Here is a 72,089-nt window from a genome sequence, read left to right as displayed (position 1 = left end):
GCACAACCACCACGTTCCCGAATCCTCAGCACAACCCCCTAAGGAGGTATTAATTCCGCGGTTTCACACGGGAGGAAATCAAGTCTCACCTTGATTTCACCCATCTCTCTCACTGGACAGTTCTTTCACACCCGGTGCCGCCTGACACCAAGGCTCCCCCGACCCCTCCCGGGGCCGCCTGGTCCACACTGTCCGCTCCGCCAGGAGTCGGACACTCGGACCCCGCGGCCTCCCGCATCCCCGGGTTCCCGCGACCCCCAGTTCCCCACGCCTGACCTCTGACCCCTCCCTCCACCATGCCGCCCCCACCCCGTCGTTCCTCCCGGGCTCACGCGCAGGCGCTGGTGTTCCCACCGCCGGGCGCCCACCGCCTCCTGCCCGCCCTGCCACCCGCTGCCCAAGCCGCGCAGCGCTTCCCATCCCGCGGGCTCGCCCACCGCTCCCAATCCAAGCCGTACCTGAGCGGCGGATAGACTTGGGGGTTTGGGGTCTGTCTTCCACTTGAGGCCGAAGAATCTTCCCAGAAGGAACGCCTACGCCGTTTGCACCTGCACAGAAGGAGCCTCAGAGACCTGTCCCATGAGCATGCGCGCTGAGCCCAAGAACTTGCGACTGCGTTTCCCAGAAGCCTGCTGGTCCACGACCTTAGGGAAAGTCGGAACCTTCCCAGGCAGTGTGCGGAAGGAAGCGAAGATGTACATCAGTGTGAATTACGAATAAGAATGAGAAAGTTAATTTGAAGACTAGAAAATTAAAATACTAGTAATAAAATAAAAAGTGTTAAAAAGTAAACAATAAAAGAGAAATTATTTGGGTGATGGGTACACTAGAAGCCCAAACCCCACCAGTTCGCAACATATTTGTGTAACAAACTTGCACATGTACCCCTGAATAGAAAAATAAATATTGAAAACAAAACAACATAAAAGGAAAATCATAGCGTGTCTCTCAGCAGTGAAAAATGTAAGCAAGTTGGCGCTTCAAATATCAAATAAAAATAAATCCAGAGGTAGGCAAGAAGAAACTCTTTGAAAAGTCTATTGCCCCTTGTTGCGGTGGCTCATGCTTGTAACCCCAGCACTTTGGAAGGCAGAGAGGGGAGAATCTCTTGAGCTCAGGAGCTGGAGACTGCAGTGAGCTATGATCACGTCACTGCACGTCAGTCTGGGAGAGAGTGAGACCCTGTTTCAAAAAGAAAAAGAAAAAAGGAAATTCTGCAATATGTGACAAATGGATGAATTATAAGGCCATTATGATGTATTATAAGTGAAATAAGCTAATCATAGAAAGGCAAATATTGCATGATTTCATTTATATGATGTATCTATGATGTATCTAAAGTAGTCAAATTCATAGAAACAAAGAGCTGAATGGTGGTTGCCAGGGTCAAGGGAGTGGGAAACATGGGGAGTTACTAATCAACAAGCATAAAGTGTCAGTGAAGCAAGATTAATAAGCCCTAAAGATTTGCTATACAACATAATACCTGCATTCAACAACAACGTATTGTACACAGATAAATTGCTAAGAGTAGATTTCATGTTAAATGTCCTTACCACAGAAAACACTTTAAAAACTCAACAGTTAGGAAACAACCCAATTGTATTAGTCTGTTCTCACATTGCTATAAAGAAATCCCTAGGCCGGGCGCGGTGGCTCAAGCCTGTAATCCCAGCACTTTGGGAGGCCGAGAGGGGCAGATCATGAGGTCAGGAGATCGAGACCATCCTGGCTAACCCGGTGAAACTCCCTCTCTACTAAAAAATACAAAAAAAAAAAAAAAAAAAAAAAACTAGCCGGGCGCGCTGGCGGGCACCTGCAGTCCCAGCTACTCAGGAGGCTGAGGCAGGAGAATGGCATAAACCCGGGAGGCGGAGCTTGCAGGGAGCTGAGATCTCGCCACTGCACTCCAGCCTGGGCGCCTGGGCCACAGAGCCGAGACTGCCATCTCAAAAAAAAAAAAAAAAAAAAAAGAAATCCCTGAGACTGGGTAATTTTAAAGAAAAGAGGTTTAACTAGCTCATGGTTCCACAGGCTGTACAGGAAGCATGATGCTGGCATCTGGCTCAGCCTCTGGAGAGACCTCAGGAAACTTCCAATCATGGCAGAAGGCAAACAGGGAGCAAGCACTTTACATGGCTGGAATAGGAGCAAGAGAGAGAAGGGCAGGTGCCACACACTTTTAAATGATCAGATCTCACAAGAACTCACTATCACAAGAACAGTATGGGGGTAGGTTGCTAAACCATTCATGAAAAACTCACCTCATGATCCAATCAACTCCCAAAGGCCCCACTTCCAACATTCGGGGTTACAGTTCAACAGCAGCTTTGGTGGGGACACAGATCCAAACCATATTCCCAGTCAAAAGTATATTACGAAAAACGAAAGAAATGCAGATATTTAAAATATCACATAATATACCATTATGACATCTAAGACTGGAAAACATTTTAAAACTTATATGAAAAGCTTAATTTAAATACTGGGAAATATTCAAGCTTGATGTAGATGTGGGGAAAAATGTTTACTTCTATCAAATTATATTAAGTTGTATAAACTTTCTAGAAGCTTATTTGTATCATACTTCAACATGAGAATATTCTTTAGCAATCTTACAGTTAAAATAATCCCAATAACATAATTGTCAAGTGATTCTATACATTAGTCAGTTGTCAGAGAAAAGGCTGACATAATTGTGAAGGCTTCCTTGGTCCAAAAATCTGCAACGTAGGCCAGCAGGGAAGAGTTGCAGTCTGAGTCACAATGCAGTCCACTGGCAGAATCCTCTCTTGCTCAGGGGAGGGTCAGTCTTTGTTAATCTTTTCTATTCAAAGTTCACCAATTTAAATGTTAATTTTATCCAAAAACACCTTCACAGAAACATCCAGAGTAATGTTGACCAAATATCTGAACATTGTGGTCTAACCAAATTAACACATAAAATTAACCATCACATATACCTTGCAAATGAGTTCATAACAACAAACAATTGAAAGCAATGTGAAGATAAAGTAGATCACCATTAAAAGTATGGATGTGGATGTACTAACTCACAGGTGGGGGTGGTTTCCACAGCATGTTTTAAAATCAGAATTGTAAGTTCAAACAAGAATATGTAAGGCAGGCCAGGCGTGGTGGCTCACACCTGTAATCCTAGCACTTTGGGAGGCTGAGGCAGGCAGATCACAAGGTCAGGAGTTCAAGACTAGACTGGCCAACATGGTGAAACCCTGTCTCTACTAAAAATACAAAAATTAGCCAGGCGTTGTGGCATTCGCCTGTAATCCCAGCTACCTGGGAGGCTGAGGCAGGAAAACTGCTTGAACCTGGGAGGTGGAGGTTGCAGTGAGCCAAGATCACGCCATTGCACTCCAGCCTGGGTGACAGAGTGAGACTCTGTCTCAAAAAAAAAGCACTTTGGGAGGCTGAGGCAGGAGGATTACCTGAGGTCAGGAGTTCGAGACCACCCTGGCCAATATGGTGAAACCCATCTCTACTAATAATACAAAAAAGGCCAGGCACAGTGGCTCGCGCCTGTAATCCTAGCACTTTGGGAGGCCGAGGCGGGTAGATCATGAGGTCAGGAGTTCAAGACCAGCCCGTCCAAGATGATGAAACTCCTGTCTCTGCTAAAAACACAAAAAGTGGCTGGCACACGTCTGTAATGTCTGTAATCCCAGCTGCTCAGGAAGCTGAGGCAGGAGAATCGCTGGAACCCGAAAGCAGAGGTTGCAGTAAGCCGAGATCACGCAACTGCACTCCAGCTTGGGTGACAGAGCGAGACTCCATCTCAAAAAAAAAAAAAAAAAAAATACCCTAGATATAACACAGCAGACATGCATAGAAAGACTCTGAAAGGTAGAGGTTGGGTGCAGTGGCTCAGACCTGTAATCACAGCACTTTGCAAGGCCAAGGCCAGCCTGGGAAACATGGCAGAACCCAATCTCTACCAAAAAATACAAAATAAGTCTGGCATGGTGGTGCCTGCCTATAGTCTCAGCTACTCAGGAGGCTGAGGTGGGAGGATGGTTTGAGCCCAGGAGGCAGAGGTTGCAGTGAGCCAAGATCACATCGCTGCACTCCAGCCTGAGTGATAGAGGCAGACCTTGTCTCAAAAAAAAAAAAACAAAACAAACTGACAGAAAGAAGAAGGCAGTCTGCCCAGGGACCTTGCGTCTTCAGCAATATGATGAATTCCATGGGTTTTCTTATTGCCTCCCAAATATCATAGAGCACTACAGAAGCCTCCAAAAGACAGGGGAAAAAAAAAAAAAAACCAAAAGGTCCTAAAGAGCCTTTTCCTCTAGCCAAAGGACCAGAAAAAGAGTAGCCTAACAGAACCCACCCACTCCCCTGCCCTGTGGAAGCAGGTGGTGGTGCTCTGATTTCCCCACTAATCCTCCATTCCCTTCCTGGTAGAAGCAGGCAATGCTCCAAGTTCCCCTGCTGGGTGATATTGGCAACCCAAGCAGGGATCTGATCTTCTATCCCTACCTATCAAGAAGCAGAAGGTGCTCCAGCTGACCTCCTGGAATAGTGTTAATGGGCTGATCCAGGAACTAATCTTCCAAATCTCACCTGGTGGAAGCAGGCAGTGTTTTGATTCCCTTGCCAAGATAATGACAAAGGGCTAGAGTGCCAAGCTAAGCCTCCATCCCCACTTGGCATCAGTGAGACCAAACAAGATAGTGCAAGTCAGTGCTCCACTTTTTTTCTACTCCTCGTGTCAGTAGGACCTGGGGGGAGCTAAACCTGTGTAGCCACCTTGCCGTCTGAAGAATTAGAACCTATATAGCCACCTCGTCATCTGCAGAATGTGGACATCATCAAGGCTTACTGCTTTTGCCATCTGGTACAGTACTTACTGCTTGAGGTGAACCTATGTAGTCACCTTGCCATCTGAAGAATTAGAACCTATATAACCACCTTGCCATCTGCAAAATGTGGACACCATCAAGGTTTACTGCTGGGCCCATCTGAACAGTAGCTGGAGTGACTGAGGACCAGTGCACTGGAATGTGGTGCAGGGCAGCAAATGCTGAGGTGCTGTGGGTGCTCTCTGGACACCTGGTCCTAAAGGTCCTAGATTAGAGAGACAGTCTCAGAGATTTCTCAAATGCCTTCCCAGTCTTTCTCTCCCTGTCTTAGTGATTAGCACCTGGCTCCTTTCCATCAGTACCAATCTTCTTAGCAAACGGTAATTTGGCCACACCCTTGGTTGGCCCTCCTAAAGATGCCTTTGGATTCTTTACATGGGCAGGCTGCAAATTTTCCAAACCTTTCTACTCTGCTTTTTTCTTCTTTTTAATTATAAAATTTGTCTCTAAATCATTTCTGAATTCTTGCTTCTTACTATGTGCTGTTAGGGAGGCTGAGGTGGGTGGATCACGAGGTCAGGAGATCAAGACCATCCTGGCTAACACGGCGAAAACCCATCTGCACTAAAAATACAAAAAAATTAGCCAGGTATAGCGGCAGTCACCCGTAGTCCCAGCTATTCGGGAGGCTGGGGCAGGAGAACGGCTGAACCCAGGAGGCGGAGCTTGCAGTGAGCAGAGATCGCGCCACTGCAATCCAGCCTGGGCAACAGAGCGAGACTCCGTCTCAAAAAGAAAAAACGACAAAGTAGGCATGCACCTTAGGCTGGGTGTGGTGGCTCATGCCTGTAATCCCAGCACTTTGGGAGGCCAAGGTGGGCAGATCACCTGAAGTCAGGAGTTCAAGGCCAGCCTGACCAACATAGTAAAACACCGTCTCTACTAAAAATACAAAAATTAGCCAGACATGGTGGTTCACACCTGTAATCTCGGCTACTTGGTAGGCTGAGGCAGGAGAATCACTTGAACCCAAGAGGCGGAGGTTGCAGTGAACTGATATCACACCACTGCACTCCAGCCTGAGGACAGAACAAGACTCCATGTCAAAAAAAAAAAAAAAAAAAAAAAAGTATCCATGAAGCTCCTTTGAGATTTTGCTTCGAAATTTTAAGTTCAGGAGTTTGAGACCAGCTTGGCCAGCCTGGCCAACATGGTGAAACCCTGTTTCTACTAAAAATACAAAAAATTAGCCAGGCATGGGTGGCGGTTGCCTGTAATCCCAGCTACTCGGGAAGCTGAGGGAGGAGAATCACTTGAACACGGGAGGTGGAGGTTGCAGTGAGCCGATATTGAGCCACTGTACTCCAGCCTGGACAACAAGAGCAAAACTCCGTCTCTAGAAAAAAAAGAAATTTCTTCCACCAGATGTCCTAGTTCATTACTTTAAAATTCTGCCTTTCATAAAGACCTTAAACACAAACACAATTCAGTCAAAATCTTTGCCACTTTGTAACAGGATAGCCTTTGCTCCAGTTTCTAATAAGTTATTCTTCATTACTCTCTGATACCTCATCATAAAGGCCTTTACCATCCATATTGCTTTTCTTTTGTTTCGTTTTTTTTTGAGACGGAGTCTGGCTCTGTGGCCCAGGCTGGAGTGCAGTGGCGCAATCACTGCTCACTGCAAGCTCCGCCTCCCAGGTTCACGCCATTCTCCTGCCTCAGCCTCCCAAGTAGCTGGGACTACAGGCGCCCGCCACCGTGCCCGGCTAATTTTTTGTACTTTTTAGTAGAGACGGGGTTTCACCGTGTTACCCAGGATGTTCTCAATCTCCTGACCTCGTGATCTGCCCGCCTCGGCCTCCCAAAGTGCTGGGATTACAACCATCCATATTTCTAACAGCATTCTGGTCATGACCATTTAAGTAATTTCTAGGAAGACTCAGACTTTCCCTGTAGCTATTCTTGTATTCTGTGCCCTCACAAGAATTACCCTTAATGTTCGTTTCATAGCAATATAGACTCTTCTAACCTCTCTCCCAATTCTTCTGTTGTCTACCCATTACCCACTTCCAAAGTTGCTTCCACATTTACTGGTATTTGTTATAGCAACAACTGACTCTCTAGCACCACTATTCTGTCTTAGTCCATTTCATACTTCTCTAACCTAATACTACAGACTTGGTGTATTGGACTGTTCTTACATTGCAATAAACAAATACCCGAGACTAGATAATTTATAAGAAAAGAGATTTAATTGGCTCATGGTTCTGCAGGCTTTACAGGAAGCATAGGACCTGCATCTGCTTCTAAGGAAACCTCAGGAAACTTATAATCATTGGAAAAGGTGAAGTGGGAATAGGCATGTCACATGGTGAAAGCAGGAGCAAAAGAGAGAGAGTTGAGGGAGAGGTACCACACACTCTTACACAGCCGGATCTCATGAGAATTCACCCATTATTGCAAGAACAGCACCAAGCCATGAGAGGTCCGCCCCCATGACCTCAACACATCCCACCAGGACCCACCTCCAACAATGGGGATTATATTTCAATGTGAGATTTGGGTGGGGACAAATATCCAAACTACATCACTGGGTAATTTATAATGAACAGCAGTTTATGTGGCTCATGGTTCCGGATACTGGGAAGTCCAAGATCAAGGGGCCACATCTTGTGAGGGTCTCCTTGCTGTGTCACAACATGGCAGAATAAGCATATGGTGAGACAGGAAATGAGGCTGAACTCATCTTTTTAAAAGGAACCTACTACCAAGTTAAGGGTCTTAATCCAGTCATGAGGGCTCTGCCTCTAATTACCTTTTAAATGTCCCACCTCTCAATACTGTTGCATTGGAGATAAAGGTTCCAACACATGAACTTTGGAGAATACATCCAAACCATAGCACATAGATCAGTGGAATGAATAGAAAGCACAGGAATAAACCCACACAAATGTGGTCGTTTGCTTTTTGACACAGGTGCAAAGACAATTCAGTAGAGAAAGGATCGTCGTTTTAACAAATGGTACTGGAACATTTAAGCATACATATGCAGGCTGGGTGCAGTGGCTCATGCCTGTAATCCCAGCACTTTGGGAGGCCGAGGCAGGTGGATCACGAGGTCAGGGGTTCAAGACGAGCCTGGTCAACATGGTGAAACCCCGTCTCTACTAAAAATACAAAACTTAGCTGGGTGTGGTGGTGTGCGCCTGTAATTCCAGCTACTCCAGAGGCTGAGGCAGGAGAATCACTTAAACCCGGGAGGCAGAGGTGGCAGTGAGCCAAGATCATGCCACTGCACTCCAGCCTGGGTGACAAAAATGAAACTCTGTCTCGGGGAAAAAAAAAAAAAGAAAAGAAAAGAAAAGAAAAATACATATGCAAAGAAACAAGCAAACAAGAATATTGACTTATATTTCAATGTCATAAAAAAAAATCTCAAAATGGATTATAGGCTTAAATACACTTAAAATTCTACAACTTACAGATGTATAAGTAGGAGAAAGTCTTTGTGGCCTTGATTAGGCAAAGAGTTTTTAAATTTTACACAAACATCACAATTTATAAAAGAAAAAAATGATAAATTAGACTTTATTAAAATTGAAACTTCTTGCTCTGTGAGAAGATACTGTGTAGAGAAAAAAAGAGAAAGAAGGTGGGGTACAGTGGCTCACACCTATAATCCCAGCACTTTGGAAGGCTGAGGCGGGCGGATCACCCGAGGTCAGGAGTTTGAGACCAGCCTGGCCAACATGGTGAAACCCCGTCTCTACTAAAAGTACAAAAATTAGCCGGGCATGGTGGCAAGTGCCTGTAATCCCAGCTACTCAGGAGGCTGAGGCAGGAGAACAGCTTGAACCTGGAAGGCAGAGGTTTGCAGTGGGCCGAGATTGCGCCACTGCACTCTAGCCTGGGTGATAAGAGTAAGACTCCATCTCAACAACAACAACAACAACAAGAATGCAACCATTTGTCTTTCACCTACCTTTGACCTGGAAGCACCCTCCCTGCTTCCAGTTGTCCTGCTTTTGCTGCCTTTTTGGACTGAACCAATGTTCATTTTACATACATTGATTGATGTCTCATGTTTCCCTAAAATGTATAAAAGCAAGCTGTGCTCTGACCATCTTGGGCACGTCAGGACCTTCTGAGGCTGTGTCACAGGCCTGCGTCCTCAACCTTGGCAAAACAAACTTTCTTTTTTTTTTGAGACAGAATGTTAGGCTGGTCTTTAACTGCTGACCTCATGATCCATCCGCCTCGGCTTCCCAAAGTGCTGGCATTACAGGCATAAGCCACAGCACCCAGCCGCAAAACAAACTTTCTAAAATAACTGAGACCTGTCTCAAGTTTTCATAGTTCACACAGGAAATCACCATTCGGAATACCACAGTAATAATGGTTGCAGCCAAGAGCCACCAATGATAACTAAAATCAGTGGAAAAGCAGAAATAGGGTATTTGCATAGTCTCAAAGAATCTTTCCCTGAATTTACTAATCAGTGTGGTAATTTAAAAATATAACCACAAATTTAAAATGGAGCTTATTTCCTTTCCAACTGAGCATGGGCTGGACATACAGACCCACTTACACACATAGACTGGAAACGGAAAAATAGGGAGAATCCTATCCGACAACACCTTAACCAAGTGTTAAAAGACAAATTTTAGAAAATTAAGTTTAGCCGAGTTCATTTCAGCAAAGATTCTTGAATCAGACAATACTCAGAACTAGAAGAGGTTCAGAGAACTCTATAAAGTGGGCAGGGAATATTTATAGATAGAAAACAGAAGTGCTCTACAGAAACAGCTTGACTGGTTACAGCTCAACTTTGGCCTTATTTGGAAACGGTCTGATTAGTTGGCAGCCTGTAACTGGCTTAAGCTCAGCTTCTGTAACTGGCTGACTCAGCTATTTGTTATAAAAGTATAACAAGCTAGGTTTTGTTTACATACCAAGGTAGGTTGCGGTTCCTTACATCGGCCCTAAAGGTAGGGAGGCAGCCTCAGTACAAATTTAAATTAATTTAATACATGTAATCATGGTCAATTAACCAGTAAAATGTCATGTTGATATCATGCCATCTGATATCACACTATGGGAAAGCCACATACTGTTTGTGGGGTGCTTCCTAAAAACTCACAACCTCAATCTAATCAGGAGAATGTTACCAGTTAACTGGGTTATTCTTGGCTGCTGCCTAGAAAAAAGCCAATAAACTGAGAACGATAAGATTGCAGCACAAAAAGAATTTAATAATTGCAGGGTGGCCAAGCAAGTAGGATAAGAGACAATTCTCAAATCTACCTTCCTGAGAATTTGGAGGCTACAGTTTTTCAAGGATGAAAAACTTTGAACCTCTCTAGCCTTCTGCCCACCAGGAGGCTAGAGAATGGGGAATGCTGATTGGGTGGGTCAGGGATGAAATCATAGGGGTGTTAACTGTCTTCTTGGGCTGAATCAGTTCCTGAAGGGGGTCACAGGATCAGCTGAGTCCATTTTTTGCTGTGGGTTACTGGTCCCAGTGGCACCAGTTGGTCCATTAGAATGTAAAGTCTGAAAAATATTTCAAATACTAGTTTTAAGTTTTACAATAGTGACATTATCTATAGGGACAATTGGAGATGTTATAAATCTTGTGACCACTGGCTATGTGACTCTGGAGTAATAAGCAGTTGCAAAAAGGCAGGTTATAAAGCAATAACTGGTTAGGTTTATGCCTATATCTTACAGAATTCAGGTGCCTATCATAATTCTAAACTTGTGGACTTCCACTAGTTTTACAAAGGTGGTTTTTGTCCCCAAACAAGGAGGGAGTTAGTTTCAGGAACGGATCATTATCATTCTTGTTTTAAAGTTAAACTATAGGCTGGGTGTGGTGGCTCATTCCTGTAATCCCAGCACTTTGGGAAGCCAAGGTAAGAGGACTGAAGTTAAGAGAGCATGCTTTCATCTCCACATCAAGGTCATGAAAGACAAGGTAAGAGCAAGAAACTATTATAAATTGGCCAAGGCCAAGACATGACAAGTAAATGTACTGTGATATTGAGAGACAGGACTAGCTGGATTTCCTAGGCCAAGAATCCCTAAGCCTAGCTGGGAAGGTGACCACATCCACCTTTAAACATGGGGCTTGCAACTTAGCTCACACCTGACCAATCAGCTAGTAAAGAGAGCTCACTAAAATGCTAATTAGGCAAAAACAGGAGGTAAAGAAATAGTCAATCATCTATTGCCTGAGAGAACAGCAGGAGGGACAATGAGCCAGATATAAATCCAGGCATTCCAGCCCACAAGGGCTACCCTCTTTGGGTCCCCTCCTTTTGTATGGGAGCTGTGTTTTCACTCTATTAAATATTGCAACTGCACTCTCTTCTGGTTCGTGTTTGTTATGGCTCCAGCTGAGCTTCATCCACCACTGCTGTTTGCCGCCTTTGCAGACCCATCCCTTTCTTCCATCCCTCTGGATCCAGCAGGGTGTCCACTGTGCTCCTGATCCAGTGAAGCGCCCACTGCCACTCCCGAGTTGGGCTAAAGGCAGGTCATCTGCTGTGCTCCTGATCCAGCGAGGCGCCCACTGCTGCTCCAGTCGTGCTAAAAGTTTGCCATTGTTCCTGCACAGCTAAGTCCCTGGTTCGTCCTAATCGAGCTGAACACTAGTCACTGGGTTTCACAGTTCTCTTCCACGACCCACGGCTTCTAATAGAGCTATAACACTCACTGCATAGCCTAAGATATCATTCCTTGGAATCTGTGAGGCAAAGAAACCCAGGTCAGAGAACACGAGGTTTGCCACCATCTTGGAAGTGGCCAAGCACCATCTTGGGAGCTCTGGGAGCAAGGACCCCCGGTTACAATATCCTTGATTGGATGCTGGAACAGAAAAAGGGCATTAGTGGAACAACTGCTTAAGTCTGAATAAACTCGGCAGTTTATACCCATGGTATTTTCTTAGTTTGATAAATATACCACAGTCATGTAAAATACTAACACTAGTAGAACCTGGGTGAAAGGCATATGGGAACTATCTTTGCAACTCTTCTGTAAATCTGAAATTATGAGCAAATGAAAAGTTTAAAAAAAATGGACAATGACCAAGGAGTTGATTTTTTAAATGAAAAGTTGTAACATACCCATATGCTCATAGTGTGCTGAAAATGCCAGATATGCACATAAAAGAATGTATGCGTAGTTTTGGGTAAAATAAGAGCGTGCTTTTTCTTCAAATACGTTACTCAAAGAGCTTTTTTTTTTTTTTTTTTTAACATATAAACAATTTTATGTTTGGGTCTTGAATTGCTAGCTTCTATTTTTCCTTATTCCAGAGAATAACCATACTGGTCACAGACGTTATTCTCTTCTAGTCTTTCAGTTAAACGTTAACATGCACGTTCGTGAATGAATTCAAGCACACTTTTCCTTCTCCTGGCTTGTGTCTAAAAGGCATATTGGTTTGATCCACAACCTCTGGGGGTACTGACAGAATCCTGGTTCCAAGCAGGAGTGGGTAACTGAGACAGTAATCTCTCAACCCACTAAACAAGGCTGTTTTGTAGGAGAGCCTCGTTTATGATGACCAGCATGATATAAAATGGGGAATCTTGAGAAATATACTGAACAATATGTGTCAAGACACCGGTTTAAGTGCTTTTACAACGTAAGCGCCTCCAATTCTCATAAAACTCCTACAAGCTAGGCACTATCATTAGCCTCATTTTACAACTCAGGGGTGCGGCCAGAGCAGACAAACACCCTCCTGTGGCTTCGCTTCTAGGAGGTAGCGCGGCTTCCATGCCCCGCAGCCACCAGCCTAACTCGGGCGCTCGGCCGCTCCCTCTGCGCATGTGCATCCCCGCCTTCCCCTCCCGGCGTGTCCTTCCCCGGCCTCTAGTCCGTTGTGGGAAACCCGTCGCCTCCAGGTTCACGCGGCGAGGAGCGGAGGGTGAGCCCCGGAGTACTGGGGGAGGGCCAGGGGGTCCCCGCGCTGCCCCAAAGATGGGCGGGCAGCGGCTAGAGCTCGAAGGTGGGGAGGGACCCCTAGCGCCTGCGGCGTTGAAGGGACTGTGGGGCGAGGGTGTCTCTATCATAAGGGGATGAGGTCTGCCGTGAGAACGAGAGTTTCGGGGCTCGCGGGGGTCCTTATGCGTCAAGTCCCTGCGCCTGGCGCCCAGCTGAGTCTTGTTGCAGCGAATGGCTAGTGCGCGCTAGCCCGAAGGGGAGGGAACTGGCTCCGGGGGGGCGGGGGGGAACAGCGCGCGTGCGTACGTGTGACGTTTGCCGTGCGCATGCGCATGGCATTTGATGTGTGCGTGTGTGCTTTTTGTGCGCTGGGCCCGCGGGGAGGGGGCGGGGCTGCGGGGGAGAACGACGGCGCCGGGTCCGCGACAAATGAATTAGATACAATTACCCACGGGAGACTCGGTTTTCCTCTCTGTAAATTGCGGATATCTGGAATACTTGCCGCCTTGGGTTGTTTTGAGCACTTTCGTTGTTTAGGTGCTGTATTTACTGGGTGTGCGTTTCCTGGGAGAGTCCGGGGGAGACGGCGCCTGCACCGGCCCCAGGGCCTCTCTGCGGGTGGAGTGCAGGAGCAAAGGGGCTGGCCTAGCTGCCCACCAGGGCTCCTTCTGGCTCTGACCGCCCTCGTATCCCAAGTAATTATTTACACGTTGCGCGTTCGTTTATGTATTATGTGTAATCATGGCACCGTATCCTGAAGCCGTCGGAGTCTGTGTGCCGGTGCAAGGTCTGGGACAAGTTTAAGAAGAGAGAGGTGAGCTGGAGTTGAGGGGTGGGCGCGCAGGCTAACAGGAGTGTCACCTCTGGAGAGTCTGAGGGTAGGGACGGGTGAAAGGCTCACGGCCACAGCGAAGGAAATGCTGTCATCACCCCTCCGCGAACACCCGGCACATCCAGATGAGCTGCCGAGCTTCCTCCTCTCCTGGCCTGATACTCCGCCGGATGGTAGTGCAGGCAGGTCCTACTTGGGTTATTTGTTTTGATGTTATTTGAAAGATGGAAAAACAAAACTGAGTTTGAAGAGGTAACTAGTTCAGATCTTGTCATTCGTTAGAGGCAGACTGAGATTAGAAGTCAAGTCTGCAGTTTCCCGAGCCACTGCTTCCTATTTTGTTGCTCTATGTGACAGTTTCTCATTAAAAGATCCTTTTGAGGAATTGTTAGCAAGTTAGAACATTTTTAAACTTGATTAAACACCGCATCCCTTTTTTTAGAGGTTTTTTGCATTATCTGACCTCAGGGCGTCAATGGTGTTAACAGGTAAATAGATAAACAGTATGGCCTGAATATTTTTTTTCCCTACAAGGAATTTTGACAAACCCATAGTGTTTCTTCCTTTAGATTATTGTTACTTGTTAAACTCATCTTTTCATGTTTTTAATTTTTCTGTGTCACAGAACCTAAATTGGTAATAAATCAGTAAGAAATATTTACATTCACTCAGTGAAAAGTGTCATGTCTGAGCTCAGCATATATCGGAGCCACACATGGACACGTAAGTATCTTGTGTGTGGAGCTGTATAGGCAGGTGAATCTCCGAACTGCAAGGCTGGCCAAGGCTCTCCTGACATTCTTCCTTTCTAATCCTTCAGCTCTCCCTCCTCCACTAAGAGCAGAAAATGAACAAATCCCAGGTGAGATTCTTGTTTCTTTATTCCCAGTTTGTTTTAAAATGGATTTCTGAAGTTTATAAGGATTTATGTTTTGAAAATGGAAAACAGAAATAGGCAAAATTGACATTAAGGGAAATAAAACTGAAGTAGCAAATCCAAAATAGTGCATTTGGCAAATTAGATGCAGGATTTTTAATTTTGCAGAATTATCCAAGTTATTGTAATGTTATCTGTGATTGTTCTAATAACAATTCTGAAATAAAGGCAGTAAGTTGTCTAGAAGTGTTTCTTGGTAGAAACAAAGAACAGTTACAGAGCAGAACTCAGTGCATATGCTTTTCAGGAGACCAGACACTGAGGTTTGATGGTCCTGCTTGATCCAGGAATAAAACCTTGACGATGTGGAGGAATGGAGGGACTGCAAGTCCTCAGAACAATTTCCGCTAACTCTTTGTGTCAGCTTGTTCTTATTTCTAGGTTGAATCACTGACAGTTCCGACTTGTTTCTGTGTTTTTCATTTATGTTTCAATCTGATGAATGCAACCTTGTTCCCTCACCTAAACTCACCTGAATCAGTTCTGGCAAAGGCGACGAAATCATAATCAAGGCCAGTGGATGTTTTTGCCTTTGTATTACTTCCCTGGTCTGCTGCATATATTGTTAACCATGGTCTTTGTTTGGAGAGTCTCCTCTGTTGGTGTGTATAATGCCACCCTCTGAACTGTCCTTTCCTAACTTTGATTCCCTCCCTAGTCGTCATGAAGGGATCTTTTCTTTTTGCTCCAGGCATCGCTTTTCCTTGTGTTTCCATCCTTAGCCTACTTAGGTTCTTCTTGGTCTGTTTTTCCTGACTGGTTTTATTTTTTTTTTTCCTTAATAAAGTGCTTTTGAATTAATAATACATTAACATAATAATACATTACTTTTACTTTTTAAAAAGTAAGTGATAACAAAAGATGTACATACATATTCACACTCCCTCTGTTCATGCAGTTTCTCCAGGTAGGGTGACATTTATTTATCATTCAAACTGATACATTTTCACTGAGAGTGAAAGAGGTTTTATAAATACTTATGCAGAGACAACTGGCATATATTAGGACAATCCCAGACATACTGGAATACATGGTCACTCTACCAAAGATGTCTATTTTTTTTCTAGTTTTTGGTTTACTTTGCCAGTGTTTCTTTATCCAGTTTAAATAAAATATGTATGTATATTATTTGCTTCCTTGGTTTACTTAAAAAGGCATCTGTTATCTCTAGGGCATATCAAACTTAAATATGATTGTGCATCCCTGGAATCTTTTTAATATGCAGGTTCTGATTTAGTAGCTATGAACTATGGATGGGGTCCTTGATTCTGAAGGTCTGATAAACCTCTAGCTTAAGCTGATTCTGATGCTTGACGTATACACTATTTTCCATTATTCCTTTTTCGCTTAACAGTATGCAGACGTTTCTATGACAGAACATGAATTGCATTTTCTCTCTTTGTCACAATTGCATACTAATTCAAGTCAATAGTTAACTACTTCCAGCCGTTTGCTGTGACAAACCATGTTGTAATGAATAACCTTGTACATTTATAATTTTGTGTGTATATGTTTATATATCAGATGAATTCCCAGAACTTAATCAACTTAGTGAGCATGCCTGTCCTAGAGTTAGTATTATTTTGTTTTCCCATTGGCAATGCATGGGAATGCTTATTTCTTCACAGCTCCTCCCATAGAATATGTGCTTCAACTTTTGGATTGGGGACAACTGATAGATAAAAAGTGGTATTTCATATAGTTTGCATCTGCGATTTTCTTCACTGAGTGAGGTTGAATACCTTTTCCTGTGTCTAAGGGCGTCTGATATTTATTTTTCTGTGAACTTAATGGTTAATATCTTTTGCCTATTTTTCTCTTGGGTTTTCTGGTCTTTTTTCCCTCCAATGTCTTTTACTCCTATGTATTATATGAGTTGCAAACCATTATTTTTTGGTATATCATTTGTCTTTTGATAATTGTTCATGGTGTTTTTCTCTATGCAGAAATATTTGGTTATTTTTGTTATTTTTGTTGTCTAGTTTATTAATCTTTTCCTTATGGTTTTGGACTGACAGCATTTGGAGACATAGTTAGAAAGTCCTTCCCACGTCATGATTATAAAGAATCTGCCCATGTATTCTAATATTTTTATGCATTTTATGTTTAAATTTTTAATCCATTTGGAGTTTACTTGTATGTTAGAACTTAATTAAATTACCACACTATCATTCCATTTACTCCATCCCCACATGCGTACTGTTGTTTTGATGCTTTCTTCTCCTTGTGTTCTAAACCCCACAAGGTATCTTTAGTATTACGACTTTGGAGAGTGGGGTAGGCTTTCTATTTACTGAAATAATTGCCCTTTCCTGTGCTCTTTCTTCTCTTTTGCAGTATCATGCTTCATCTACAGTTATTTGCCTTTACCCCAAAGAAGTTTTATTGTTTCTTGTGCAGATCTTTTGGTGACAAATTCTCTCTCTCTCTTTTTTTTTTTTTGTTTAAAGATGTCTATATTTCTTCATTTTGAAGGATATTTTCAATAAAGACAGAATTCTGGAGTGAGAGCTTTTTTTTCCCCTTTTCTTTTTAGCACTTTAAAGATACCATTCCGATGACTTCTGGATTGTTGTTGTTTTGTCTTAAATCATCCTCCCCTTGAAGGCAATTGATCTTTTTCCCTCTGGTTGGTTATGAGATTTTCTCTTTTGTTTTGGTTTTCAGCACTTGTTACTTAATATAACTTGGTTTGATTTTCTCTATCTTTATCCTGTAGTATTTTGGCGGGAGTTGATTCTAAGGTATGATGTCCTTGTCAGTTTAAAAATTCTCAGCCTTGGCCGGGTGTGGTGGCTCACACCTGTAATCCAGGCACTTTAGGAGGCCGAGGTGGGCAGATCATGAGGTCAGGAGATCGAGGGTGAAACCCCGTCTCTACTATAAAGTACAAACGTTAGCTGGGTGTGGTGGCGCACACCTGTAGTCCCAGCTACTTGGGAGGCTGAGGCAGGAGAATCGCTTGAACCCGGGAGGTGGAGGTTGCAGTGAGCCGAGATCGCGCCACTGCACTCCAGCCTGGCAACAGTCAAGACTCCATCTAAAAAAAAATAATAAAAAAAAATAAATAAAAATTCTCAGCCTTTTTTCCATCAAATATTCTCTACTTTCCTTTTGGTACTGCAGTTACACCTATTAGATTTTTCAGTTCTCTAAATTAAATAATAATGTGTATACTGTTCCTATGTGAAATATATATATTGCAAATATAAATACAAATATATATACATATATATATAGAGAGAGAGCGCACATGCGTGTGCGCGCCATAGGGTCTTACTCTGTCACCCAGGCTGGAGTGCAGTGGCAAATTAGATTCGTTTATCCACCACCACAGTCAAACTACAGAGTAGCTGAATTACCTGGATGATCTCTCCTGTTGCCCTTTTTATAGCCACACCTACCTCCATCCTGGCTCTGTCATTCCCCAACTCCAGCCAACCCTACAGCCTCCTCCCTAAACTCCAGCAACCTACTAATCTGTTTCTGTCCTTTCAAGAATGCTACAGAAAAGGAATCATATAACATTAACCTCTTGGGGTTAGCTTTTTTCACTCAGTACAATTCCCTGGTGATTCATCCAGGTTGTATATGTGTCAACAGTTCATTCCTTTTTGTTATTAAGTAGTAGTCCATGGTATGGATATACCACAGTTGTTTTTTTTTTTTTTTTTGAGGTGGAGTTTCACTTTTATTACCCAGGCTGGAGTGCAATGGCATGATCTCGGCTCACTGCAACTTCTGCCTCCCGTGTTTAAGTGATTCTCCTGCCTCAGCCTCCTGAGTAGCTGGGAGTGCATGCCTGGCTCATTTTGTATTTTTAGTAGAGATGGGGTTTCTCCATGTTGGTCGGGCTGGTCTCAAACTCCTGACCTCAGTTAATCCACCCCCCTCACCCTCCCAAAGTGCTGGGATTACAGACGTGAGCCACCACGCCCGGCTGGTTGTATCACAGTTTTACCATTCACCTGTTGAAGGACATGTGGGTTAATTTCCAATTTTGGGCTGTGAAAAATAAAACTGCTGTGAACATGCCATTTTATATTTCCACTAGCTGCTGTACACATGATCCAGTTTTTCTCTATCTTCCTTGCCATCACTTGGTGTTAGCACTGGTGTTTTTTTTTTTTTTTTTTTTTTTGGTCATTCTGATGGGTATATAGTGATTTTTTTTGTGTTATTTATTTGCATGAAAATCTTTTCATGGGCGTATTTTCTGCCTGTATATTCTCTTTGTTGAAATAGTCCTTTGTGTCTTAAAACTGTAGTGGAAGAATGGTAATTTTTTTTTCTTGAACCCCCCCCCATAGGTTCTTAGTTGGAATGAACCCCTGTAACAAGAGACAGATTAAGAAGAGAAAAACAAGTTTATTAACAAGTATATTTCATATACACATGGGGGACACCCAGAGAATGAGTGTTTCACAAAGAGGTGGCTTTGAATTCCAACTTATGTAGCATCTTCATCAAAGAACAGGAAAGTTTTAGAGAAGTTTTAAGACAAAGGAAAGGGGCTTGGAATTTCTAGGGGTGGCAATGTGGGGGAAAGCAAATAAATGGCCGATACAGGCTAGTTTGCGAAGCTGGTTAATGTAGATAGATCCCCTGGTACCATCTCTAAGACCATCAGTTCTCAAGTTGTCTTCAGTTGCTAACCTTTGTTCTCCTTGATAGACGGGGAGGCAAGTATACCTTTTGTCTTTGTAAATCCATGTCCTGCTTTTAGGCAAATAGAGGACAGAGAGCTTTCTTGTGTCTGCTTATTGTCTTCAGCTCAACAATTCTTCATATTTTGGGGTGGCATATTTCTGGTCTCCCACATTACTATTTTCAAATTGGATTTTTTTTTAATGTATTGAGTTTTAATAGTTTTTTAAATTTTCTAGATAGTAATCCTTTGTCAGATATGTGGTTTGCAAATATTTTCTCCTTGTCGATAGCTTATCTTTTCATCTTTTCAGGGTGTTTCACAGAGGAAAAGTTTTTCACCTTGATAAGGTCCAGTTTATCAATATTTTGTTAGAGATGATGCTTTTGTTATCAAGTCTTAAGAACTCTTGCCTAGCCCTAGGCAAAGATTTTCTCTTATTTGTTTTTCTAAAAATTATTTAGTTTTATGTGTTATATTTAAGTACTTCATCTATTTAGAGTTAATTTTTGTATAAGGTATGAGGTTTAGATTGAGGCTGTTTTTGCCTATGGATGTACAATTACTTGCAGTACCAATTGTTAAAACTTTTTTTTCAACAAATTTGTGAAAATTCTACTGAATTGCTTTTGTACCTTTGTCAGAAATCACTTAAGTATATTTTTGTGGACCTATTTCTGGGTTATCTTCTGTGTTCCGTTAGTGTATGTGTCTATGTCTCTGCTAATACCATGTTATCTTGATGACTGACCATACAGTAAGGTTTAATATTGAACACAGTGATTCCTTTTACTTTATTCTTCTTCATAGTTGCTTTAGCTCTTCTTAGCACCTGTGCCTTTTTTATAAGTTTTAGAATAAGCTTGACTGTGCTTATAAAAATCCTTGTTGGGATTTTGATAGGAATTTCATCAAGATACTGATTTTAAGGGTAAGATTTTTTTTGACTGACTCTGCCGTTTTTTCAGCAAATATCTTTCCTTTACCTGAAGTTAGCATTTTTTTGGTATCTTTCTTAATCTAGTCATTCATTCATTTAGCAGCTATTTATGACGTTCTGTCTTACTAAATCTTGTTGAATTGCAAATGCTGTTCAAAGAGAGTTACTATAGTTTAAATTGCTCACTTGTAATGCAATGGCTGTTTAGTATACAAGGAACTTTAGGCTGCCTTAGCTGGGCATTTGGGGTAGAGGAAAACAAGCCTGAAGTGCGCTTGTTAGCCATTTTTTTAGACAGAGTCTCTCACTCTGTTGCCCAGGCTGGAGTGCAGTGTTGTGATCTCAGCTCATTGCAACCTCTGCCTGCCGGGTTCAAGCAATTCTGCCTAAGCCTCCCGAGTAGCTGGGATTACAGGCATCTGCCACTGCACCTGAGTAATTTTTGTATTTTTAGTATAGATGGGGTTTCACCATCTTGGCCAGGCTGGTCTTGAACTCCTGACCTTGTGATCCACATCCCTTGGCCTTCCAAAGTGTTGGGATTACAGGCGTGAACCACTGTGTCCAGCCCCCTGAACTTCTTTATATTTATTTTTATTTCTCTTTTGTACTGTTTTCCATGTTCATTCTATTTCTAAAACATCTTTAAAGGTTCTTTGAAATTTTTTTTTTTTTTTTTGAGACAGAGTCTTGTTCTGTTGCCCAGGCTGGAGTGCAGTGGCGTGATCTCAGTTCACTGCAAGCTCTGCCTCCCGGGTTCGCGCCATTCTCCTGCCTCAGCCTCCCGAGTAGCTGGGACTACAGGTGCCCTTCACCACGCCCATCTAATTTTTTTTGTATTCTTAGTGGAGATGGAGTTTCACCTTGTTAGCCAGGCTGGCCTTCAACTCCTGACTTCAGGTGATCTGCCCACCTTGACCTCCCAAAGTGCTGGGATTACAAGGTGTGAGCCACTGTGCCCTGCCCGTTCTTTGAAATTTTAAAAAAGTTTTCACCATTTGTGAAAATTTTACAATTTCACTGTGTTGTTTAGTTTCTTTCTTTCTTTTTTTTTCTTTAGAGACAGGATCTCACTCTTTTACCCAGGCTGGAATACAGTGGTGTAGTAGTCAGTAGTCATAGCTCACTGCAGCCTCAAATTCCTGTGCTCAGGTCATCTGCCTTAGTCTCTCAAAGTGCTGGGATTATAGGTGTGAGCCACCATGTCTGGCCTGTTTTTAATTTCTTACTGCTCTTTCTTTCTCCCTGAAGGCTTCTTACCATGGCAGTGTGTTCTTGGTTTATGGAAGGAATCATTTTAAAAATCTGTTTGAAGATATTAGAATTAATTTTTCATTTCTATTTCTTATATTGATTTGGTTTCTTAGCATTCATTTCTAGTCATCTTGGTGAGTGTGCTTTATGCTGTTGCTTTTCCTCAAATATCTAGTAAATCTTTATTTTCCATTCATATTTAAAAGTGAAGAACTAGTTTGATCAGCACAGGTAGCTAATATGAATTCACTCAACTGTTGAGAAATGTGTCCTCTATTATTGTCTCCCGTAATGGAAAGGCCAATTCAAGGATTGTAGGTGAATTGGTAAGGAAACATAATAGGTAAGAAATCCAGCAGGTTTCCTGCCAGAACCCAGAACATCTCCAAGCTTATGGCTGTGCTTGAAATGGACTTCCTGCCTCTGCCTCTGACTTCTGTTTGGTCTTACCATTCTGTATCTTTCAGAAATTACTCAAAATGTTTCTTCTGCTGAGGGGGAAATACTCCCTTCCCGGGAGTATTCTGAGTATTCTTTTTTTTTTGGAGACAGAGTCTGTCTGGCTCTGTCACCCAGGCTGGAGTGCAGTGGTGTGATCTCGGCTCACTGCAACCTCTGCCTCCTGAGTTCAAGTGATTCTCCTGCCTCAGCCTCCCGAGTAGCTGGGATTACAGGCGCCGGCCACCATGAATGGCTAATTTTTGTGTTTTTAGTAGAGATGGGGTTTCCCCATGTTGTCCAGGCTGGTCTTGAACTCCTGAGCTCAGGCGATCTGTCCATCTCAGCCTCCCAAAGTGCTCAGTTTATAGGCATGAGCCACTGTGCCTGGCTGTATTCTTTTTTTTTTTTTCTTTCGAGGGGAGTCTTGTTCTGTTGCCCAGGCTGGATGTAGTGCAGTGGCGTGATGTCAACTCACTGCCACTTCCGCCTCCTGGGTTCAAGCGATTCTCCTGCCTCAGCCTCCCGAGTAGCTGGGACTGCAGGTGTATGCCACTATGCGCAGCTAATTTTTTTTTGTATTTTAGTAGAGATGAGTTTTGCCATGTTGGTTAGGCTGGTCTCAAACTCCTGACCTCAGGTGATTCACCCACCTCAGCCCCCCAAAGTGCTGGGATTACAGGCGTGAGCCACTGCACTCTGCCTCTTCTATGTTTCTTCATTGATATTTTTGGAGTTAAGATAGATAAATATGTATTTCAGACTAAAAGTATCCATTCTTCTTTTAGCTTTTTATTTTGGAAAATTGCAAACTTACACAAAAGTGATAAAATAGTATATTAACCTCCATGTACCTAGCCATTCTGAGCTTCCTCAGTTATCAGCTCAGAGCTGTCTCACTTTTACTTTCACCCATTCCTGCTGAGATTATTTTGACTCAAATTCAAGATAATATTTTTTTGGTAAACATATCAATAAGTATCTCTGAAAGCTGAGGCCTTTTTCTTAACTGTTAATATGAAAATTTTCAAACAAAATAAACACTTATGTAATTTTTACCTATATTCAGCAGTTAACATTTTTGCCTTTTTTGCTTTATCTCTCCTCTGTATATACATTTTATTCTGAAATATATTTGAAAATAAGTTACCCACATTATAACACTTTATCCCTAAATAACTTGGTATAAATTTCTTCACCATAAGGACATTTACTTATCTAACCACAATACAATTAATCATGCTAAGAAGATGAGCAGTAATCCACACTGTTACCTAAATCCCTTGTACTTTAAAGTTTCCCAAAATGAGATAGTGTTTTAAAATATCCTAGTTAACTAATATCCTAGTTATTTAATTAGTTATTTAAACTAATTAGTTATTTAACTAATATCCTAGTTATTTAAAAAGAAATAACTAGGATATTAGTGGAGGAGGTTGTGGTTAGGAACCATATCCACAAAATTTGCACGTGTATATAGTAATCTTGTTTTTTTGTTTGAGACAGGGTCTCGCTATGTTGCCCAGGCTGGAGTGCAGTGTTGTGATCATGGCTCACTGCATCCTCAACCTCCTGACCTCCCAGTCTCAAGCGATTCTCCTGCCTTAGCTTTCCTAGTAGCTGGGATTACAGGTGCACACATCACCATGCCTAATTTTTGTTTTTCTTTTTTATTTGTAGAGATGAGGTCTTGCTGTGTTGCCTAGACTGATATTGAACTCCTGGGCTTAAGCGATCCTTCTGCCTCAGCCTCCCAAAGTGCTGAGATTACAGCCACGAGCTACCATATCCAACCAAGTGTACAGTAATCATTTAAAAATACCTCCCCCATTTTTTTACTTAAAACAATCTAAAACCTGCAGAAAAGTTGAAAGTATAATACAGTGAAAACGTGTCTACTTTTCATCTCTGTTAACCAATTGTTAACTAATTACCACATTTGTTTTCTTATCTATTCCACGTTTCTTTGCAGAATCATTTGAAAATAAGTTGTGTAGGCATCCATGACACGGCAGCATGTTTCTCCTATGAAAAAGAATGTTTTCCCTGTATGGAGATGATAATCTTAATGTACGCTACAAAATGATGTATCTCCAGATGTTAAAAAAATATACTTGATATTTTTTTCCAAGTCAGCATCTAGTGAGTGATATCACATTATGTCCAGTTCTCATGCCCTTTAATTTTCTGTAATCTAGAGCAGATGCTGCCTCTTTTGTCTTTCTTGAAATTGACTATTTTTTCTTTTTTTTTTGTTTTTTGAGATAGAATCTTGCTCTGTCACCCAGGCTGGAGTGCAGTGGTGCCATCTTGGCTCACTGCAAACTCCACCTCCCAGTTTCAAGCAATTCTTATGCCTCAGCCTCCCAAGTAGCTGGAATTACAGGCATGTGCCATTATGCCCCACTAATATTTGTACTTGTAGTAGAGGCAGGGTTTTGCCATGTTGGCCAGACTGGTCTTGAAATCCTGGCCTCAAGTGATCTGCCTGCCTCGACCTCCCAAAGTGCTGGGATTACAGGCATGAGCCATCATGCCCAGCCTGAAATTGACATCTTATTTATTTATTTATTAATTATTTGAGACGGAGTCTTGCTCTGTTGCCCAGGCTGGAGTGCAGTGGCACTATCTCAGCTCACTGTAGCCTCCACCTCCCGGCTTCAAGCAATTCTCCTATCTTAGCTTCCTGAGCACCCGCCACCATGCCTGGCTAATTTTTGTATTTTTAGTAGAGACGGTGTTTCACCATATTGGTCAGGCTGGTCTTGAACTACTGACCTTAGGTGATCCAACCGCCTTGGCTTCCCAAAGTGCTGGGATTACAGGCGTGAGCCACCACACCTGGCCTGAAATTGACATTTTGAAAGAGTGTTGACTATTTGAATTCCTCTGATTACATCTTCATAGTTGTTTCATGTTAAAAATTAGTGTCTGGATTGCTACAAAGGTGATGTACTGTGTTTTCATTTCAAAGGTAGTATTCCTAACAACCTTTCATTCATCCAGTGTTTTTAACGTCTGTTGATACTTGTCCGAATCACCTGTTCTACTGGTGGTTGCAGAATTATGATTTTTCACATTTTCTACTCCTACATTAGCTGGCTTTTGTTTTGTTTTGTTTTTTCTTTTTGAGACCGGGTCTCTCTGTGTCGCCCAAGCTGGAGTGCAGTGGCACAATAACGGCTCATTGCAGCCTTGAGCTCCTGGGCTCCAGCAGTCCTTCCACTTCAGCCTCCTGAGTAGATGGGACTATAGGTGTGTGCTGCCACACCTGGCTAATTTTTTTTTTTTTTGGTACAGGTGGGGTCTCACTATGTTACCCAGGGTGGTCTTGAACTACTGGGCTCAAGCAGTCTGCCCACCTTGGCCTCCCAAAGTGCTAGGATTATAGCCATGAGCCACTGCGCCTGGCCTAGCTCCCTTTCTTCTGTAAAAAAGAGCTCCTGCCTACCCCCACTCACACACATACCTTTTTTTTTTGGTATCACTTCAGATTCATGAATTTTTTTTTTTTTTAGTCTCATTTATTGTTACTATTTTTGATGTTCATATTGTCCCCATGTAGTTAGTGGAACTCCTTCGAAGTGGCTCCTCTATATCCTTGTTAGTCTTTGAGCCTTTATTGTTGTCTGTTAGAACAGAGATACACAAACTTCCCTTGTATCTCCCAGCCCCAGGCATGGAATCTGTTGTTTTTCCCTGGAGTGGTGCTTCCTTTTACAGTGAACTATTATTTAGAAACCAAACTCTAAGTGCCTTCAGTGCCCGCATGTTACTGCATCAAGACTCTTTTGTTGGATGCTGTATCATTATATATAGCTTTGACTTTTGAATCATGTTAAATGCTTCACATGTTCAAAAAAATTTAAAAGATGGAAAAGCAAATTCTAAAGTTAAGTACAAATAGTAAGTGAACCTAACTTTTTAAATTCAAATTGATAAAGTATAACAACATGGAGGAAAAAATTGGTTCAAGAAACTTAAAAAAAATACTGGCCAGGTGTGGTGGCCCAAACCTGTAATCCCAATGGTTTGGGAGGCCGAGGTGGGTGGTTCTCTTGAGCTTAGGAGTTCAAGACCAGTTGGGGCAACATGGTGAAACCCCATCTCTACAAAAATAAAAATGAAGGCCAGGCACGTTGGTTCACGTCTGTAATCCCGGCACTTTGGGAGGCTGAGGCGGGTGTATCACCTGAGGTCAGAAATTCGAGACCAGCCTGGCCAATATGGTGAAACCCAGTCTCTACTAAAAATACAAAAATAAGCTGGGCATAGTGGTGTGCACCTGTAGTCTCAGCTACTCAGGAGACTGAGACAGGAGAATTGCTTGAACCAGGGAGGTGGAGGTTGCAGTGAGCCAAGATTGAGCCACCATACTCCAGCCTGGGTGACAGAGGGAGACTCTGTCTCAATAAATAAATAAATAACTAAAGTAAATAAAGTAAATAAAAATAAAAAGTTAGCTGGGCATGGTGGCTCGCACCCAGCTACTCAGGAGGCTGAGGTGGGAGGATCAGTTGATCCCAGGAAGTGGAGGTTGCAGTGAGTTGAGATTGTGCCATTGCACTCCAGCTTGGGCCACAGAGTGGGACCCTGTCTCAAACAGCAACAACAACAACAAAACACCGCAATACAGTTACCACAACAAAGTTTGAAAATTTCTTAATGTATAATCAGTGTTTTCCAGTTTTTGCATTTTTTTACATTTGTTAAATAAGGATTCAAATATGGTTGAAACGTCTTTTATCTTGAAGGTTTTGTGAGTCGTATGTTTCTTCTCTATATCTTTATTTACTGCAGTGTATTTGTTGAAGATTTTCCTTGTTGTATCACTGTGGTTATGTTTAACGTGTTTCTGTGATCCCTGTATTTTTCTCTAAGTAGTTGAACTTAATCCTGACTGATGCTTAGGTTTTGGTAAGAATTTATCATAGATTGTGTTGTGTACTTACATCAGGGCCATATAACATCTCATTGTCCTTTTGTTTGTTGTTTGTTTTCTTGAGTCAGGATCTTGCTCTCTCCCCTAGGCTGGAGTGCATTGGCTCAGTTATGGCTCACTCCAGCCTTGAATTCCTGGGCTCGAGTGATCCTCTTGCCTCAGCCTACTGAGTAGTTGGAACTACAGGTTCATGCCACTATACCTGTCCAATTAAAAAAAAATTTTTTTTGTAGAGACAGGGTCCTGCTACCAGGTCCTGTTGACCAGGCTGGTCTCGAACTCCTTGGCCCAGGCAATACTCCCATTTTGGCCTCCCAGAGTGCTGCGATTACAGGAATGAGCCACTGCACCTGGCTCCATTGTCTTTTTGTAATGTTTGAAAGTCATTGATTATTGTCTAAGTTTAGTAATTCATTAAAGATTGCAAAATGGTGATACTTGAATTCTATAATTCCTCTTTCTGTTATCAAACCAAACTTGGGTCCTCTCACCAAGCACACAGAAAAAGCTAAAACGGACACTGGGATTTGCAGCAAGAGAAATGGAGGCATTTATTGCAGGGCATCGGGCAAGGAGAATTAGGTGGTTAACGCCTAAGAGCTGTGATCCCTGGCTTATAAGCAAGGGTTTTTAAAGGTGATGGTACATTACAGGAAAGCAGAAGTTACAGGCAAAATCATACATCAGTACACGAAGGTTATACGTTGATTTCGCCAGCTGCCCAAGATTTGTACCAGTTTACTTTGCCAGCAGCAGTGCATGGATGTTCTTACTCCACACATTCATCCTGAGACTTGGTATTTCATTTTTTATTTTTGCTCTTCTGTTGGGTGTGTTGTGGTAGTCTTCTGTGGTTATCCTAGAAGTTAAAGCGAGCATTTTTGACATATAATGAAATACAAACTATTCATTGTACTACCTTAACCCGTAACTCTGAAACATGTTGACTCCATTTATCCCCCTTCATTTCTAGGCTTTTCACTCTTTCCTGTCTTTTCATAGTTCTGTTTTGGATCATTTTTCCTTTTCATGAAAACTCCCTTTGATGTTTCTTATAATGCATATCTGTTGGTTGTTATTACTCTGTTTGTGTTTACTCTGTATGTGGTGAAACCCAGCCTCTACTAAAAATCCCAAAGATATTTGGAAATAATAAACAGAGTAATCTTAAACTTTTATTTTTGCTATATATAGAATTCTACCTTTGAGTGAGTTTGTGTTTTTTCCTTTCACTTTAAAGTTGTCTTTTCATAATGTTTTGGGTTTTTATATGGCTGCTTTTAAAGTTCTGTTTTGGTTTTGTTTTAGCTTTTATTTATTCTTATTTAAGATCCACTGAACTCTGTGAATGTGACTTAAGTTTTTTCATGAGGTTTTTTTTTTTTTTTAAATCCATTCTGCCAATCTCTGCCTTTTTGTTGGAAGAATTTAACCTATTTAGAATTAAAGTTGGCTGGGTATGGTGGCTCTTGCCCGTAATCTCAGCACTTTGGAAGGCTAAGGCAGGCGAATTGCTTGAGTCCAGGAGTTCAAGACCAGCCTGACATGGTGAAACCTTGTCTCTACAAAAAATACAAAAATTAGCCCAGTGTGGTGTCATGCACCTGGAGTCCCAGCTCCTCAGGAAGTTCAGGTGGAAGAATCGCTTGAGCTAACCCCCGGGAGGCCAAGGTTGCAGTGAGCCTAGATGGAGGCATTGAACTCGTCTGAGCCACAGAGTGAGACCCCATCTCCCAAAAAACAAGAAGGAAAAAGAAAGAGGGAAGAAGGAAGGAAAGGGGAAAGGGGGAAGGGAAAAGGAAAGGGGAGGGGGAGGGAAGGGGAAAGGGGAGGGGAAGGAAGAAGGATGGGGAAATGAAAGGGGAAGGGAAGAAGAAAGGGGAAAGGAAAGGGGAAGGGAAGAAGGAAGGGGAGTGGAAAGGGAAGGAGGAAGGGAAGGGGAGGGGAGGGAAGGGGAAGGAAGGGAAGGGAAGGGGAAAAGGAAGGGAAGCGGAAAGGGAAAGGAAGGGGAAAGAAAAGGAAAGGAAGGAAAGAAGAGAGTTAAAGTCGTTTCTAACAAGGAAGGACTGACTTCTGCCAGTTGCTGTATTTTTCTTTCTTTCTAATTTTTTGTTCATTTCTTTCACTGCTCTGTTTAGCTGATTTTTTGTAGCATATTTTGATTTACTTCCCATTTCCTTTTGTGTATTTTTAAAGATATTTTGTTAGTGTTTACCAGGAGATTAACAGTGAACATTCCACATTTATGACAATCTAGTTTAAATACCAGCTTTGTCTCAGTATCATACAAAACTCTGCTCCTATACAGCTGCCTTCTCCCACTGTTGTTGTTGCTACAGATTACATCTTTATACATTGTGCGCTGAATAACATAGATTTATAGTTACTGTGTATGCATTTGTGGTACCCTTCTTTAGGAAATAAAGATTGGAGTTACAGACTAGGAGTTGGAGTTACAAAATACAAAATGCTGGCTTTTGTACTTACATAATTTTTTACTGGAGCTCTTTGTTTCTTCATACAGCTTTGAGTTATGAAGATCTTTTCATTTCAACCTTCCATTTAGTATTTTCTTTAGGGCATGGTTTATGATAATGAGTTCTCTTGGCTTTTATCTGGAATATTTTCATTTATCTTTCATTTTTGAAGGATCGATTTGCCAGGTTTACAAATTCCTGGCTGGCAGGATTTTCATTTTTGTTTTTTCCCCTCTTTAACACTTTAAAGATGCCATCCCACTGCCTTCTGGTCTCTGTGGTGTCTGACCTCTGTGGTGGTTATTTTTGGCTTTTGATAGTTTGATAATAATGTGCCTCAGTGGATCTCTTTGAATTTTTCTTACTTGGAGTTTGTTGAGCTTTGTGGATGTAAAATTTGTGTTATTCATAGAGTTTGGGCAGTTTTTATCCCTTACTTCTTTGAGTAATCTTTCTTCCCATTTCTGTCTCTTTTTTCCTTCTAGGACTCTTGTAATTGTATGATAGATAGTCCACTCAAAGTTGTCCCACAGGTCCCTTAGGCTCTATTCACATTTCTTTATTTTTTTTTTTTTTCTGTTCTGCTCCTCATACCATATTACTTCAATTTTTATATCCTCCAATTCATGATTCTTTCAGCTGTCCACTCAAATGGGTTGTTAAAACCTCTAGTGGATTTTAAAATTTCAGTCATTTTGCTTTTCAGCTTTAGATTTTCTACTTGGTTTCTTTTTAAAGGTTCCAACTCAGTTCAGACATTGTTGTCCTCATTTCTTTTATTTATTTGTAATTTTTGATGATGCTTAAGATAATTTATTTAAAATCTTTGTTTACTAAGTCCAATATCTGGGCTTAAGGAAGGAATTTGGTTTTCTTGAGTAGGCTCTATATTCTTGTGTCTTTGAATACCTTCTACTTTTTTGTTGGAAATTGGACGTTTCAATATTTTAATATGGTAACTTTGGAAATCAGATTTTTACCCTTCCCTAAGGTTTGCTGTTTTTCATTTTGAAGGCTGCGGTTGTCTATTTGTTCAGGTACCTTACTATGCTTTTTTTTTTTGAGACAGTCTCCCTCAGTCGCCAGGCTGGAGTACAGCGTTGCAATCTCGGCTCACTGCAACCTCTGCCTCCCGGGTTCAGGCAATTCTACATCAGCCTCCCGTGTAGCTGGGACTACAGGCATGCGCCACCACGCCCAGCTAATTTTTGTATTTTTTTTTTTAGTAGAGATGGGGTTTCACCATGTTGGCCAGGATGGTCTCGACCTCTTGACCTCCCAAAGTGCTGGAATTACAGGCATGAGCCACTGTGCTCGGCCACCATGCTATTTTTATAGTCTGGTTTCCTTGTTCTATGTGTGTCACTGAAGTCTCTGTTCCTTAGCTTGCATTCAGCTAATGTTTTTACAGAGATTTCTTCGAATCCCTGGTGCTAAAGACAACAAATAAACAGTTCTCCCAGTCTTTGCACATTGACTCTGCACTGGGGTACTCTTTAACATTTAGCCAGGCTGTTTACAACCTTGCTTTAGCCTTCATGTCCTGATTGCACTGAACCTTGAGAATAGCTAGAGGTGAAAGTTTATGGTCTTCTTAAGGCTTGTGAATATACATTCTGCCTTGGGTATGTGTCCGGATTTCTAAATTTCTCAGTATATGTGGGGATTTTTGAAAGCCCAAATTTCCCAAAGATACCTTCTCCAGGTTTTCTTCTCAGGCCTTAAGTGGTATACTATATGTCTCAACCATAATCCTCTGCTGCAGACGACTGCAGATATTTTGTTCTCCTTACAGTGTTTTCGAGCAAGGATTATTTTTTTTTTTATCCTAAATGAGTTCTGAGTTAGGTGAAACAGAGACAAGCATATTGCATCAGTCGTTCTGGTATTTCCCACGTAGTTGGAACAGATAAACAATTCCTTGTAAGTAAAGTCTGCTCTGGTCCCTCTAGAATCAAGGACCAGGGACCCACACTTGGAACGTGGGCTGCTGTCTCAAGGCTGTCACCAAGCCAAGGAGGGTTGGGTTAAAGGCAAGTAGAAGTGCCACAAAGCTTTCCTACCATTTTGAAGTTGCCTTTTTTTTTTTTTCTTTCTGATTTGGCATCTGTTTGGTTGCGGTCAGTCTTTGACCTTTTCAGAATTCTGACGAAGTTTATTCTGATAGTTTCTGCTTGTTTTTTGATGTCTCTGAGGGACCTGAGCTTGGTGCCGCCTACTTCTCCATTATGCTGACATAATTCCACTTCATTAATCTTGTACTCTTACATGTTTTTTTCTTATTATATAAACTTTTGGCTTTAGAAGAGTTTTAGATTTATGGAAAAGTTGTGAAGACAGTACAATTTCCATATACATCCCATAAACACAGTTTCCCCTATCATTAACATATTAATGTAGTACATTTGTCACAATTAATGAAACAATATTGATATGTTATTAAGTAATGACCACTTTATTGGGATTTTCTTAATTTTTCCCTAATGTAATTTTTCTGTTCCAGGATGCCTACATTCTACTTAGTCATCATGTCTCCTTAGACTCTTCTTGGCTGTGACAGTTTCTCAGACTTTCCTTGTTTTTGATAACCTTGACAATTTTGAGGGGTTCAAGTCAGTTGTTTTGTAGAATGTCCCTCAGTTGATATTTGTCTCCTGTCTTCCTCATGATTAGACTGAGGTTAGGGTTTCTTAGAGGAAGACCACAGAGGTAGTGTCATTCAGTCATGTCATATCAAAGGAAAATGCTATGAGCATGATTTATCACTGTTGATGTATCACTGTTGATTACCTGGTGGAGGTAGTGTGGTCATGTTTCTCCACTGTAAAGTTACTCCTTTGTCCTCTGTTTTCAACTGTACTCTTTGGAATGAACTGGAGAGTTACGCTACACCTCCTTGATGGCAGAGTATCCATATAAATTATTAGGAATTCTGTGCAGGAGATTTGTCTGTTCTCTTGTGTTTATTTAATCATTTATTTATATTAGTATGAACTCATTGCTAGTTATCTTATACTTTGGTTATAATCCAACACTACCTTGTTCATTTTGTTGCTCCAACTGCTTCAGCTTGGCCATGAGGCTGTGTTTTCAAATGGTTCCTGTGTCCCTTTGACATAGCCCATTGTCGTGTTTTCGTTTGAGTACTTTCTCATTTTCTGGTACCAGAAGTGATTTCAGGTTCATTATATACATGGTCTGCCCCAGCCCAGAAGCAGCTGGTTTTCAAAGGAGCACTGGTTTTCTTTCTTTCTTTTTTTTTTTTTGGAGACGGAGTCCCACTCTGTTGTCCATGCTGGAGTACAGTGGCATGATCTCAGCTCACTGCAACCTCTGCCTTCTGGTTTGGGCGATTCTTCTTCCTCAGCCTCCTGAGTAGCTGGGATTACTGGTGTGTGCCACTGTACCCGACGAATTTAGATTGTTTAGCTTTGTAAGAAATTGCCAAACTGTCTTCCACAGGTGCTGTATCATTTTGCATTCCCACCAATTGTGAATCAAAATTCCTGTTATTCTGCATCTGAACCTGAAATTGATATTGTCATTGTTTTGGATTTAACCATTTTAATAAATGTTATGGTATCTCATTTTTGTTTCTGTAATGACACATGATGGTGAGCATTTGTTTGTATGTGTATTTGCTATTGGTCTGTCTTTGGAGATGTGTCTATTCAGATCTTTTGCCTGTTTTTCAAGTTGCATAATTTGTGTTCTTATTATTGAGTTTTGAGGGTTCTTTTGCATATTTTGGTTCTAACACCTTTTTAGATAAGTGTTTGCTAATAGTTTTTCTCAGTCTGTGGTCTATTTTTTCATTTTTGTAGAAGCATCTTTTGCAGAGCTAAACATGAATTTGATGCTATAAATTTCTCTCTGTGAACTACTGTCTCTGCATCCCATAAATTTTGATAAGGAGTATTTTCATTTAAAACACTAAAAAATTTCTTTTGAGACTTCCTCTTTGATCTATAGGTTGTATGTTGTTTAGCTTTCAGGTATTTGGAGGATTTTTCAACCGTCTCTTGCTTATTGGTTTTATTTAATTCCATTGTAGTCTGAGAACATGTTTTTTGTATAATAGCTATTGTGTTAAGTTCATTAAGGTATGTTTTATGGCCCAAAGTACGTTCTATGTTGAACATGAACAGAATGATAGAATGTGTATTTTATTGTTTGGGATGAAGTATTCTATAAATGTCACTTAGATCAAGTTGGTTGATAGTGCTATTTTGGGGCATTTATGTACTTACTGATTTTCTGCCTGTTGATCCATCAGTACTTACAGGTGTGTTAAGCCTCCAATTGTGGTGTATATTTCCAAGTTTTCCTTTTACTTCTATCAGTTTTTGCCTTATGTATTTTGATAGTCTTTTGTTAAATGCATATTTCAGATTATGTCTTCTTTAATATGATTTTGAACCCATGCAATGAGCTCTTAATTTCAGATATTGTGCTTTTCAGCTCTAGAATGTCCATTTTATGTGTGTGTGTGTGTGCACGTGTTTGTGTGTATACATGTGTAAGAGGTGTCTGAGAGCACACCCAGGTTGTTAATGATGCCCTAGGATGACTCAGCATATTTTGGAGCATGGCATTAGAAACCAAAATTGGGGTGCTAGGTGTGCCTGTTGTTACTGATGTATTGTTTCTTGTAGATCCATAGTTATACTTATGGCTATGATTTATTGTAGTGAAAGGATACAAAGCAAAATCAGCGAAATTCCTAGAGTTTTCTCCCAGTGGGGTCTCACAGAACATGCTTAACTCCTCTAGCAATGACATGTGACAACGCACGTAAAATGTGTACCAAGGAAACTCATTAGACATTTGGTGCCCAGAATTTTTATTAGAGGCTGGTCACATAGGTACTGTCTGCCTATCATGTACCAAAATTCTAGACTCCCAGAAGCAATGCACATGTCGTGTATAAACCGTATTACTTACACAAACAGCTCAGGCTCAGTGAGCTGTTCTTATCAGAGAAGGTTAAGGTCAGAACCTTTCTGAAATCCAAGCTCCCAAGTGCCCATCAACGGTGATCTTTTATAGCAGACCTTTCAAAGGGTATTAGTCTCAGGCTTGCTGTATTAACCTTTTTCTGTATAACACACATACCATGTATGTGTTGAACTTCTCCCATTTTCTCATTTATTTTGTTGATATTTTCTTCTGTTTTGTTGAACATATTAATTATAATTCATTTTGAAGTTCTTGTTTGTTAATTCTACTATCTCAGTCACCTGTGAGTTTGCTTTTGTCTTTTTTTCATTGTCCCTATCTCTTCACATACCATGAAGTTTTTTACTAGATGCCAAATATTGTGTTTAAAAACAGAAACATTGGAAACATTGGTGGAAGCTCCAGAAGATGATCTTGTTGAGCGGAGAGGATTCGTCCTTTTCTCTGATGGGCATGTAGACTGCAGGGCAGTCACTTGAATCAATATGTGCTGAGCTTGGTCATATTCATTTCAGTCGTATTATTTTAATAACAAAGTTTTGCTTCCTTGATGACAGTTAACTTGATAATGTAAAAGGTAATATGAAACAACGAGTATTTCCTCTGTAACTTCAGTCTCCTTGGTACACACTGCTAGTTCCTGCAGTGTGCAACTTAGTAAATGTTATTCTGTGTATCTCCTTATCAGGTCATAAGCACTCTGGGAACAGGGACCATGTTTGTCTGTTTTCACCAGTAGGATTTGCAGCAGCTAGCACAATTCCAGACCCTTAATAGAAACTCAATTTATATAAGATATTTTGTTTTCTATATAGTATAGCACAGAGGGAGGTAAACTATCTGTCATTTTTTAGTAAACTCTTAAGATATTAGTTCTCTTAAATCTTTTCTATATCATCTAGTTCTGACCATTTCATGTAAAAAGAGTATACTATTACAGGAACAAGTGTCATTCAAGGATGTATGTGTGGACTTCACTCAGGAAGAGTGGTATCTGCTGGACCCTGCTCAGAAGGTACTATACAGAGATGTGATCCTGGAAAATTATAGCAATCTTGTCTCAGTAGGTAAGGAGTTTTTTTCCCCACATGACTATCCATAGCATGCATTTACTAGTTGATGAAACGTGAATGCCCTGTAGTTTTCTAAATTAAAGCTTGAGATTGAAGTCTCTGAGATGACTGATCTCATTTGGCCACCATAAAGGTGCTCTTCCCTCCTCAGGGATTGGTTCATTTGTGCACCTTCTTTGAGTAGCTGGTGAAGCTGTGCCTTTCTTCCCCATCATGTGTTCAGAGCCCCTGAAACAAAGCTATTTAGCCCCAGTCCTGTGTTATTTTATCTTAACAGGGTATTGCATTACTAAACCGGAAGTGATCTTTAAGATCGAGCAAGGAGAAGAGCCCTGGATATTAGAGAAAGGATTCCCAAGCCAGTGCCACCCAGGTGAGTTAGTGATTTCAAGGCAGATGAAAGCCAGAGGAAATTAGAACTTAGGTAATTGGTTTAGAATTTGTCACCTTTGAAATATTTTTTAGAAATGTCTATTTTTAGCTCCAGACCTTTGGAAATGATCAAAAACAATTGGCCCACATCCCTGTTACCTTAATCACTCCTCCATATGTTATTCTCACTCATAAATGCTTTTCTTGGCTGGGTGCGGTGGCTCACGTCTGTAATCCCAGCACTTTGGGAGGCTGAGGCGGGCGGATCACGAGGTCAAGAGATCGAGATCATTCTAGCCAACATGGTGAAACCCCGTCTCTACTAAAAATATGAAAAATTAACTGGATGTGGTGGTACGCTTCTGTAGTCCCAGCCACTCGGGAGGCTGAGACAGGAGAATCATGTGAACCCGGGGGGTGGAGGTTGCAGTGAGCTGAGATTGCGCCACTGTACTCCAGCCTGGTGACAGAATGAGACTGTCTCAAAAAAAAAAAAAAACAAAAAACAAAACAAAACAAAAAAAAACTTTCTTTTATTTTTTTGACATTTTGAAGTATTTTACTTATACCTATAATCCAAACCAGTTGGCTGCATTTTAGATATGTTTTCTTGGTTAGTTTGTCTTTATCTTTTAAAATTGTTTACCTTCCTTCTGTTGTCTTGGACACCTTTTGTTAGCTGACAGGTATTCATGCAATCCTTCCATATTTTCATTTAAGAACATATGATGAGCACTTACTATGTCTGTTATGTTTTAGGTAATTAACAGAATAATGTCCCTGGTATCCTAGTGTGTATTACAATAAAGGACAAAAAGCATGTGTGTGCACATGTCTGTGTGTGTGTGTATATATGTACACACCCATGTGCATATGTGTGTGTATATAGGTACACACACACAGTTGGGTCATGGTCAGTGCTGTGAAGAGAATTCACACGGGAAAGGAGGATGAAGAATGACGGTATAGTCTGTTTGGCAAGTAGGTTAGAGAAAACCTTTTTGAGAAGTTCCCACATTAGAGATGAGGCTTTAATAATATGAAAGTGTGAGTTATGTGGATTCAGAGTAGTCCAGGCAGAGAGAACATAAGATACCAAACCTCTTAGACAGGTGTGTTCTTAGAATGTTTGAACACTGTCAGGGAAACCACTGTGGTTGGAAGCTAGTGGGCATGGTGGAGACTGGTGGGAGATAATGTCATGAGAAGTAACATGTGCTATGGTAGATACATTAATTTTACTTTTGGTGCTATGAGAAACTGTTTGTTTTGAGTAAATGTAAATCAGCTTAAGTTGTCAGATTGGATTTACAGTTTAAAAGGATCTCTCTGACATCTATGCAGTGTATATACTGTGGTGGGTGGTTGTGGGCGGCATGAGTAGGGATAGGGTACCATATGTGCTTCAGAGGAGAGAGGATAGTGGCTGAGACTGTGTTGGAGGTGCCAGAGGTACTGAGAAGTGGTAGGTTTGTACAAATATCTTGAAGATGGAGCCAAGAGCATTTGCTGTCAGATTGTATATGAGAGAAAGGGGAATCAAGTGTGACCCCGATAATTTTGTCTCAAGCAGCTAGATAAATTAGGTTATCATTTACTGAGACAGAGAAAAATTAGAGAGGAGACATATAAGGGAGTTATCACGGATTTAATTTTGAACACTAGAAGTTGGAGGTAACTGTTAGAATCAAGCCTGTTTTTGACTAGGAGATTGGATATGTGTAAGTACATGGTTGAGGCCAGAACTAGAAGTATCCATTTGAAAGGCATCAACTTTAGATGATGTTAAAGGAATGAGGCAGAATGAGATCTTCAAGACCAGAAGTCAACAGACTTTTTTGTAAATGACCAGATAGTAAATGTTTGAGGCTTGGCAGGCCACATATGGTCGTGGTTACCGCTGCTCCTCCTCATCTTCTTTCTTTTCCTTATTCCTTCTCTTTCTCCTCTTGCTCTTTCTCTCTCCTCTCTTTTCCTCTTCCCTTTTCTCTACTGTCTCATCCAGCTTTTTCCCTTTAAAAACTTAAAAAACATTCTTAGCCCAAGGGCCATTGCCTTGTAGTTATATGCCAACCCCTTTTCTAGAGTGTGATTGTATGTAGGTAAGAGTAGTCCTGGGACAGTAATGCTTTTAGTAAGTATTAAATTCATCCCATAGAGGATATTGAAGAATAACAATCTGAGCTACACAAAAACCAGAGAGCCTGGTTTCCTGTAGTCAAATAAGGTACATTCTTCCACGTTACTGCTGTCTTGAATGGCAACCATGGCATCGCTGTGCTAATAAACCTGTTAATATCTCCTACCGGTCCCTTTGTTCCTATTGTTATTTTTCATTTAAAACTATCTTCTACATACCTTTATATTCTCACTTTTCATTGATATAACTCAAAAGCAAAACTATGTCTGTATTCTCTCATTCCTGACTCAGTCTAATTATTAGTTGTCTAATTTCTAATTCCTAGTTGGTTCTTTTCTCTTTTTTTAGCCTAAATTATTCAATTTATCTTCCTTTAGCTTAACAAACTAACCTAAAGTTGCTGCTTATTAATAAATTAAATTTCTCTTTATTTTCTTTTTTAAATTTTAAACACTTGTATCAAGGGCTGACTTTCAATAGATCACAGCAAGGGAGCTGCTCAGTAAATTTCCCTTTCAATGACTATGATAGTGTAGTTGTTTGCTACCTGTCTTAAATTTGTTTGTTTCTGCTCCCTAAAATTTATGTCAAATCCCATCCTATTCTATATCTTAAATTTTATTTGCAAATGTTTTCTCATTTATTGAAAAACTTCCATTCTTGTTTGCCTTGCCTTTTTTCAGGTAATTCATACTGTGTTTGTAAAGTGTTTAGACATTGAATAGTAATGGCTTGTTATTATTTAACTTGTTTTAAGTTAGAACTTAATTTTTTGCTGAAACTTAAATAGCCCAGATTTTATGACATTAACCCACTAGTGGCTGTATGCCAAAAACTCAGACCTGTTCATATGGCTTAGGGTTGCTTAGGGTTTCTTTCTGTATTGAGATTTTTGTTCTCCAAAAGAGAAGGGCCTCTTTTACTGATTTGGATATGTTGATAATTACTTTGTTGATTATCTGTGTAGCCAGATTTAGGAGAGATCATTCATTTTCATACATTTTGAAAGTATTCTATGGTACTCCTTCTAAATACACATTCCCATATTTTGTCCTCATGTATTATAGCTGATCAGGTACAGGTTGAAAATAATTCAGTGCATGTTGCTTTATAAGAATAATGTACAGTTTACTCATTGGGGGCAGAGGAAACAAGACTATAGTAATACCTGCCAAAATCTGGACTCTGGTCACAATAGAGGCAATAGCATTGAGCAAGGGATTTATTTTATGTTACAATGAATTATATAGACAGTAACTTCTAAAGGATGGATCAAGTGGAGCCTTAAAATGGTAGAGGTGTTATAGAGATTTTTGCTATCATTATTTTATTATTATTAGTTTTGTTTTAAGTTAAAGTAGCAGTTCACTGAAGGATATCCAGGATCTAAGGAGAGATAAGGATAGAATGTTTCTAGTTGAGTGGAAGGTATGTTGTTGGGGATGAGCAATTTCTGAGAGTCTAATCTCTAGCCAGACTGCACAGAAATATTTTTAATAGATTTGCATGATGTTGAGAAGACGAGGGTGTAAACCATGCTTTACCTCTGCCGAACTTAATTCTTATGTTTCTCACTACCACTCACTCTATTTCCTTTTTTAAAAAACTCCCTTGAACTCATTCTCTGTGCGTTTCCTGCTCTTTGAAAGAACAGCTCTCAGAATATCTCTATCTCCTATTTATCATGTCTCGAGTTTATTTCACCTTCCCTAGTATGCTTTTCCTACAGCGTTAAAAGAAATTATTTCTTCTCAATAAAACTTAAAGAAAACACCGGATCTTGGGCTATATAGGACTATTCTTTTGAACCCAAGGAAGTTGATGTTTTCAGAATGTTAATTTTCTTGCTGATTCAAAGAAAGAAGCGTATACTCTGGTGGGAATTCTTCCCCAGTAAACTGTGTGTGAGTGGATTAGGACCAAGCTCTATTTTGTCTCTACCAAACCTAATTCATCCTCTGAAACCTCTTGTGTGCTAATCTTTACCATCTCTTTATTCAGTGTTCATTGTCTCTGTTGGGTTCACCCCATTTTCTCCGAGTTTTTCTATTTCTGAATCAACCACTCTGGTTCTCTGTGCTGTGAATTTTATTTCATCTTTTCTTTTCAGTTTTGAAGGTTATATTTATAAAGTGTTAAATGTCATTGCCAACTTCCTCTCCCTGTTTCCACTGAAGCATGTTTATGTTTTCCACCTAAACCTTGGTGGGTAAAGAAAATGTACACTTGAACTCAGTTCACACCATGAAACTGAATTTAAAACAAAAGAATTGACTGTATGATAGGGCATTTGTGTAAAAGTCCAGTTCCATCAGAAATGTACTAAGGTTCATAAGATGTGGTTATTTTTCTCATTTCTAGAAAGGAAATGGAAAGTTGATGACATGTTAGAGAGCAACCAGGAAAATGAAGATGACCATTTTTGGGAGCTTCTATTCAACAACAAAACAGTAAGTGTAGAAAATGGAGACAAAGGAGGCAAAACTTTCAATTTGGGCACAGACCCTGTTTCTTTAAGAAATTATTCCTATAAAATATGTGACTCATGTGAAATGAGTTTGAAAATATTTCGGGCTTAATTATTAGTAAAAGAACTGTTCCAGAAAGAAGCCTGATGAGTTTAATGTATGTGAGAGATTGCTCCTTGATATTAGGCATGAGAAAATCCCTATTGGAGAGAAGTCTTATAAATATGATCAAAAAAGGAATGCCATTAATTATCACCAGGATCTCAGTCAGCCAAGTTTTGGCCAACCTTTTGAGTATAATAAAAATGGACAAGGCTTCCATGATGAGGCAGCATTTTTTACAAATAAGAGATCTCAGATGGGAGAGACAGTCTGTAAATATAACGAATGTGGAAGAACCTTCATTGAAAGTTTAAAGCTCGATATATCTCAAAGAACTCATTTGGAAATGGAGCCATATGGATGCAGTATTTGTGGGAAGTCCTTCTGCATGAATTTAAGGTTCGGACATCAGAGAGCTCTTACAAAGGACAATCCTTATGAATATAATGAATATGGGGAAATCTTCTGTGACAATTCAGCTTTCATTATCCATCAGGGAGCTTACACAAGAAAGATTCTCCATGAATATAAAGTGAGTGACAAAACCTGGGAAAAGTCAACTCTCTTAAAACATCAGATAGTACACATGGGGGGAAAGTCTTATGATTACAGTGAAAATGGGAGTAATTTCAGCAAGAAGTCACATCTTACCCAGCTTCGGAGAGCTCACACAGGAGAAAAAACCTTTGAATGTGGTGAATGTGGGAAAACCTTCTGGGAGAAGTCAAACCTCACTCAACATCAGAGAACACACACAGGGGAGAAGCCCTATGAATGTACTGAATGTGGGAAAGCCTTTTGCCAGAAACCACACCTGACCAACCATCAGCGAACACATACAGGAGAAAAACCATATGAATGTAAGCAATGTGGAAAAACATTCTGCGTGAAGTCAAACCTCACTGAACATCAGAGAACACACACAGGGGAGAAACCCTATGAATGTAATGCGTGTGGGAAATCCTTCTGCCACAGATCAGCCCTCACTGTCCATCAGAGAACACACACAGGGGAAAAACCCTTTATATGTAATGAATGTGGAAAATCCTTCTGTGTGAAGTCAAACCTAATTGTACATCAAAGAACTCATACTGGGGAGAAGCCCTATAAGTGTAACGAATGTGGGAAAACCTTCTGTGAAAAATCAGCTCTCACTAAACATCAGAGGACTCACACAGGGGAGAAGCCGTATGAGTGTAATGCATGTGGGAAGACCTTTAGTCAGAGGTCAGTGCTCACCAAACATCAGAGAATTCACACGAGGGTGAAAGCTCTTTCAACATCCTGAATGTTAGAAGCCTTCGTACACCTGTGAAATTGGTTATACAGTTTCAAAAAAGGATATTAGAGAAAGCCAAAGAATGTCAGACATTTGTAGAAAATGACTTCTTGTTTGAATATGTAAAAGCTTTCAAGAAAAATTAAAACCTTTCATTAGAAAATTTGTACTGAGGGGAATTCTGTTCACCTAAGTAATATGGTGAAAATATTTATCTAGAATTTATGTTGTTTAGTGTTATATTCCAGGCATGATACCAAAATTTTATTGCAAATATAATGGACAATATTCATTTATACCCATATTCACAGTGGGATCTGAAGCTTGTAAAAGTTGAATGACAGCAGCATTAAACATACATGTGAAGAGTCCCTGATGTTTGTAGACCTTATGTGAGTATGCTAATATAACAAATTTGAGTATGCTTGATTTGTATATTGGAATTCAACATGATTGTGACGAGAAAGTACGTACCTTTAATTGAGTAACTACTATGGTATGTGTTAATATTTTCCACACTAAATACCATTGGTGTCTTTATAGGTTGATATATATGTGTATGTACATATGTTTGTATGTATATGTAAATATATTTCTACACATATACTTAAATGTAGCGATGTGCTAGTATAACCTCATACTGACTTAAAAGTTCTGCTGATTGTTAAATTTTAAGGAATTTTGTGAGCCAGTTATTAAAAAGTCATTATTTAAAATATGTAAACTTACAGTTAAATTAAAAACAAAGGTAATAAATACTCAGCACTCATCACTTCCTAATTATTTTGCTACATTTCACTATTACCTTTGTTGTTTTACTTATTTAATCTGTGTGATGAAAATACTGTATATAGTGTGCACTGCACATCTGTCTCTTCCCAACTCCACATGCAGTGCTGTCTTGTTGGTAGCTTGGACTTAGTGGGAGTGTTTACACCATGGAAATTGACAAACTATAAATCAGGGTTTTAATTTTCTCAGATAACCTGCTGTCAAATATTTACAGCACATCACTGTGTATATATGAAAATGTATTTGGCAATACAAACTGCGTACCCCTTCTGTTTCCTGACGTAAATAAATGGCTATGGCCATTTACAGCTGAACCGCATCTTCAAAAAAGAAGCCAAAATATTTTCGTGAGGTTTTAACTACCTCTGAATCTGTCCTACTCTAAATACTACCAGAGTTCCTTTGTAGTTTGGCCAGTATGTGTTTTTAGTGAAATATTATTTCACAAAGAACTATATCATGTACCTTTCCTCTGACTGTTTCCTGGCATATATGCATGAATATGGCCATTACTGAACTATCACTTCAGTAAAGAAGTTAAACAGTAGTTTTCTGAGGTTTTTCAGCTACCTCTGGGTCATTCTGTAATGTAAATGCTGTTAATAAGAATGGTTTTTACATAAATTATGCAAAGGTTAACAAACAGTAATACTGCACTCCTCAAATAAAAAGTGGCGGTATGTAATGAAAGGCCCTTTTCATACCCTTGGTATTTCATTATGTATCTGTTTAGGCATGGCCTATGTGACACTAGTTCTGTGTATTAGTATTTTAGAGTGTCTCTGCTTCCCTTGTCGTGTTGTTTCCTTTGCCCCCTCTTGGAACACAGTGGTCAGCAGTTCTAACAGACACTGCCCACGTGATGGCCATTCCCTACTTCATCCTTGCTGAGCTAAATTTTGTATTTTTGTGCATTCTTCTCCCAGATGACTTAGGTGGTAAGTCCAGATTAGTCAAAGCTAATCATGGAAGTTCCATTTTAATGATTTTGTTGGGGTGAACTTGGGAGCAGTGAGATGTTTGGGAATTATTGTGTAGTCCTTCTGGGAAAGATCTCCTTGATACAACATTGTCATGACATGAGAAGAGACTCTGTCTCTTCTGCTGGGCTTTTTCATGTCTGTACATGCTATTGGCTTATCGTTTGTATCTGAAGGGCAGTAGGCTGAAGATAACAGTGCACAAGGTAGGAAAAGCCAGTTCAGAGATGATGTTGCTGAGCTACTCTGCTCTCTGTACCTGCTCTCCACTGGGACTTTGTATAACCCTCAATAACTGTTTTTTATTTGGTCTTAGGGCTATCTGATACTTAAGAGCTGAAGGCATTCTAGCTGGCACAGAGGAATATTTTTCTAAGTGTTAATGTTCTATATGGTAATTGGGGGAAGAATTATTTCTTTTGACAAGTTAATATATGGATGGTTATTTGTATCAGCCATGGTTCTTTCTGGCGGAAAACAGAATTCTCCAACTAAAAAGATTTTAATGGCAGACTGATTACAGTGGTGTGGGCCAGAAACAAGGGGCTCTGAAACACCCAGAGACTTGTGTCAGCAGGAAGCCATTGCCATTCTGAGCCTTGAAGGGCAAGGATGGAAACAGTGTTACCAGAGCCCAGTAAGAACTGCTGTCATGGAGGAGGGGCCACCTTGTAAGAGACATCATTACTACGAGAACTGTGGTGCCAAATTGCTGGTGCCTCTCTTTGGAGAAACCAACCAGATACATCTGCGGGAGAGCCCAGGTGGGCACAGAGAAGGGTGGAGAGAGAATCTGGGAAGAGAAATGGAGAATAAGCAGCACAGTGTTTTTCATTTCTGTAAATTCCTATGTAGAAGGCTCAGTGTTAGAAATAAAGTTACTCTACTAGTTGCAAGTTAAGTGTTTCTGTTTGTTCTCCTTTCCTATTGGCATAAGTAAACTCCCTTTGGAACCACGCAGGTATATCCCTCCTTCAACATGTGTGAAGCAGACATTATATTAAATTACATTATTCATATGTCCCTGTGGTGTTTCTTATTGTATGTGGTGTAAGGTAAGCAGCTCTGTATCCTTCCAAATAAATAGCCAGTTGTCCCTGCACTATTTGATTAATTCACCCTTTCTTGTGTTAATTTGATACATTTTTATTATGTACTTAAATATGTGTTATGACTATTCCTTTGACTGCTCAGTGCAACTTTTCTGCATTCTTCTAGTAATAGAACCTGTCATAGTGATCATGGTGTGGCATTTACCCCAATCCTGGCTCCACAGAGTACTATGTCTTCATGTCCTCCACATTTGTATTGATCCAGAAATGGTAGTTTGTTACAAAAGAGACCAGTGACAAGCCATCCTAGAATATTTTTATTGGGCGGTCACTGTAGACCAGAGAGTTTGTGTCCTTATTACTTCCAGCAGTCATATTGAGAAAGTACATTTGCTCTGTAATCTACTGAAAGTCAGTCTGCAACACAAAAATGAAAAAAGAAAAGATGGCTATGATAAGCACCATAAAGAAAAATCAAAATAGGAAAAGTTGTCAGATACAAGGTTTGATTTTAGATAGGATGGAGAGGAAAAGACCTCACTGAGCAGGCTACGTTGAGGGAGGAGTGATGTGGATAGTATCTTGAAGAATAGTGTGTTCACATGTGTGTATCTAACACATGCATGTAAACCAACAACTTAAGATTCTGTTTTATGAGATCCTTACCCTAATTACCTGTAATGTACTTTGTTGATATTTTCTCTTATACTGCATTCTATTAAAAGAAATACTTTTTCCCATATACTAAACTGATCTCACAATCAACAGTTTATCCCCCAGTGCACTCATGTTTAAACCAGGATGAGAATTGCTGGGTCATAGATCTGTGATTTCTGAAATGACTAATCACTCCCAGTGCCTGGAAATAGTTTTCTGATAAACTCCTAAGAGCCTGTTTTTGGAATTGGGCTTACTTTCTGTCTTGAAATTGCCTTCCTCTGGTCTAGTGGGCCCTGTCACTTCACACCCTACCTATATTTAGCAGGGAAATGTGGAACTATTGCTTCTGGTAGGGTTCAGCCCATGGGTATCCTTGATGCCTTCAACCCCTACCCCTGTTTGCTGCTGGCAACCAGAGACTGTGGCTGTGACTGCCCTGGATCCTTTCATCATATCTCTCCTTTTCTGAGGAAGACTTACCTATTCTCCTTCCTGTTTTTCCACTGAGTCTTCATCTGTCACCCAGTGACTGGACACTGCACGCTCAACCTCCTCCCTTTGAGGAACTCCAACTCACTTTTCCCAACCTGCCTCTCTTCTCAGATCTTGCATTCCCAGGCTTGTCTTTCAGACAACAAAAAACCAATGTCTTCTCTTAGACAGCAGTTATGAAGAGCAAGGTCTCAGATACTTTGGGAGGTGAGAACTGATGACTAATATGAAGCTATGCCATGTTTGGAGTCCATACTTTGGTATGGCCAATGCTGTCTGTTATTGGTTTCTTTATCTACAGAATGGGGGTAGTTATCCTCTCTACAAAAGTGGGCCTTAACCGTAAGCTTGCTTTCAGTAACAGCCAAAAATTCTACCTTTGCCGATCCCCTAAAGGAAGCTCAGGACCTCAGAAAAGAAGACAGGAGTTCAGAATTTCTTCAACTCAGACCCCTTGTAAAGGCTTACCCTATTCTTGTGGATCTCTGATAACATCCCTTAAAACAGAAAACGAACTTGGAGAAACTTGGCAGCCCTGACTGGTGCCCATGACATAGTGGGACTTCCTTAGCTTTCTCAGGCCTAGATTCCCCTGTGCTGATGTCTGCACCAGTTGCCGATATTGGGAGAATAAATATTCTTTGGAATTTGACAGATGAGTTCTCTTCAACCCACCTCACTCACATATTGGTTCACTTCCCTAAAGTAACTTGGTTTTTAGTTCTGTCTGGGCCTTTTTCCATGCACTGTAACTAATAAATATGTGCCTGTAGAGAATTTATAACATACTGGAGTTTTATGGACATTTGAGTATTAAAAATCAAGAAATATGGTCAGACTATTAATCAAATGCTAGAATACATACATGACTGGAGAGTTGTAAGTTGTATTTTTAATTGCTTCTAAAGAGAAATAAATAGTAGTATCAGCTCAGCCACAGGAAATTAACCTTAGATGAATTGATACTACTATTATGTATGGTTTTTAGTTTTCTCAGATGATTTGGTGATTTGTACACATATTATTGTTACGTTATTACAGTTAAATATATTTTAAAGTTCCTATAGAAATGTTGCCTAAGTTTTCAAACTGGTAATGTTAGTGGTAGTGATGAAAAACATACCTGAACATCAATAACTTTAGAAGAGCAGTCAGATGCTATCAAAGGCTGTGAAGAACTTTAACCATGAAACAACATGGAGTTAGTTTAGTAGGTAATGATGAGGAAATAATACTCAGAAAATAGACATTAAAATCACTGACATGACTTTATCACAAAAGTCATAGGGTTACACTCTCTGAAAATACGTTTTTCCACTTATTTATATGAGAAAATTAGTGGGGAAAATAGTACTTTCTGTTATGTGTGTTAGTTTTGTCAGGGGCTTTTGGTTTATTTTGACTTCTCATATTTCAGTGTCCTTTTAGGATACACACACACACACACTTACACAATGGAAGTATAATGTATATGGTGAACTCATTTACAGTACATAACAGTTTTCCATGTTAGTTTTCCTACCCTTACCTCACCATTTTTAACAACTACTTAAAATTTCTCAACAATCATTTATCTACAATATTTTATCTACACCCTACCAATGGCTCACTTTTAGTTAGTTTCCCATATTTTTACTCTTACAAATGAACATTATGGAGGTATACCTTTGATCATATACCTTTCTACGCTTGTCCAAGTTTTTTCTCTCTCTCCCTTTTTTTTCTCCCAATTGCACAACCACCAAGTCGTCTTCAAATTAATTTCTCAGAGTCTACTCTCTGGGTAATAGGGGTTCTAATGAAATTGACTCCAGGAAGTCTGTATGGATTTCATTCCCATTCAAAGTTTGGAAATGTGACAGCTGGGTGGGGTGACTAATGCCTGTAATCCCAGCACTTTGGGAGGCCAAGGTGGGAAGAATGCTTGAGCCTAGGAGTTCAACACCAGCCTGGGCAATATGGTGAAACCCTTTCTCTACAGAAAATACAAAAATTAGCCGGGCATGGTGGTGCACACTCTATAATCTGAGTTACTTGGGAGGCTGCGGTGGGAGAATCACCTGAGCCTGGGAAGTTTAGGCTGCAGTGAGCTGTGATTGTGTCATTGCACTCTAGCCTAGGTGACAGAGTAAGTCCCTGTCTCAAAAACAAAAGAAAAAGTTCGGAAATGTGGGCCCACCATTGCTACAGTGGGTGCTGTTCTTTTTTTTTGTTGTTAAAAAATTCCAACCTTACTAATATAATATGATAGTTCTTAAACATTTTAATTTCTAAATTTTCTACAGACATTGAAATTTAAAAATATTGATTACCCCTCACTTTCTTAATGTTGGCTTATATCAGTAGGCTCACTTTAACTGAGGTGCTCATCATTTTGTAATAGCTAGTCATGGAAGATTATTAAGATATTTTCTTGGCTTATGTACTCTCACCAATCTAAGTACATAGTTTACCTTTTTACAGGAACAGTGGAAACTTGTTTTTTTCACTTTATGAACAACATATCAACAGGATAGTCTTTCTCATTTCTGGGAGGTATACTTTAAAATTTGTCTATGGGAATATATATATTTTTTAAGTTTTCAAATTACTTCAAGCTTTTAAGTAATTTTGGCTGGGTGCAGTGGCTCACGCCTGTAATCCCAACATTTTGGGAGGCCAAGGCTGGCAGATCACAAAGTCAGGAGATCGAGACCATCCTGGTATCACGGTGAAACCCTGTCTTTACTTAAAAAAAAAAAAAAAAAAAAAAAATTAGCTGAGCGTGGTGGTGGGTGCCTATGGTCCTAGCTACTCAGGAGGCTGAGGCAGGAGAATGGTGTGAACCTGGGAGGTGGAACTTGCAGTGAGCCAAGATCGCACCACTGCACTTCAGCCTGGGCAACAGAGTGAGACTTCATCTCAAACGAAACAAAACAAAACAAAAAAAACTTTTAAGTAATTTTTTCCTTCTGCAATTGGTACGCAATCTTAACATTAAGATTAGAAATGCTCATTATAATTTTTAAACGCTTTGGTAGTTTAAATTTTATATTCCATGTGAAGTATATTTATTTTGTGAGGTAAACATTTACACGTACCATGTGATCTACAGAGAGAACCACTTACCCCAACACCATTTATTAAATAGGCCTATTTCTCTCTACTTTGAAATGTCATTGTGATGGTTAATTTTATATATCAACTTGACTGGGTCATGGAGTGCCCAGTTGCTTGGTCTAACATTCTTCTGGGTATATCTGTGAGGGAGTATTGGATGATATTAACATTTAAATCAGTAGACTAAGTAAAGCAGATGAGCGTGGGTGGGACTCATCCAATTGATTGAAGGCCTGAATAGAACAAAAGTGCCAACACCCCTGAGTAAGAATTCCCACCAGTGACCTTCAAACTGGACATCAGCTTTTTCTTGCCTTTAGACTCAATTGAAACATTAGCTTTTCCTGGGTCTTGAGCCTTCAGATTGGAATAATACTCTCAGTCCTCCTGGGCCTCGAGTTTGCTAACTCAACCTGCAGATCTTGGGACTTGCTAGCCTCCATAATCAGGTGAGCCAATTCCTTATCATAAAGCTCTTTCTATATGTACATCTTATTGGTTCCATTTTTCTGGAAAACTGACATAGCCACCATTATCACATACTGAATTCTTACATGATCTTAGGCCTTTACATATTTTTTTTTTCAGACTCTAAAATACTTAGTTTATTCTAGCCATTAAAGATGGATCTTTGCCCCAGTGCAGTGGCTCACGCCTGTAATCCTAGCAATTTGGGGGGCCGAGGTGGGTGGATCACCTGAGGTCAGGAGTTCGAAACCAACCTGGCCAACATGATGAAACCTTCTCTACTAAAAATACAAAAATTAGCCAGGTGTGGTGGCACGTGCCTGTAGTCTTAGCTACTCGGGAGGCTAAGACACAAGAATCGCTTGAACCCAGGAGATGGAGGTTGCAGTGAGCTGAGATCATGCCACTGCACTCCAACCTGGGCGACAGAGCGAGACTGTCTCAAAAAACAACCAAAAAAAAAAAAAAAGACATCTCTAGTTAAGCTTTAGTCTGTATCTTCACAAAATTCTCGACCCCCCTCATTATTTCAAATAAAATTTACATTTGTTCTAGCAGCAGTACAAAAGATTTGAAAATACAGAACGTTGTTGAGAATTTGTTTGGAATGTTGTGACATAATATGCCTAACTTTTTTTGTTCAAAAAATGATTAGTTCCTGTTACTTGCTTTTGTTTTGTTTTGTTTTGTTTTTTTTGTTTTTTGTGTTTTTGAGACAAGAGTCTCGCTCTGTCACCAGGCTGGAGTACAGTGGCGTGATCTTGGATCACTGCAACCTCCGCCTCTCGGGTTCAAGCGATTCTTCTGCCTCAGCCTCCTGAGTAGCTGGGACTACAGGCACGCGCCACCATGCCCAGCTAATTTTTGTATTTTTAGTAAAGAGACCGGGCTTTACTATGTTGGCCAAGATGGTCTTGATCCCTTGACTTCGTGATTAGCCTACCTCGGCCTCCCAAAGTGCTGGGATTATAGGTGTGAGCCACTGCGCCCGGCCACTATTTGCATTTTTTAAGGTGTCATTCAATAAACTTATAGTTTCCTTTACATAGCCTGCACATTTAATTCTATGTGTTTTTTAGAACATGTGAACATCTTGACCAAGTTTTATAGTTTCCTTCACATAGACCACACATTTATTTAATTCTAGATATTTTTTAGCACATGGAAACATCCTGATCAAGCTTGTCTAACCTGTGGCCCATGGGCTGCATGTTGTCCAGGATGGCTTTGAATGCAGCCCAGCACAAATTTGTAAACTTTCTTGAAACATGTGTAGGGAGACCCCCTGAAACTATTGCTATGGAATAAAAGATGAAATGCTTCTTATTATTGTAAATTCAAAATTGCATGCAGGATTGTGTAAAGACAATGCCAAGTTGGACTGTCAGAATGAGCCAACAGCACGTGATGTGCTTCCCCCTGCAGATAGCCTATGAATGGACGTGCAGTCAGGGAGGTTTCACATCACCAAGATTCCTATCCCAGAAAAGCAGATGTTCATAGCTTTGGGAATGGAACGCGACCCTCGTGGAGAACCTATAAACAGGCGCATGGGGGGCGTCTGTCCATATGGATAAGATAGGGCTATAAACGCCCTTATCTTGCCGTGGCTCTTCCAGGCCTCTTTAGGGTTCATACTCCCTTCTGAGAATTTCTGGTCTAACTGATTGTCTAACTTCACGTCCTGTTTCTATGAATTGTTTGTAACCAACTTTTGCTGCAACTATTACTGTTGATTAATATCTTGCTAATCATAGGTTATGGAAAGACTGTGTTCCTGTTTTAAGGCTCTGTTAGAAATTAAACTTCACCTCCTGTTTCTATGAACTGTTTGTAATGAGCTTTTGCTGTAACTGTTACTGCTGTTCCTGTTTTAAGGCTGTTGGAAATTACTGATGCACACACTATGTTGTAAATTCTTATCTCTTTATACTGTACTTCTCCATACAGATGTTATATTAAAGAATTACTTCATCCCCATGTGACCATCTCACCACATAATCAAATAACCCTAAATCCCTCACTAATGTACCCCCGCCCTCACTAAACTCAATAATAAATGCTGGCATATCCAGTGCATTGTTGGCACCACGGGACCAGAAGGCTGTGACCCCCCTGGACCCAGCTTTCACTGTCTTGTGTGTGTCTGTTATTTCTCAACTTGCCCATCCGCCTGGGAGCAGAGAGCCCTGTTGCATTGTGGACTGCTGGCCAGTTCCCGCAATAATTATGAGCTTTTTTTGTGTGACTTTTATTTTTTTTAGCTCATCACCTGTCGTTAGTGTTAATGTATTTTATGTGTGGCCAAAGACATTTCTTTCTTCCATTGTGGCCCAGGGAAGACAAAAGATTGGACACCCCTGATCAAGATTGGACACCCCCGATCTTGACTATATTATTATAATGAATATAACAGAGGTATTTTATTAATATGTATTTAATAAATGTATATTTACCACTGAAGATTCTCGTGGTACACAGTTCAGTGAAGAGATTATCACAAAGCATCATGCCTTTTGTAAAAATGTCAGACTTTGCACTTAAAGTGAATGGAGAGGATGAATCATTTCTTTTAGATTATGTTTTCTGATTTTTTTTTTCATTTTGTTTAATATATATGTAATTTTCCAAGTTGATATATTTTGCAACCTGGGAAAAAAATAGCCATGGAGATAACACTTTAATTGTTGGTCTCATTTTCAGCTTTATTTAAGTGTCTTTTCTGTGTTCACAAGTGAAATTGATAAACAGTTTGTGGTAGCTTTCTATGTAGACACAGGCTGTTATTTAAGACGACTCCAGACCATGTCCGTTGTGATTCTGAAGGGGCAAAGCCTCCAGGGAGAGGAGATTTAATTTGAGCAGCACCAACTTATTACAACTTTTGGAATGATTGCTACCGAGTGTCTACAGTGGCTCATGGGGCACTAAATTCAGCAATGTCATGAGTTGGGCGTCTGACGACACTGGGAGGGGAAGGCATAGCCCCTTGTGTGGGGCTTATGTTGTCTTCAGCTTCTGAGGGAGCTGATTACTGAGGCTCCAGTCTTCAGCCTTTATCCTTTGGAGAACTGATTCTGGGCATACAACTGTTTCTGGGCAGAGAACTGGAAAGGAAGTTTGTGCACTTTGGAATTGGAATTGGTTTGAGGGGAGTTCGGTGGTATTTGGTAGTTAGAAAAGGTGAGATTAGCTTGTAGTAGGTGGGATCCAAAACTCCAAATGACTGTCATTTGTGTCCATTAGCATCTTGGGTTTTCAAGCCTGTCCTGAATGTAGGTAAAGGCCTTTGATGATAGGATGTGCTCCAGGGTCAGGGTTGAAGAGGGAGTAAGGGTAGGGACTGGGACTGAGCAGTGGGTTGGCTGTGGTTGCATTTGTTGCTTTCTTTGAGGAAAGCTCCCTGTGTAAGTGGCCAAGTATGTTCAGTAAAATGTGTAGGCCTTAATTCCAGAAGAACTGCACCTCTGCAGCTGTCTATACTGGGGAGTGAGGCTCTTGAATGTGATTGAAGTGTTGTTAAAGGCCATCTAGTAAGAGCTGGACTGAGGGGTGTGAACAGTCCATAGTAAAGCACACTGTTCAAGAGCATGGACTTTAGAGTCAGCGAGGCCTGCATATACATCCACCACACTTAACACATATGTGACTGGACAGGTAATTTAACTACTGAAAACCTCAGTTTCTTCCTTTCTAAATGTGAATGGCAGTAGTACCTACTTTGTGGGGTTATTCTGAGAGTTAAATAAGATAACCAAGGAAATCCTAAATATATTCATCCAACCAATAGGTATAAGTCATTTTCATAGTTGCTTAGGAGTTATTTCTAAATGAAACAGAAAAACTCTCTGCTTTTATAGAACTTACTTTCTAGTGGGGCAATAAATATAAAAAGTTACCATGACTTCCACAATGGCAGCATGAGGACCTCTGTAGACCTACTTCTCAGTGAAGTGAGCATAACTGATGAAAATTATATAGGTCTTTGGGATCCAAGAGCACCTTTAGTCCCTGGAGACGCTCTGCCAGCCAGAAGTGATGGAAGAATTGTATAGCCTGGACCCACGACGGCAGGAATTATTGGAGGCCAGGTTTACTACAGTAGGTGTTAGTAAGGAAAACTAGAAAAGAAGAGGAAAAAACAATAAATCGATGCAAGAAGAAATAAATACATTGCAAACAGAAGAATGGGAAATATTCAAGAGTTGGAAAATCAGGAAACAAAAGACGAAATGAAGGAGAGTACATCAGATATAACGAAAGGGACCACCTTAATAGTGAGTCTTCCAACCAGAGCTTGTGCAGTGTGGGATCCTTGAGTGATAAAGAAGTAGAGACTCCCGAGAAAAAGCAGAATGACCAGTGAAAGCTGAAAAGAAAAGCTGAACCATATGAAACTAGCCAAGGGAAAGGCACTGCTAGGGTACATAAAATTAGTGATAACTTTGAGTTTGCTGGGGGAAGCGGGCCAGGAACCAGCCCTGACAGCAGTGTTCCACCAGTTGCACAATTCTCACCACAACATTCCTTATCCAATCCTTTACTGCAATGAGTAGAACAGCCCCTCTGTGGTTTAGATGGCAGCGCTGCAAAGGAGGCGATGGAGGAGCAGTCTGCTCTGCCAAACAGCCTCATGTCAGCAATGATAACAAAACCTCGGCTTGACACAGAGCAGCTGGCACAAAGGGGAGCTGGCCTCTGCTTCACTTCTGTTTCAACTCAGCAAAACAGTCCCTCATCTACGGGATCTGGCAACACAGAGCATTCCTGCAGCTCCCAAAAACAGATCTCCATCTGGCACAGATAGACCCAGTCCGACCTCACAATAGAAAAAATATCTGCACTAGAAAACAGTAAGAATTCTGACTTAAAAAGGAGGGAAGAATAGATGATTTATTAAGAGCCAACTGTGATTTGACACAGCAGACTGATGAACAGCAAAAGATGCTACAGAGATACAAGGAAGATTAAATAGATGTGTGACAATGAGCAAGAAAGTCCTTATAGAAAAGTCAAAAAGAGAAGATGGAATGTAGAGATAAGAGCATGCAAGACCGCTTGAGGTTGGACCACTTTTCTACTGTCTGACAAGGGACCTCTTTTACTGAACAGTGGACGGATGGTTATGCTTTTCAGAATCTTATCAAGCAACAGGAAAGGATAAATTCACAGAGCAAAGAGATAGACAATGGAAAATGTTAGCAAAGCAGAAACCTCTTGCAATGAGTCAGGACCCTCCTGCAACCAGTGAGCAGAAACAGCGGAAAAGCAGGACCAATGGAGCTGAAAATGAAACCTTAACATTAGCAAAATACCATGAACAAGAAGAAATCTTCAAACTCAGGTTAGGTCATCTTAAAAAGGAGGAAGCAGAGATCCAAGCAGAGCTGGAAACGCTAGAAAGGGTTAGAAATCTATATATCAGGAAACTAAAAAGGATACATAATGAAAATAACTCACAATTTAAATATCACCCAACACTAAATGACAGATATTTGTTGTTACATCTTTTGGGTAGAGAAGGTTTCAGTGAAGTTTACAAGGCATTTGAACTGACAGAGCCAAGATACATAGCTGTAAAAATTCACCAGTTAAATAAAAACTGGAGAGGAGAAAAAGAAGAATTACCACAAGCATGCATGTAGGGAATACCGGATTCATAAAGAACTGGATCATCCCAGAATAATTAAGCTGTATGATTACTTTTCTCTGGATACTGATTCGTTTTGTACAGTGTTAGAATACTGTGAGGGGAATGATCTGAACTTCTATCTGAAACAGCACAAATTAATGTCAGAGAAAGAGGCCCGGTCCATTATCATGCAGATTGTGAATGCTTTAAAGTACTTAAATAAAAGAAAACTTCCCGTCATACACTGTGACCTCAAACCAGGGAATATTCTTTTAGTAAATGGTACAGCATGTGGAGAGAGAAAAATTACAGAGCTTGGTCTTTTGAAGATCATGGATGATAGCTACAATTCAGTGGGTGGCATGGAGCTAACATCACAAGGTGCTGGTACTTATTGCTATTTACCACCAGAGTGTTTTGTGGTTGAGAAAGAACCACCAAAGATCTCAAAGGTGATGTGTGGTTGGTGGGTGTGATCTTCTATCAGGGTTTTTCTGGAGGGAAGCCTTTTGGCCATAACCAGTCTCAGCAAGACGTCCTACAAGAGAATACTATTTGTAAAGCTGCTGAAGTGCAGTTCCCACCAAAACGAGTAGTAACACTTGAAGCAAAGGCGTTTATTCCACGATGCTTGCCCTACCGAAAAGAGGACCACATTGATGCCCAGCAACTGGCCTGTGACCCCCTACTTGCTGCATCGTATCTGAAAATTGGTCTCTGTAAGTAGCCCCACTGGAGCTGCTATTGCATCAACCTTTGGGGCGTCCAATAGCAGTTCTTTGAATTGAGACCGACTCCAAGGTCACAAACTGTTCAACACACACAAAGTGGACAAATGGCATTTAGCAGCAGGTTTGGAACATAGCAAACCTGCTATGTTGAATGGATCTGAGGAAACCTGAACCAGGTGCTTATTTTCTTGCTTTTTTCCCATCCATTGAGCATGACAGCATGAATTCTCTTTAAGGAGACACCATGGGCAGCTCCGGCCAGGCCTGGTAGGAAAAGGCCCTGCCCAAGGTTCTGGTGTCAGTGGCCACTGTGTGTGGCTACTCTGAGGAAAAAATTAAAAAGAAAAACTGGTTCCGTGTACTGTGAACTTGAAAACATGCAGACTCAGGGGGGTCCCTGATACAGTGCTTCAGATGAAGAATGTGGACTTGAAAATACAGACTAGATGACTGGTTGCGGTGGCTCATGCCTGTAATCCCAGCACTTTGGGAGGCTGAGGCAGGCGGGTCACAAGGTCAGGAGATCGAGACCATCCTGGCTAACATGGTGAAACCCTGTCTGTACAAAAATACAAAAAAATTAGCCAGGCGTGGTGGTGGGCGCCTATAGTCCCAGCTACTCAGGAGGCTGAGGCAGGAGAATGGCGTGAACCCAAGAGGCAGAGCTTGCAGCGAGCCGAGATCACGCCACCGCACTCCAGCCTGGGCAACAGAGCGAGACTCTGTCTCAAAAAAAAAAAAAGAAAGAAAATACACACTAGGCTAGTCTAGTTCTTTTCTTTTAATAAAGTTTAGATAACATCTTCTGAAAAGCTTGTAGCACAAAGGCTTAGCTGCAGATGGTGTTTGACTTTGGAGGAAAAAAAATGCTGTTGCCTGTTAAAGGCACTGGAGTTAGTGTTTTATCCCTAAATAATTGCAATTTTAAAAAACATACAGATTCCCTCACCCCTTTTTTATTTTTGAAAGAATACATTTGGTTGTAAAGTGAAACCCATATTAGCAAGTACGTGGCAATGTTCATTCCAATCAGATGCAGCTTTCTCCTCCGTCTGGTCTCCTGTTTGCAATTGCTTCCCTCGTCTCAGTAGGGAAAAAATGAGTGGGAGTACTGAGATGTGTGAGTTTTTGCCATTGGACAAAGAATGAGGTTAGAAGACTGCAGCTTGGAGTCTCTCTAGGTTTTCAACTGTTTCTTCACAATTCGAACACTTGATGGTGGTCCCTTTTAATTTATTTGAAGTGCTATTTTTTTAAAAAAATAAAGGTTCATCCATGCAAAGAAAAGAAAAGAAAAGAAAATCATATAGGTCTTTGGAAGTGGTTCTTAGGGAACACAGCAACTAAGCACTACTTATTCAAGAAAATCTAAAAGTCATTAGGAACAGTGAGAATCTGTAGTATTTGAACCACAACCAGTGCCCTCCCGTCTTCCTCCCAGGTCAATATGACAAACTCTAGGTGGGTGCAGCCAAGAAAACAGAGCTCCCTTGCCTCCCAGCTCCCATTTTAGGGCAGTGGCATCTACATGAGAGGGACAGACTGCTAGTGTTTCTCATACATCTCCTATAAGTTGTTTAAGAGGCTAAATTGCAGGTCAGTACAGCTGAGGAGAATTCCAGGACTCCCTTCCACCCAGACCCCATTCACTTGACACAGGCTCTATCTCAGGCATGGTGTCCTGAGAATACAGGGGTCCAGTTACCCTTACTTTGACTCAGTAGGGTGGAGCTTCCAAGCCAGAAGAGGAAAGCCAAGAAGACCATCACCTTCCTACCCTCTCTACCCAGCACCCTTCTCCTAAAACATGGATGCTAGAAATAATCATTCCACTCTCTCCACTGTAGCCTCTGGGGCATGGCTCAGAGATTTCACCGAGTGGGGAAAACAATTCGTAAAATCAAGAGGTCAAAAGCTCTGCTAATGAACTGATGTTATTTGAATGAGTGTACAGGAAAGGTCAAATCTAAGGGCACTCAAAAACAAGATTTTGGTGGAAAATAAGAAGCTGGCAGCTTCAGTGAGAGATTCAAGCTAAACACAGGCCACATATTTACCAGAGGTGAACCAAGGAAAGAGATGACTAATCATAGGCCCCCGTGGTGTCAGAACAAACCTCCAATACTGACCTCAAAGGCTGTTCCTGTAGGAAGGCTTGTGTAGCAAATTGTGGTTACATGTGGTTAATTTTAGCTTTGAACATGGTAGTGGCTACACATCACCCACCCCCAGCAGCTTTGTATGTGTTCCTGAAGCAGCTTGCAGAAGCCAGGATAGGCATTAAGGTCCTGTTCTCCAAATATTGGGGAACCGTGCTTTAGTCACTGATTGCTCCTTCTGATCATGGAGGTGCAGACACGGAGGTATAAACACAGAGGTGAGCAGCTATTGCAACTCAATGCCATTGTTGCAAGCCCTTGCACTTATTCACTGGAGAGATGCTCTTTTGATTTAATGAATTGCTTTTCCCCTGCCCCTCATCCCCACCTCCTTGGCAAAATGTCTGAGCCACGCCCAGAGCCTAGGGTGGAGAAAGTGAAATGGTTCTTTCTAGTGCCCATGTTTTAGATGAAGTGAATTCCTGGGGATTTAAAGACTTGGTGCTTTTCCCCTTCATTTCTCTCTCTCTCTCTCTCTCTTTTTTTTTCCATTTTGGGAACCAGAAATGTAAGGACTGGGACCTTTGGCAACCACATATATGGAAGAATTTAGACAGTTGCCATGCATGCCCATGACAAGGTCCAGGCTTAGAAACGAACTCAGAAGAGCTTAAGTTTACATCTCAGGCTAGTCTTTAGTATGCAGACACCCTGTAACTATTTTTTTAAACTAAATGAATGAGAACAAAAAGCCTAGCAGAATCTGATCTCCAGAGATACCACACCATAAATTTCAAATGTCCAGTTTTCAACAACAACAAAAAAATCACAAGGTGAATAAAGAAACAAAGTATGACTAATTGAAAGCAAAAAAGAAAAGAAACTGCCCCTGAAAAAGACCAGACTGTGGGTTTACCAGACAAATTAAAAACACTGTCTTAAAGATGTTTAAAGAGCTAAAAGATGATGTGGACAGTCAAGAAAACTATAAACAAAATGGAAACATCAATAAACATAGAGAAAACAAATTCTGGAGCTGAAAAGCACAACAAATCTGCTAGAGGGATTTAAAAGCATATTTGAGCAAGCAGAAGAATGAGTGAATTTGAAGATAGGGTCATTGAAATCAAATTTAAGGAACAGAAATAAAAAAGACTGAAGCTGGGTGTGGTGGCTTATGACTATAATCCCAGCACTTTGGGAAGCTGAGGCAGGCAGATCACCTGAGGTTAGGAGTTTGAGACTAGCCTGGCCAACATGGTGAAACTCTGTCTCTACTAAAAATACAAAAATTAGCCATGCGTGGTGGCATGTGTCTGTAATCCCAGCTATTTGGGAGGCTGAGGCAGGAGAATCACTTGAACCCAGGAGGCGGAGGTTGTAGTGAGCCAAGATTACGCCACTATACTCCAGCCTGGGGAACAGACCGAGACTCTGTCTCAAAAAAAAAGTCTGAAAAAAAAAATGAACAAAGCCTAAGAGACGTATGGGACACCATCAAGTGGATGAATATATGCCTTGTTCGGAGTGCCAGATAGAGAAAGCGTAGAGATAATTTGGAGAAATAATTGGTGAAACATTATAAAATTTGATGAAATATATGAATATAAACCTAGAAGAAACACAATAAACTTCAAGTAATATAAAATTAAAGAGGCCCACACTGAGGCACAGACTGTCAAAGGCCAAAGACAAAGTTTTAGAGCAGCAAGAAAGAAGCAGCATATACTAACATACATACATACATGCTATCCTCAATAAAGTTATTAGCAGATTTCTTATCAGATCTTGGAGACCAGAAGGCAGTGGGTTGAAATGTTCAAAATGCTGAAGGGAAAAAAAAAAAAATCTGTCAGCAAACAATTCTGTATTTGGTAAAGTTTTCCGTCAAAAGTGAGGCTGAAATTAAGACATTCCTGGATAAACAAAAGCTGATGGAGTTTGATAGCAGTAGACCTGCCCTGCAAGAAAGCTAAAAAGAGTCCTTCAGGTTGAACTGAAAGGACACTAGACAGAAACTAATGCCCTAAAAGAAATGAAGATATCTGATAAAGGGAAATGCACAGGCAGTTGTAATACAAAGATGTATTACTGTAACTTTGGTTGGTAATTCCACTTTTGATTTTACATGATTTGAGAGACTAATGCCTAAAAGGTTTTGTGTCTCTGGACACAATGTATAACAAAGTCATTTTGTGACTTCAATAATTTAAAAAGTGGTGGGGACAGCGCTATGGGGGAGCCAAGTTTTTTTTTTTTTTTTTTTTTTATGTTATTGAGGTTAAGCTAGTAGTGTTATGACTTTAGGATGTTAAATGTAACAAAGAAAACAGCTATAAAGAATACACACAAAAGAAATGAGAAGGGAATTAAAAGATTTAGTACCAAAATCTACTAAAAAGAAAAGAACTGTACTTCAGGAAATGAGGGGAAAAAATGCTGTAAGACATAGAAAACAAAAGCACAATGATAGATGTAGATTCTTCATTTTTGGTAATTACTTTAAAGGTAAATGGCTTAAATGCTTCAATCAAAAGAGAGATTGGCAGAATGGATTAAATAAAACCAAATGTGATTGAACAGTACTGTCTACAAGAGACGCGGGTTCTGATCTGTGTCCAAAGACACTAATGAGTTAAAAGTGAAAGAATGAAAAAAGATATCCCATGCAAGTTGTAAAAAGAGCAGGAGTGAGTACAGTTGCTCCTTGAACAATTGGTGGTGGGTTAGGGGCACTGACCCCCAACACAGAAATACACAAACACATGCACAAGCACATAACTTTGGCCTCCCCCAAAATGTAACTGCTAGTGGCCTACTATTGACCAGAAGACTTACCAATAACATAAATGGCTAATTAACATGTATTATATATGTGTGTTATATACTGTATTCTTACAATAAAGTAAGCTAAAGAAGATATTAAGAAAATTGTAAGGAAGATAAAAATATGTTTATTTATTAAGTGCAAGTGGATCATCATTAAGGTCCTCATCCTCATTATCTTCACATTGAATAGGCCTATGAGGAGGAGGGAGAGGAGGAGTCAGTGTTGCTGTCTCAGGGGTGGCAGAGGCAGAAGAAGTGGAGAAGATGGAAGGGAGGCAGGAGAGGCAAGCATACCTGGTATAACTTTCCAGAACTACATCATAATTTCTCTCTGACGTTTTTTTCTTTTCTAAAAAGGTATCTATACAGTAACATTCCTATTGTTTTCTTTAATTTCAGCACCTGTATTACAAAAGGGTCTATGTCATAAAAGAAATTAAAAGCAGTCTTGAATAATTGGAAACCTTCTGCCAGATTATCTAATAGCAATTTGTTTTATGACATTGTTACTTGTACGTCTTCTATATCTTATGCCTCATGGTCAGGCTTTGGAAGTGCTCATCTCTATCAAGTCATCTTCTGTTAATTCCTCTGGTGTGATGTCTATTAGATCTTGAATTTCTCCAAGATCCATATATTGAAATCTTTATTCTCCTGCTTCCACCATCTTTTTTTTTTTTCTTTCTTTCTTTTTTTTTCGCCATATCCACGATCTCTTCTATGATTTCCTTGATTGGCTCTGTCATAAATTCTGTGAAGTCATGTACAACATCCGGATATAGTTTTCTCCAGAAGGAATTTATTGTTTTGGGGTCAATGGCTTCTATGGCTTTTTCTTTGACAGTCATGCCATCTTCAGTGCCAGTGGTGTCATGTTTCCAGTCTTTCATGATGTTCTCTCAAGGTTCTCTTCCATAGCATTAACCATCCTTTCCCTGGAGTACCATTGTAATGGGCCTTAAAGTTCCTTATGCCCTCCTCATCTAGAGGCTGAATTAGAGACACTGGGGGCACATAGACCACTTTGATGTCTTCGGTGTTGAACTGATGGGGTTCTGGGTGGCCAGGGGCATGCTCAATGTCAAAGGAGCTTCAGAAGGCAGTCCCTTACTAGAAAGGTATATCCTGACTTCAGGGACAAAGCATGGATGAAACCAATCCGGAAAAATGGTTCTCACTGTGCAGGCCTTTGTGTTGTGCAACCAAAAGACTAGAAGCTGATGTTTATCTTTTCTCTTCAAGGCTGGGTGTTAGCAGTTTTATAGAAAAGGGCAGACCTAATCATAAAGCCAGCTGCATTTGCACCAAAGTAGAGTTAGCCTTTCCCTTCCTGCCTTTAATCTTGGTGTTCATTTCTCTTCCTTAGTATAACAAATGTCCCTTGTGGCACTTTTTTTTTTTTTTCCCAAAGACACTTTTGTCTACATTAAAGACCTGTTCAAGGAGATATCTTTCCTCCTCAATGATTTTCTTTCTTCCTTTTCTTGAGACAGGGTTTTGCTCTGTCACCCAAGCTGGAGTGCAGTGGAGTGGTCATGGCTCACTGCAGACTTGACCTCCTGGGGTCAATTGATCCTCTCACCGCAGCCCCTCGAGTAGCTGGGACTAGAGGCATGTGCCACCATGCCTGGCTGATTTTTGTATTTTTTGTAGAGAGGGAGTTTTGCCATGTTGCCCAAGCTGGTCTCGAACTCCTGGGTTCAAGGAATCTGCTTGCCTTGACTTCCCAAAGTGCTGGGATTACAAATGTGAGCCACTGCGCCGAACCCTCAGTGATTTTCTTAATGGCATCTGGGACCTTGTCTGCTGCCTCTTGGTCAGCAGAAGCAGATTCTTCTGTTATTGTGACATTTTTATTTTTTATTGTTTACATTTTTGGAGACAAGGTCTCACTGTCACCCAGGCTGGAGTCCAGTGGCATGATCACAGCTTACTTGCAGCCTTGACCTCCCTAGCTCAAACAATCCTCCCACCTCAGCTTCCCAAGCAGCTAGGACTACAGGGTCATGCCACCACACCTGCCTTTTTTTTTTTTTTTTTTTTTTGTAGAGACAGGGTTTTGCCATGTTGCCCAGACTGGTCTTGAACTCTTGGGCTCAAACAATCTGTCCACTTCTGCCTCCCAAAGTGCTGGGATTACAGGCACGAGCCACTGCGCCCTGCCTAGAAATTTCTAATGCCAAACATCTTTCTAAAACTATCAAGCCATTCTTTGCTGGCTTTAAATTCTCCAGCTTTAAATCCTTCATGTTTTTGTTTGTTTGTTTGTTTGTTTTTGCTCCAAGTTGTCATATAACTTCACTATTTCTCAAATTGGATTAGAGTCTATAGGTATGCCTTATGGCAATCCTGAAGCCACATAAAAACTGCATTTTCAATATGAGATTACAAGGTATTTTGCTAAAAGTGCAAAGTTTTTGCACCTGTGGCACAGCTGCAGTGACAGCTTCATAAATTTTCTTTTTCTACAGTGGTTCTTACACTGAATTCAATTATCTTGAAATAGTGGGTAACCACAGCTGCAGACCTCAATCTACAGTACATATTAAGCAATCCATCTTTTTCTTGTAATATCATGACTTTTCTCTGCATCTTGGGAGCACTTCCAGCATCACTAGTGGGTCCAATAGTATTATTCAGTGTTTATGGAAATGCACTAAAAATGATGAAAAATATGTGAAAACTGTAAGAGATTACTTTTACTGTCATATGCAGTTTACTGGAGAAATGAACTGCTCACACAGAGATGATTAGCTTTACATTATATTTTAAGTGGATACTTCAGCTCACCACAATAGCAACAGGACTTGGCTGTGAAATTATTATAGTAGTATACTATATACTACAGGTAATTTTATGCAGTTATGATTTAATACTACCTCTTCATGTCTGTTAACATTTCTCTTGACTGCTAATGGTACCATGTACAGTCTTTATTTGTGCATGTTTTATTAAATTTTAACTTTTTATAGGAAATTTGTATATTTCTGGATAGTAAATGATAAAATAGACTAGTATCTTCATATATTTTATACATTTATTTCATGCCTCTTTTGCTTAATTTTTTCACTATTTCTAGGCCACATGGTTTATCTGCAAGTTTTTTTGAAATTGTCACAAATCTCCAAAAACTTTTCCAATATGTTGGAAAAACTCCATATATAATAGACCCATGCAGTTTAAACCCATGTTGTTCATGGGTCAACTGTATGTTAACCCATGACAAAGTAGGCCTTAAATCAAAAAGGTCACAAGAGATAAAGAAGGATATTGTATGTTAGTAAAAGTTCAATACAGCAAGAAGATACAGCAATAATGAACATTTATGCACTTAATAAGATAACATCAAAATAAATGAAGTGAAAATTGACAGAACTAAAGGGAAAAATAGACAGTTCTACTGTAATAGTTGGAAACATCATTTGTCATTCCAATAATGGATAGAACAGTGAGACAGAAGGTGGAAACACAGGACTTAAAAACACAATAAGCCAACTTGATTTAACAGACATCTAAATTAAATTATGTTTGCAGTTGAATCAAGGTTAAGGTTATTTTTAGGGCCTAACTGGCTTTGTCTGCTCTGGGATTATCCAGACCTGGTCTGCATTTAAAAATTTGCTTCAATATTCCCTTTTAGGATCAAGTAATACACAACACTATATCCAACAACTACTACAGACTACCTATTCTTCTCAAATGCACATTAGTTATTCTCCAGGGTAAACCATATGTTAGGTCACAAATTAAGTCTCAATAGATTTTAAAATATAGATATTATACAAAGTATATTCTATGACCACAACAGTATGAAGTTAGAAAATAATAAAAGGAAAACTGGAACATTTATAAATTTGTGGAAATAATTTAAATAATATACCTTTAAACAACCCATACGTAAAAGAAAAAAAATCACAAGGGAAATTGAAAAATACTCAGAGATGACTGAAAACAGAAACAAAACATACAGAAACTTACGTGATGCAGCAAAAGTTGTGCTAAAGGGGATATTTATAGCTATAGGTGCTTGCATTTTAAAAGAAGAAAAATCTCAAATCAGTTATCTAACATTACATCTTAAGGACCCAGATAAAGAGCTAACTAAAGGCTGGGAGCAGTGGCTCATGCCTGTAATCCCAGCACTTTGGGAGGCTGAGGCGGGTGAATCACCTGAAGTCAGGAGTTCAAGACCAGCCTGGCCAACATGGTGAGACCCCTGTCTCTACTAAAAATACAAAAATTAGCCAGGCATGGTGGCGGGTGCCTATAATCTCAGCTACTTAGGAGCCTGAGGTGGGAGAATCAGTTGAACCTGTGAGGTGGAGGCTGCAGTGAGCCATGATCATGCTACTGCATTTCAGTCTCGGTGACAGAACTAGACTCCATCTCAAAAACAAACAAACAAACAAACAAACAAACCTAAGCTTAACGGTTTCAGAAGGAAGGAAATAAGGGCAGAGACAAAAAAAATTAAAGAATAGAAAAACAATAGAGAAAATCAATTAAACCAAGAATTGATTGTTTGAAAAGATCAACCAAATTGACAAACCCTTAGCTAACTAGACTAAGAAAATGACTTAAATTACTAAAATCAGAAATGAAGACAGGGATATAAATACTGATTCTACAGAAATAAAATATAAGAAAGTACTAAGAACAACTTACTACAACAAATTGGATAACATGGATGAAATGGCTCAATATCTAGGAACACAATATCATTGACATAAGTCAATACTGACTCATGAAGAAATAGAAAATTATGTAAGTACATAATTAATAAGGAGACTGAATCAGTAATCAAAAAACTTGACAAAGAAATGCCCCAGACCTGATGCCTTCCTTGGTGAATTCTACCAAACATTTAAAGACCAACTAACATCACTCTTTTTTAGACTCTTCCAAAAAATTAAAATGAAGGGAACATTTACAAATTTGTTCTATGAGGTTAGTGTTACTTTGATATCATAGCCATACAAAGATACTATATGAAAATAAAACTGCACAGTAATATCCCTTATGAACACTAACACTTATGAGCAGTAATATCCCTTATGAACAACAGTCTTCAACAAATACTACCAAACTGAACTCAGCACTATATTAAAAATATGTACCAGCTGGGCATGGTGGCTTCTGCTTGTAATCTCAGCATTTTGGGAGGCCAAGGCAAGTGTATCACTTGAGGCCGGGAGTTTGAGACCAGCCTGGCCAACATGGTGAAACTCCATCTCTAATAAAAATACAAAAAATTAGCCAGGTGTGGTGGGGTGTGCTTGTAATCCCAGCTTCTCAGGAGGCTGAGGCAGGGGAATTGCTTGAACCCAGGCAGTAGAGGTTGCAGTAAGCCGAGATCACATCATTGGACTCCACTCCAGCCTGGGCGACAGAGCGAGATTCTGTCTCAGAAAAAAACAAAGAAAAAAAAAAGAAAAAAAGATTATATACCATGACCAAGCAGGATTTTTTCTGTTTATTTCTGTAATACAAGGATGGCTCAACATATGAAAGCCAACTAATGTAATATATCACATTAATAGAATGGAGGGAAAAACATAATGTCAATTGATGAAGAGAGAAACCATTGACATATTTCAACACTTTCATGATAAGCAATGCACATGTGATAAATCAACACACAGAAATAGAAGGAAACTACGTTAATGTAATAAAAACCATGTATTAAAAATACACAGCTAATGTCATACTCAGGGGTAAAAGACTGAAAGTTTATCTTCAGCATAATATGGAAGTTCTAGCCAGAGCAAATAGGCAATAAAAAACAAATAAAAGGCATACAGATTGGAAAGAAGTAAATTTTTTGTGTGTTCTTATATGATTTTATATGTAGAAAGCCCAAAAGAGTCCATCCACTAAAAATGGTTAGAATAAATAGACTCAGCAAAGGAGCAGAATACAAAATCAACACACAAAAGTCATTTGTGTTTGTATATACTAACAATAGAAAATCCTAAAAGGAAATTCAGGAAACAATTTTAGGTACTATAGCATCAAAAAAGATAAATCAAGGTGGCAAAAGACTTGTACACTGAAAACTACAAAATGTTGCTGAAATGTATTAAAGAATAAATGGAGATGTGTAAATCCATTCATGTACATTGATAGGAAGACTTGATATTGTTAAGATATTATATAGTACTACCCAAAGCAATCTACAGGTTCAATGCGATCTCTATGAAAATACCAAAGGTGTTTTTGCAGTAGTAGAAAATATATCCAAAAACCTATATGGAATCCAAAGGGACCCCCGATAGTCAAAATAATTTTAATAAAGAACAACATTGGAGGTCTCGCACCTCCTGCTCTCACACCTCCTGATTTTAAGAGTTGTTAGAAAGCTATAAATCATAATTGTGTAATAGTGTGGTGCTGCTATAAAGACAGATGTATAGAACAATGAAAAAGAATAGAAAGCCAAGAGGCCCTCAAAAGTATGAGTAAATGGTTTTAGACAAGGGTACCAAGACCATTCAATGGCAAGGACAGTCTTAAAAAAATGATGCTGGTGAGTGTGGTGGCACATACCTGTAATTCCAGCTACTCAGGAGGCTGAGACAGGAGAATCACTTGAACCTTGGAGGCGGAGTTTGCAGTGAGCAGAGACTGGGCCACTGCATTCCAGCCTGGGTGACAGAGTGAGACTGTATCTCAAAAAAAAGAAAAAAAAAAGCTGGGAAAACTGGGTATTGACATGCAAAAGAATGAAGTTGGATTCTTACCTAACACCATATTCTCAAAGTAACTCAACATGGATTAAAGGCCTACATGTAAGAGTTAAGATTGTAAAGCTCCCAGAAGAAAACACAGGGGGAAAGCTTGATGACACTGGATTTGGCAATGATTTATTGGATATGACACCAAAACCACAAGCCACAAAATAAAATATAGACAAATTTTACCTTATCAAAATTTATAACACCTTTAGGTTTTTTTAAAGGACACTATCGACAATGAAAAGGCAACACACAATGGGAAAAATTTTTCAAAACATATTTGATAAGAGATTAATATTCAGAATATATAGATAACTCCTAAAACTCAACAACAACAAAATGAACAAATTGATTAAAAAACGGGCCAAGGACTTGGGTAGACATTAAAAAAAAAAGATATTCAGATGGCCCGTAAGCATATGAAAAGACACTCAACATCACTAGTTATTAAGGAAATGCAAATTAAAACCAAAATGAAATACCACCTCATCCTCAATGGAATGACTGCTATCAAAAGATGGGAAGGGAGGGAGAAAGGAGATAGGAATTAAAAATATCAGGTGTAGTTGAGGATGTGGAGAAGTTGGAACTCTTGTGCATTGTTGATAGGAATGTAAAATGGTACAGCTGCTATGGAAAATGGTGCAGCTATTGTGGCAGTTGCTCAAAAAATTAGAAATAGAATTACTATATGATCCAGCAATTCCACTTCTAAGTATATACCCAAAATAATTGAAGGCAGAATCTGAAAGATATTTTCACACCCATGTTTATGGCAGCATTATTCACAAAAGCCAAAAAGTGAAAGCAACCCATGTGTCCATTGATGGATGAATGGATAAACAAATTGTAGTATGTTCATACAATGCAATATTGTTCAGATTGAAAGTGTTAAACATAGTTTTACCATCTTGCTCAACAATTCTACTCCTAGAAATATACCCAAGAGAAATGAAAACAGATACTCAAATGCTTGTACACAAATGTTCATATGTACATGTTTGTACTGCGTGTATTCATATTTGTCCTGCAAATGCAAAAATCTGAATACTGTACCATATGTATGTATACACACATATGCATGTGTGTGTGTATCTCTCTATATAATATGCTATTGGTGAATATTCTTAACATTGTGTAGGTAACCACCCAACACTTTTTTTACAATGATACAAAAATATAAAAAGGAGTATTATTAAGTGAGAATATTTGTATACAATTTCCCTATTCCAGAGAATGGCTCCATCATGCATATTGACCCAATGATCCCTTATATACTCCTCTTACAAGAAAAACTGAGACATGATGAAAAATTTTAGAGAGTTTATTTGAGCAAACAGCAATTTGTAAATCAAGAAACACCAAACCAAAAGAAGCATAAGGGATAGGTTTTTACAGAGTGAATGTGGAAATAAAGAAAATATTTGATGGGTTACAGTTGTACAGTTGCCTTATTTGGTCTATTCCATTAGAAAGTTCCTAGTTATGTAAGTTAGTTGGCTGCTTCTGATTGGTTGAGCATGTATCATATATCTGATAACCTGCTTTAAAGTCTGCTCTATCTGAAACTAATTGGCTATCCCCAGTTTCTTTTCATTAGTACTAGCATTCAGATATTCAATTGTACCAGCATCATTTATTGTACAGATCTTATTTTCCCATTGAATTACATTGGCAACTCAATAGTGTACAATTGCGTAGGTTCAGCCCGTGTGGAGAAATGGTAAATGACCTAGTGAAGAAAAAGCTAGAAATCCTCAGGGTGCCCAGGCAGGGCTCCTCCTCTCTAGAACTGAATTTTTGTTATCCTCATTACTTCTACCACTCTCCGACGTCTTTGAAAATACAAAAAATACAACTGTTATTATTTGGCTAGTGTTTTTTCCAGGTGTTGAAGTGGGAGCATTGGCCTAATACAACTTAGTAACTGTATCTTTTTTTAGGAGTGGAACACAGAATGACATAATATGATTCCTTCTTGTGGACAGCAAGCCACCCAGATGCCGAGGCAAGAGATTGAGGGCATGAGCTGTTCCAGTATAATAAAATATATAAAGTAAGAATAGTTATACTAGATATAGATAATAGATATGATTATGTATGAATATCATTAATCATTAGTTTGTAGCAGTTACTCTTTATTCCAATATTATAATAATCCTTGCTCTACAATTATAACTTAGGAAAACCAGGCCATACAGAGATAGGAGCTGAGGGGACATAGTGAGAAGTGACCAGAAAACAAGAATGTGAGCCTTCTGTTACGCCCGGGCAGGACCACCAGAGGGCTCCTTGGTCTAGCGGTAATGCCAGCGTCTGGGAAGACGCCCGTTGCCAAGCGGACCATGTTCTAGCGGTAGCGTCAGTCTCAAGGAAAAACACCCGCTACTTAGCAGACCAGGAAAGGGAGTCTCCCTTTCCCCAGAGGAGTTCACANGAAAGTTCTATATCTTGAAACAAAACCTCAAAATACACCAAAATAGAACCTCCATAAAGCATAAATCCTACAGGGCCTATAAAACAATAACACAATGCAAAATCATCAGGTATTCAGGCAACAACTAGCATGATGAACAGAATAGTGCCTCACATCTCAATAATAATGTTGAATGTAAATGGCCTAAATGTTCCCCTTAAAAGATACAAAATTTGCTGTCTTTGAGAAACTCAACTAACATATAAGTTCAAGAAACCTAACACATAAACTCACATAAACTTAAGGGAGTGAAAAAAGATATTCCACGCAAACGGACACCAAAAGTGAGCAGAAGTAGCTATTTTATATTCTTATATCAGACAAAACAAACTTTAAAGATCCAAAGCAATAAAAGACAAAGAGGGACATTATATAATGATAAAAGGACTAGTCCAACAGGAAAATACCACAATCCTAAATATATATGCACCTAACACTGGAGCTCTCAAATTCATAAAACAATTACTACTATATGAGCGGCAAGCCACCCAGGTGCCGAGGCAAGAGATTGAGGGCACAAGGTGTTCCAGTATAATAAAATACACAAAATAAGAATAGTTATACTAGATATAGATAATAGATATGATTATATATGAATATCACTAATCATTAGTCTGTAGCAATTACTCTTTATTCCAATATTATAATAATCCTTGCTCTACAGTTATAACCTAGGGAAAACCAGGCCATACAGAGAGAGCAGCTGAGGAGACATAGTGAGAAGTGACCAGAAGACAAGAGTGTGAGCCTTCTGTTATGCCTGGGCAGGGCCACCAGAGGGCTCCTTGGTCTAGAGGTAACGCCAGCGTCTGGGAAGATGCCCGTTACCAAGCGGACCTAGGTCTAGCAGTAGCATCAATGCCAAGGAAAGCACCCGCTACTTAGCAGACCAGGAAAGGGAGTCTCCCTTTCCCCAGAGGAGTTCACAGAAGACTCTACTCCTCCACCTCTTCTGGAGGGCCTGACATCAGTCAGGCCCACCCGCAGTTATCCGGAGGCCTAACCGTCTCCCTGTGATGCTGTGTTTCAGTGGTCACGTTCCTAGTCCGCCTTCATGTTCCATCCTGTACACCTGGCTCTGCCTTTTAGATAACAGTAGCAAATCAGTGAAAGTACTAAAAGTCTCTGATATGCAGAAATAATAGCGTAAGTTCTCTCTCTCTCCTCTCTTTCTCTCTGCCTCGGCTGCCAGGGAGGGAAGGGCCCCCTGTCCAGTGGACACGTGACCCACATGACTTTACTTATCACTGGAGTTGGCTCTCACTCCTTACCCTGCCCCTTTGTCTTGTATCCAATAAATATCAGCGAGCCTGACATTAGGGGCCACTACTGGTCTCCGTGTTTTGGTGGTAGTGGTCCCCTGGGCCCAGCTGTCTTTTCTTCTGTCTCTTTGTCTTGTGTCTTTATTTCTACAATCTCTTCTCTCCACACACGGGGAGAAAAACCCAGCGACCCTGTGGGGCTGGACCCTACACTTCCAAATTAAAATAAAATTGTAATGAATCAGAATTTATAAGCTGATATACAAAATAAAGTATAAATAATGTTTATTATCATTATACAATTATTTAGCTATTAAAGAAGAATGAACGCCATTACTTTATGCTTATGAATGACCCATACTCTCATTTTATTAACTTGGAAACTTTATTTGATAACCCATCCTTGATATTAAGATTCACATTATTAATATCAGGCTGATGCAGTGGCTTATTCCTGTAATCCCAGCACTTTGGGCAACCCAGGCAGGGTGAGTGGATCACTCTAGCCCAGGAGTTCAAGACCAGCCTAGCCAACATGGCAAGACCTTGTCTCCTCAAATAATTAAAAAATAATTAGCCGGGTGTGGTGGCAGGTGCCTGTAGTCCTAACTACTCGGGAGGCTGAGGTGGGAGGATCACTTGAGTCGGGGAGGCAGAGGTTGCAGTGAGCCAAGATCGCAACACTGCACTCCAGTCTGGGTGACAGAGTGAGACCTTATCTCAAATAAATAAAAAATAAATAAATAAATAAGATTCACTATTACAATTCAAATAATCATTTCAATAATATATAATTATGTTTTCTACTCAGTAATTAAGTAGTAATGCTAGTTACAAGGCTGAAAAAGTATTCCTGAAAATTCTAAATTTATGAACTGAAGTTTGATGTTATAACAAGATAGATATTCAAACCACCACCCTCAGGTACAGTTAATGTAGTAGATTGCACTCTGAAATATCCAAATTAATGCCCAAATTAAAAAACAATATTAAAGAATAAATATGCTACCGTGGTTGTAGGTATATGTTAAGGATGTGTCATTTCTAAGGTATATTCTTATGGGGAAAACTAGTCTTAAAACATATGGGTATTCTATGGACCTACCTGGTGTATGTAGAATTCATTTGGATTTTTTTCTGAGG

The 72,089-nt window shown here is 40.1% G+C and overlaps 2 protein-coding genes and 1 pseudogene across 6 annotated transcripts in view; 2 read left to right on the top strand and 1 right to left on the bottom strand.

The window, feature by feature from the left end:
* LOC108517363 (zinc finger protein 37A-like) overlaps positions 1-679 on the bottom strand; it is a 67,649-nt gene extending 66,970 nt beyond the window's left edge. For 2 of the 5 annotated variants that reach the window (XR_001882082.1, XR_001882083.1), the window contains exon 1: positions 459-670. The gene's annotated coding sequence lies outside the window, so the exon portion shown is untranslated. Of the gene's footprint in view, positions 1-89; positions 246-458 lie in introns of those variants that run through there. The other 3 variants (XM_017855239.1, XM_017855243.1, XM_017855240.1) reach the window with 3 other exon arrangements.
* Positions 680-12,664: 11,985 nt separating this feature from the next.
* On the top strand, positions 12,665-44,308 carry LOC108517360 (zinc finger protein 248-like). Its single transcript, XM_017855237.1, is given in 8 exon segments — positions 12,665-12,762; positions 14,237-14,334; positions 14,432-14,473; positions 35,147-35,273; positions 35,557-35,652; positions 40,153-40,350; positions 40,353-40,376; positions 40,379-44,308. Coding segments are annotated over 6 exon segments (1,731 nt in total). The 5' UTR covers positions 12,665-12,762; positions 14,237-14,334; positions 14,432-14,458; the 3' UTR covers positions 41,650-44,308.
* On the top strand, positions 44,065-55,603 carry LOC108517357 (serine/threonine-protein kinase tousled-like 2 pseudogene; annotated as a pseudogene).
* The last annotated feature ends 16,486 nt before the right edge of the window (positions 55,604-72,089 follow it).

This window comes from Rhinopithecus bieti, unplaced genomic scaffold, assembly GCF_001698545.2.
Source record: "Rhinopithecus bieti isolate Rb0 unplaced genomic scaffold, ASM169854v2 scaffold_40838, whole genome shotgun sequence".
Lineage (NCBI taxonomy): Eukaryota > Metazoa > Chordata > Mammalia > Primates > Cercopithecidae > Rhinopithecus > Rhinopithecus bieti.
Note: the sequence above shows the minus strand (reverse complement) of the source record. Positions and strands in the feature narration are given on the sequence as shown.